The sequence below is a fragment of the Oncorhynchus kisutch genome, linkage group LG17 (genome assembly GCF_002021735.2).
Source record: "Oncorhynchus kisutch isolate 150728-3 linkage group LG17, Okis_V2, whole genome shotgun sequence".
Lineage (NCBI taxonomy): Eukaryota > Metazoa > Chordata > Actinopteri > Salmoniformes > Salmonidae > Oncorhynchus > Oncorhynchus kisutch.
Genome location: NC_034190.2, coordinates 80,685,228 through 80,749,989, shown reverse-complemented (window position 1 = coordinate 80,749,989; position 64,762 = coordinate 80,685,228). Strand labels below are relative to the sequence as shown.

At 44.5% G+C, this 64,762-nt stretch overlaps 4 protein-coding genes across 7 annotated transcripts in view; 2 read left to right on the top strand and 2 right to left on the bottom strand.

Annotated features, from left to right (window-relative positions):
* Positions 1-297, top strand: part of prok1 (prokineticin 1) — a 4,536-nt gene extending 4,239 nt beyond the window's left edge. Inside the window, exon 3 of the mRNA XM_031794967.1 lies at positions 1-297. This exon is cut by the window's left edge and continues 411 nt beyond it. The gene's annotated coding sequence lies outside the window, so the exon portion shown is untranslated.
* Positions 298-5,622: 5,325 nt separating this feature from the next.
* On the top strand, positions 5,623-8,922 carry LOC109908370 (pepsin A). Its single transcript, XM_020507016.2, has 9 exons — positions 5,623-5,758; positions 5,886-6,027; positions 6,429-6,546; positions 6,929-7,047; positions 7,178-7,374; positions 7,585-7,701; positions 7,901-8,045; positions 8,347-8,445; positions 8,615-8,922. Exons 1-9 carry the CDS (start codon positions 5,700-5,702, stop codon positions 8,750-8,752), a joined length of 1,134 nt encoding a protein of 377 aa, XP_020362605.1. The 5' UTR covers positions 5,623-5,699; the 3' UTR covers positions 8,753-8,922.
* Positions 8,923-9,257: 335 nt separating this feature from the next.
* Positions 9,258-52,388, bottom strand: znf335 (zinc finger protein 335). Of its 4 annotated transcripts, none has more exons than XM_031794753.1 (35): positions 52,260-52,388; positions 50,759-50,998; positions 48,905-49,045; positions 47,260-47,398; positions 46,933-47,016; positions 46,095-46,211; positions 45,819-45,964; positions 44,466-45,543; positions 43,935-44,084; positions 41,695-41,862; positions 41,227-41,485; positions 40,518-40,692; positions 36,701-36,813; positions 36,351-36,369; positions 33,338-33,457; positions 33,007-33,083; positions 32,367-32,527; positions 31,873-32,093; positions 29,542-29,641; positions 29,244-29,332; positions 28,878-29,012; positions 27,912-28,069; positions 27,645-27,768; positions 26,352-26,558; positions 25,155-25,297; positions 23,797-23,939; positions 23,265-23,557; positions 19,883-20,026; positions 18,693-18,798; positions 15,556-17,449; positions 11,778-12,089; positions 11,434-11,563; positions 11,210-11,319; positions 10,979-11,025; positions 9,258-10,454 (listed from the first exon to the last, which is right to left on the bottom strand). In XM_031794753.1, the coding sequence occupies exons 2-30, from the start codon at positions 50,996-50,998 to the stop codon at positions 17,328-17,330; spliced, it is 5,172 nt and encodes a 1,723-aa protein (XP_031650613.1). In that variant the 5' UTR covers positions 52,260-52,388; the 3' UTR covers positions 9,258-10,454; positions 10,979-11,025; positions 11,210-11,319; positions 11,434-11,563; positions 11,778-12,089; positions 15,556-17,327. The 4 variants fall into 4 exon arrangements, with proteins under 4 accessions (XP_031650613.1, XP_031650612.1, XP_031650616.1 ...); XM_031794752.1 differs by having other exon boundaries at positions 9,258-10,442; XM_031794756.1 differs by having other exon boundaries at positions 9,258-10,442; positions 23,265-23,554.
* Positions 52,389-53,875: 1,487 nt separating this feature from the next.
* Positions 53,876-62,140, bottom strand: LOC109908368 (matrix metalloproteinase-9). The gene is made up of 13 exons (XM_020507013.2): positions 61,738-62,140; positions 61,111-61,349; positions 60,646-60,794; positions 60,059-60,187; positions 59,617-59,790; positions 58,944-59,117; positions 58,491-58,664; positions 57,534-57,689; positions 56,846-57,038; positions 55,766-55,905; positions 55,364-55,514; positions 54,922-55,025; positions 53,876-54,635 (listed from the first exon to the last, which is right to left on the bottom strand). The coding sequence occupies exons 1-13, from the start codon at positions 61,870-61,872 to the stop codon at positions 54,526-54,528; spliced, it is 2,028 nt and encodes a 675-aa protein (XP_020362602.1). The 5' UTR covers positions 61,873-62,140; the 3' UTR covers positions 53,876-54,525.
* Positions 62,141-64,762: the final 2,622 nt, after the last annotated feature.

The following is a 64,762-nucleotide window of genomic DNA, read 5'->3' as shown; positions in this document are numbered from 1 at the left end:
TATTTTATTTTACCTTTATTTAACCAGGTAGGCAAGTTGAGAACAAGTTCTCATTTACAATTGCAGACTATAGTTTTAATACACAGGCCTGTCAAAAGCTTGATGCAAATCATAATAATATACGGTTTAATTCATATGCAAATGTAATGTTTTTATTTATGATCAACATTTTTGCTAATTAAACTCACTGTATCATACCACTGTATCATACCACTGTATCATACCACTGTGAAAAATATGTACTTACACTGTGTGTTGTTATGTAAGTAATTATGTAAGTTATATATACACTGAACAAAAATATAAACTCAACATGCAACAATTTCAATGACTTTACTGAGTTACAGTTCATATAAGGAAATCAGACACTTTAAATAAATAAATTAGGTCCTGGGTGGGCATAGACCCACCCACTGGGGAGCCAGCCAATCAGAATGAGGTTTATTACAGACAGAATACTCCTCAGTTTCATCAGCTGTCCAGGTGGCTGGTCTCAGACGAAGCCAGATGTGGAGGTCCTGGGCTGGACTGGTTACACATGGTCAGCGGTTGTGAGGACGGTTGAACGTACTGCCAAATTCTCAAAAACGACATTGGAGGTGGCTTATGGTAGAGAAATTAGCATTAAATTATCTGGCAACAGTTCTGGTGGACATACCTGCAGTCAGCATGCCAATTGCACACTCCCTCAAAACTTGTGGCATTGTGTTGTGTGACAAAACTGCACATTTTAGAGTGGCCTTTTATTGTCCCCAGCAGAAAGTACTGCTGTGTAATGAGCATGCTGTTTCTATTTCTTGATATGCCACACCTGTCAGGTGGATGGATTATCTTGGAAAAGGAGAAATACTAACTGGGATGTGTATAAAAAAAATTGCGCACAAAATTTGAGAGATCTGTTTTTTTTGTGCGTGTACGGTATGGAACATTTCTGGGGATCTTTTATTTGAGCTCATGGGACCAACACTTTACATGTTTTTTTTGTTTTGTGTAATATCTTATCTCTTAGTGAAAGTCCATACCTCTTTGTTTTACTTGAGTATCACGTGGCCGTAATCAGCCTCTTCCAAAAAAAAAACCTGGAGCCCTTGCCTTTCCTATGACTGAAACATGTGAGAATCAATGTCAAATGAGTCCGTAACTAAGGTTGTATTCAACATATGTTGTGGCCATAGAAACATAATTGGGAACAAAGAGATTGTCAAAACAAGTCGTGACTCTGACTCAGAAAACTGTTTTAGTGATATATTCATAGCTGCGTTCTGTTTGTTAAAACAAACAATGTTTTCCCAGCCAATCAGTCAATTAGAAAGCGTCATAATTAAGTCCCTTGGACATTCCTCATAATCATCATCATCATCATCGTCATTTAGCTCCCGGGTGTCGCAGCGGTCTAAGGTGCTGCATCTCAGTGCAAAAGATGTCACTACAGTCCCTGGATCGATTCCAGGCTGTATCACATCCGGACGTGATTGGGAGTCCCATAGGGCAGCGCACAATTGGCCCAGCGTCGTCCGGGTTTGTCTGGGGTAGGCAGTCATTGTAAATAAGAATTTGTTCTTAACTGACTTGCCTAGTTAAATAAAAAAATATTAGAATTTGATTTATAATGTGGAGGATGCCAAACCAAAGCAGTATATATATCCTTTCAAGGGTTCGAATTGTGTCCTGCACGTCATCTTTATGTTGTTGTTCTAAAGTAGAAAAGAAACAAGCATTTTCATCTTTAAACTGGTTCAAATGTGATCTTGTGTTGTCAGAGACGACCTCTACTACACCTTCAGACATTCTGTTTAAGGTACTGATAACCAACGCCTGATTACAGACCAATTGTTCATTACTGATGTAGATAAACTTGTGCTGGTCAGTCAATATTCTGTGTATTCATATATATTCTTCATATATTGCTGTTGTTGAACGCTGTTATCAAATAACTTTGGCAACGGCAAGCTCGTCTACTTTCCAAATGGAAACATGGAACATTTTGATAAGATTATGCCAAGGTACATTCAGCATTACTTAGTCCCCATATAGGTGCAGTGAAATATGTTGCTATAGAGGGTAAAACGCCCCCAGGAGCAAATTAGGGTTAACGACAGATATTCTCTCCTTGTCGTTTCACAAAACAGTGATTGAGTTACGTTATTAGTAGCCTAAATTATGACTATGCAATCTATTCATCACATAAAGAATGGTAGCCTATCTTACCTAGGTTTTTGCTATGATAGATGCACGCAATCCTTTAACATAAAAGTTACATTTTATGGTGAAAGAAAAAGAGCTTCCCTAAACTTGAAACTCACGTGCCGCCTCCGCATGTCGGCATTTGAAGTCGGCCTTGTTCTGATGTGATCATGTGTATTACGCGCCTATTTCACGTTGCACTGAACGTGCCGTTCCACAAGTAAATGAGACAATATATACGACGAGGTTGGGTAATGGTCGACACTATACACCGACTTACAAAACACGCAATTTACCTACCTCATCCGCATACTGTTTTTATTTATTTACTTTTCTGCTCTTTTGCACACTAGTATCTCTACCTGTACATGACCATCTGATCATTTATCACTCCAGTGTTAATCTGTTAAATTGTAATTATTTGCCTACCTCCTCATGCCTTTTGCACACAATGTGTATATAGACTCTCTTTTTTTTCTACCGTGTTATTGACTTGTTAATTGTTTACTCCATGTGTAACTCTGTGTTGTCTGTTCACACTGCTATGCTTCATCTTGGCCAGGTCGCAGTTGTAAAAGAGAACTTGTTCTCAACTGGTCTACCTGGTGAAATAAAGGTGAAATAAATAAAACCATTAGGAACACCTGCTCTTTCCATGACAGACTGACCAGGTGAATCCAGATGAAAGCTATGATCCCTTGTTGATGTCACTTCTTAAATCCACTTCAATCAGTGTAGATGAAGGCGAGGAGACTGGTTAAATAATCATTTGTAAGCCTTGAGACAAATGAGAGATGGATTGTGTATGTGTGCCATTCAGAGGGTGAATGGACAAGACTAAAGTTTTAAGTGCCTTTGAACGGGCTATGGTAGTAGGTGTCAGGTGCACCGGTTTGAGTGTGTGAAGAACTGCAACGTCTCTGGGTTTTTCACGCGCATCAGTTTCCCGTGTGTATCAATAATGGTCCACCACCCAAAGGACATCCCGCCAACTTGACACAGATGTGGGAAGCATTGGAGTCAACATGGGCCAACATCCCTGTGGAACCCTTTTGACACCTTGTAGAGTCCATGACCCTACAAAAAAAAAGAAATATTAGCTAGTTGTCCCTAATGGTTTGTACACCCAGTGTATATGCCGTTCCACAGACCTTTAAACCTAATATTGCAGTGATAATTAATGGTTGGGGCCATTTTTGTTTGTTTTTGCTGTTCTCCAAATAGTAGTATAGAGTTTTTAAACTGTGTAGAAATGCAGTAAATGAGCTTCAACTTTCAAAAAAGTCCCCACTTTGACATATCCTGTTTATCTGAACTGACCCCCCATACCCTAGGTTTATCTGAACTGACCCCCCCCCCATACCCTACGTTTTTCTGAACTGACCCGCCCATACCCTGGGTTTATCTGAACTGCCCCCCCCATACCCTAGGTTTATCTGAACTGACCCCCTCATACTCTAGGTTTATCTGAACTGACCCCCCCATATCCTAGGTTTATCTGAACTGACCCCACTTTGCCATATCCTGTTTATCTGAGCTGACCCCCCATATCCTAGGTTTATCTTAACTGACCCCACTTTTCCATACCCTAGGTTTATCTGAACTGACCCCACTTTGCCGTACTCTAGGTTTATCTGAATCGACCCCCCATACCCTAGGTTTATCTGAACTGACCCCACTTTGCCATATCCTGTTTATCTGAGCTGACCCCCCCATACCCTAGGTTTATCTGAACTGACCCCCCCATATCCTAGGTTTATCTGAACTGACCCACCCATATCCTAGGTTTATCTGAACTGCCCCCCCATACCCTAAGTTTATCTGAACTGACCCCCCCATACTCTAGGTTTATCTGAACTGACCCCCCCCCCATCCCCTAAGTTTATCTGAACTGACCCGCCCATACTCTAGGTTTTTCTGAACTGACCCCCCCCCCCCCCCCCATACCCTAGGTTTATCTGAACTGACCCCCTCATACTCTAGGTTTATCTGAACTGACCCCTCCATATCTTAGGGCTATCTGAACTGACCCCCCCATATCCTAGGTTTATCTGAACTGACCCCCCCCATACCCTATGTTTATCTGAACTGACCCCCCCATACTCTAGGTTTATCTGAACTGACCCCACTTTGCCATATCCTGTTTATCTGAGCTGACCCCCCATATCCTAGGTTTGTCTGAACTGACCACACTTTGCCGTACTCTAGGTTTATCTGAATTGACCCCCCATACTCTGGGTTTATCTGAACTGACCCCACATTGCCATATCCTGTTTATCTGAACTGACCCCCCCATACCCTAGGTTTATCTGAACTGACCCCCCCATATCCTAGGTTTATCTGAACTGACCCCCCATATCCTAGGTTTATCTGAACTGACCCCCCCATACTTTAGGTTTATCTGAACTGACCCCCCCATACCCTAGGTTTATCTGAACTGACCCCACCCCATACTCTAGGTTTATCTGAACTGACCCCACTTTGCCATATCTTGTTCATCTGAACTGACCCCCCCATACCCTAGGTTTATCTGAACTGACCCCCCCATATCCTAGGTTTATCTGAACTGACCCCCCATACTCTGGGTTTATCTGAACTGACCCCCCCATATCCTAGGTTTATCTGAACTGAGCCCCCCATATCCTGTTTATCTGAACTGACCCCCCATATCCTAGGTTTATCTGAACTGACCCCACTTTGCCGTACTCTAGGTTTATCTGAACTGACCCCCCCCCATACCCTAGGTTCATCTGAACTGACCCTCCCATATCCTAGGTTTATCTGAACTGACCCCCCATATCCTAGTTTTATCTGAACTGACCCCCCATATCCTAGGTTTATCTGAACTGTCCCCCCCATATCCTAGGTTTATCTGAACTGACCCCCCATATCCTAGGTTTATCTGAACTGTCCCCCCCATATCCTAGGTTTATCTGAACTGACATACCCTAGGTGTATCTGAACTGACCCCCCATACTCTAGGTTTATCTGAACTGACCCCCCATACCCTAGGTGTATCTGAACTGACCCCCCATACCCTAGGTGTATCTGAACTGACCCCCCCATACTCTAGGTTTAGCTGAACTGACCCCACTGTGGCACAGACTAGTATCCAGATATATTTTGCTTTCTAGATTAGATGACAGACGGTTCTTTAACATTGTTCCTCATATTTACTTTTGCTACATAGGCGTTTTATATTTGTCACCACTTCACACTTCTTATCTGGAGTTGTGTTATCACGTAGTGCTCAAAATGGCACCCTGTGCCCTACATAGTGCACTACTTCTGACCAGAGGCATATGGGCCCTGTTGAAAAGTAGTGCACTATATAGGGGATAGCATGCCATTTTTGGACATTACCCATAGCTTTGACATTGTGTGCTGAAGGAGGGCATTAACATGGTCGATTGGCTGTGGGATTGGGTCCTGGTGTCCAGGATGACTGTATATAAGGCCTGGGTTCTCCTCCTTCTAACTTCACTCCCTCTGTCCAAGAAGAACCAGAAGCAACCATGATGAACTGGGCTGTCCTCCTGTGTGCCTTAGTGGCCCTGTCCGAGTGTAATGTCAAGTAAGTTCTGTTCTTCTCTTCTCAGTCTGCATATTCTGTTTATTATTGTCAGCACCTGGCACCAGGTCCATTTCCTGGTACGTGTAATTGTGGTGAATAAAGTGGATTTGTGATTGTGTGTTTTCAGGATCTCTCTGATCAAGGGGAAGACTGCCAGAGAGACCCTGATGGAGAAGGGTCTATGGGAGGAGACCAGGCTGAAGTTCCCCTACAAACCTATGGCCAAGTTCTACCAGACTGGTGATGAGGCTATGACCAACGACGCTGATGTAAGGCACAGACAGAAGCAGTGTGGTGAAATAATGTATTAGCCTGGTGACTGGTCCCACAATTGTTTTTGCTCTATAGCTAATGGCCATGGGATTTGTCTATACAGTGCAAACAGACCTGGGACCGGGCAAGTCTATAGGCTAAATTATTATTGTTTCAAAAATGTCCTTACATGTTGGATATTGTGACTGCATAGTTTGAACCCATTGGCTCTAGAGTTTGTGTTCTTGTTTAAATTAAATGTACACTGGCATAATCAGATTAACTATGAGTTTACAGATGAGCATATAGCCAGCCATGCTTCTTGACATGTAACTAGCTATGTTGTTAGACAAATGTCTGTTTCTTTGTAGGACTCTGAAATGTTCACTTGTGTGACCCTGTCACCGTCTCCTTGCAGTTGTCCTACTACGGCGTGATTTCCATTGGAACCCCTCCCCAGTCCTTCAACGTCATCTTTGACACTGGCTCCTCCAACCTGTGGGTTCCCTCGGTCTACTGCTCCAGCCAGGCCTGCCGTGAGTATACCAGAGGCGTCTGTAGAATACTGTAGAATACCGTGGGCATTGGAGAATAGCTATATTTCAAAATTGTTTCTGAGTAGTCTCTTGTGACAAGAGTTGTAAAATACAGTTTCATATTGAGTACTTAGCCAGAGAATGGGAGACTTGGTTGTGGGGTTGAGGTTAGGGGCTGAGGGTTAACAGCATAAGAGGGTTGGCTCAACACAGTTAAACAATAGAATAGGATTAATGCATTTTCAATTTCTTTTTTATATCGTCCCCTTAAGAGCGTGGATGGTAGCGAATAGATCACTACCAATGAATAAATTAACGTTCAGTTTTGCAACGGCACAGTATGTACTTGGTCTGTAATGAACATGTTCATGTTTTTAAATAGAGAATCATGCCAAATTCAATCCTGCACAGTCCAGCACCTTCACGTGGGCCAACAAGCCTGTTTCCATTCAGTACGGAACTGGCAGCATGACTGGGCGGCTGGCATACGACACTGTTTCGGTACATAAATGTAGACATTACTGTGACACATGTTTAATTGACACTTTCAATTACAACATACCGTACATCCTATTCTAGTAATTCTATTTCTATGGTGCCCAGTGACTGACGCTTGCCGTTGTGTTTCCAGGTGGGCGGTATCTCTGTGACTCAACAGATCTTTGGTGCCAGTCAGACCGAGGCTCCCTTCATGGCCAACATGGTTGCCGACGGTATCCTGGGCCTGGCTTTCCCCAACCTGGCGGCCTCTGGGGCCACACCAGTCTTTGACAACATGATGAGTCAGGGCCTCGTTTCCCAGAACCTCTTCTCCGTCTACCTGAGCGGGTAACATAGTAACTGTAGAAATACAACTGGATGGGAGGTGGCCTTTTCTCTTAGCTGTGATATTAATGAAGCAAGAACGTATCCAGTGAATTAATATTTAATAAAAATTATACAACTGCTTTAAAATGGTCTTTGAAGAAAAGGTGACATCTATTTCAACATGTGTTGATGATTAAACAACCTTATTGACCTTTTTTCCTCCTCCAATAGAAACTCAGCACAGGGTAGTGTGGTGTCTTTCGGAGACATTGAGTCTAACTACTACACCGGACAGATCACCTGGATCCCCCTGTCCTCCGAGACCTACTGGCAGATCAACATGGACAGGTAGGTACACTTGTCCATACAGAGCCTATATCCTTTTCCATTATATATATATATATATATTAGACATTTACATAAGTATTCATTGACTAAATGTTGCTGTGCACTTCAAGTTTATTTGCTCGCAACAAAAACCTAAAAAACGTCAAGAAATATACATACAACCAAATACAGGAAGAACAGCTAGTATTTGTCCTTCCAGCGTTACCATCAACGGCAACACAGTGGCTTGCAATGGTGGGTGTCAGGCTATCATAGATACTGGCACCTCCCAGATCGTTGGGCCAACCACTGACATCAACAACATGAACAGCTGGGTCGGAGCCACTACTGACCAGTATGGAGATGTGAGTTACACGCACACACACACACACACACACACACACACACACACACACACACACACACACACACACGTGCACACATCCAACTAAGGCTTTTCACACTACTGAGCGGAACCAAGCCAAACCAAGCTGCCTTGTTAGTTGTTGGAACGACCGTATTGTTGCAACGACCATGCTAAGACTATTTGGGTTGGGACCGGCGTGGTCGTGTGTAAATCTGTTCTTGATGTTTTTCCCCTCAATCACCGCCTCCCCTTTGATTAACCACAGAATAAATTATAACATGTTATTACTCCTCTCCTAGGCCACCGTGAACTGCAACAACATCCCCAACATGCCTGAGGTGACCTTCACCCTCAACGGAAACGCCTTCACTATCCCTGCCTCCGCCTACACCTCCCAGGTAGTCTCCTGAATGCAACCTAAATGACCCATCTGATCTTTAATCCTGATGTGTTTCAGAGCTCCTTCATCAGAACACATGTACATCTGAGGGTTAACCTTTCTTTAGATCCTAGAAGCAAAGGTCGTCGCATGCCTGACTTTCCTCCTCTCTCTCTCTCTCTCTGTAGAACTCCAACGGCTGCATGACTGGTTTTGGTAACGGTGGAACTCAGCAGCTCTGGATCCTTGGAGATGTCTTCATCAGGCAGTACTATGCCATCTTTGACAGACAGAACAACAATGTCGGTCTGGCCCAGATCGCGTAAGATATCTACTGTGAAATAAGTCTGGATTGAATCTAAGTCTTCCAGTTATGAATGGTAATATGTTATATATGTGATTGTAGCACTAGAATTGGCATAGTTGGGGAAATGTTGTAGATTGTGAAATGTGCTGTTGCCAAATAATAAAAAACACTATATTCCCAATGCTAAAATGTGTGTTTGGTTGTCTGTAGCTCTTTCTCCCTGAAGTGAAACGGTCCTCTTGTGGAACATCTTAATGTAAGAAAAATAGTAGAATAATATAGAATATAGATCTGGACATGGTGAAGGTGAAGGCAGGTAGGCCCAGAAACCATAGATAACCATCTCTTATAGGACTCGGGTATGCTCCGCCTGTAAGGGTTTTCTCCAGAGGAAACTGATAAAGACATGGTGATTGGATGCCAGATAACCTGATGTCCAGATAGATACCGTATCGATCTCAGCACATCAATAGAACCAGCTTGTTGAAAGACAGTCTGATATCAAACTCAAAAATAAATTCTGGTGCAGCGGATTCATACTTTATTATTTCTATGGTTTATAAGTCAAAATAGATATAAATCTTAAAGCTAGAATCTGTATCTGAAACAAAGTGGTCACCCCACCTCTGTTTGGGTAAAAAACTGAGGGATGGGCCTAGAGAAATGTAACCACTCTCAAATGAATAGACAGAGCTGTGGATGCAACGACTGACCATCCCATGATATCAACACAACATCAACACGATGGCAAATCAAGCGTTAACTGGCGATAGCCGACACCCCTACAGCTGATGTTTTGGCGGTGTCGGAGGTGGAACTGCGTTTGAGCGGTCAAATCGGTGAGCAGCTGCTCTTGTGTCTGCGTGACAATGATCGCACCCGTCCCACTCCTGTTAGAAGTTCAAAGCAAGAATATGTAGGCTATTTAAGCAATAAGGCCCGTATGGCCAATATACCACGGCTAAGGGTTGTTCTAAGCACGACACAACGCGGAGTGCCTGGACACAGCCCTTAGCCATGGTATATTGGCCATATATCACAAACCCCCAGGGTGCCTTATTGCTATTATAAACTGGTTACCAATGTAATTAGAGGAGTAAAAATAAACGTTTTGTCATACCCGTGGTATACGGTCTGATATACCACGGCTGTCAGCCAATCAGCATTCAGGGCTCGAACCACCCAGTTTATAAACAGAAATAATGACGCTCAAATAAAAAAAATATTATCAGCCTAATTCGAGGTGTAGATTACATCTCACATTGCAGTGTTCAAACTTGTAAACAAAGCTGCATGGGTTTTCTATTATTGTGACACCGTGCAGCCAATGGCAGTGTCCACCTTTAGGTATAATGCCCGGAGCCGCTTGTGGATTTGATAAACCTGTAGGCAGTTCCACCTCCAATACCGCAAAAAAAAACAACACTTTAATCATCGACTAAAGTGGATCTGATTGAATAGAGCCCTAAACCAGGTTGAGGTTATACAATGCAGGTTTTCAAACATTGGAGTTCTGGGATCATCAGAAAGATAAATCGGGTTCAGCGTTGGTTGCTAGCCAGTGTGGAGTACACCACTGTCCCAGCAGGCTCTCTGTGTGAGTCGGTGCTTCTGGGGCTGCGGAGTGTCTGTAGGTTAGCATACAGCTCAGTGGTATGGTTCTCATGAGGCTTGAAGTCCACTGTGGTGTAGATAATACTGCTCTCCTCCTGAAGGACATCCTACATATTACATATTTAAATTCTGTTTTTCCTGTTTTTTCATAGTTTCATCAGCTGTTGTGCAATAACACTGAAACTAACACTGAAAGTGAGAACACATGTGATCAGTGCCATTTCCTGATAGTTGCTGGTTGAAAATACATTCTACACAGGACAGGACTTTCTAAAATCATCAGGTTTGCATGGGCAGGAGTGAGAACACTCCCAGAAAGTCCTATTGCTTGAGAAATATATTTTTGCCCATTTTTAATAAAAAATCTATTACAGTAAGGTACCTAATTCTTACGCACATATGTTTTGATGAGATAAAAACGTCAGCATTGGGACTTTAAGGTATACGTTATGAGTAGCAATACATATTTATAAGTAGACTGTTCAGTACGGGGCACACTACAGAAGACAACAGGGAAATATATAATGGCAACGTCAAGTTCAAACACAATAATTATTCTTTGGTTGTTGTTTCTGGGACAAAAGACATTTGACACTGAGTCACAGAGACAAAGTCCACCTTTAGCACTTACTGAGAGGATGTGTGCAGCTGAGTCACTGGAAGTTGCTCCACATTTCTCTGCGAAGAACAAGGTTATTACATCAATTTAAAAAACAAAGAACAGACACAGTGCTACAAATATTATTTTATTTAAAAAAAAATCATTGCTACTTGCTAAAAAGGTCATAGCCTACGCATTTGAAAAATGATTTCAACATGAACAGCAATTCATCTATGAAACACTGAAGGTTTGTCCTCTTACTTTTCGTGATGATTTTGTGATGAACCACAACAAGGACTACTGAGCTGATCACAATCACCATAGCGATGCAAAGACCTGCAGCTAGTGGTAAACCAAAGCTCCAGGGAACACTACCAGGTGAATTAGACAAACATGACAACATATTAACATAGGCATTAAAACGCTCCCAGAAATATGATCAACTAGGAGGAATAATGAACCAGTGTTATAGGGAGAGATTGCACCTGGGGCTGTCACTGTGGTCCAGGGTGAAAACAGGCCCAGAGGTGTCTGATGAGGAAGAGAAGATGAAGGGGCTGATGGTTGACCTGACCGGAGGTCGAGGGGATACTGGACCGCTACGTCGACCACTATCTAAACAGAGACTGAGTTTAATAAACACTCATTTCAATACATTTATGTTGTTGTTTAAAAAAAAAGGTGACTTCCTCATCCTGTACAGATTTATTTGTCTTCAACACTGACTGGTTTACAATATCACAGTTCCTAGAATACAACAGAATAACTTTCTAACCCCAGATGAAACTTCATATAAGATATGGTATGATTTATTTATGATCATTCTTACCAATCTGGAGGTTATAGTCTTTGTAGATATGATTCCATCCAATGGTGACAATAGCACACCTGTAGTCGCCAGTGTCCACTGGCTTTAAATTCCATATCACAACGTCCATTCCACCATTGTACTCGGTTGTGGATACTCTTCCCTCGTAGAAGTCGTTGACATATCCTCTGGTATTCACAATAACAGAAACTCCCCAAGGATATAGTTTAGAACAGAACTTCTCATAACCGTTGTAGAAAGGAGGAAAGACAAATCTCAGCAACGCTTGTCCATTCACCACCGTCCTCTGTTGTGCTTCCATCTCAGGGACATCTATCAAACAAACACACTAAGAAATTACAAACAAGCAGATTCCCCACCCCCCCACAAGAAAAAAATACTAGTTAACTATATAATATTATACAGTACTTACTATAGAAATATATTAAAATGTAAATAAACTTAACGATCACATTTACATAAGTATTCAAATCCTTTTCTCAGTACTTTGTTGAAGCCCCTTTAGCAGCGATTACAGCATTGAGTCTTCTTGGGTATGACACTACAAGCTTGGCACACCTGTATTTGGGGAGTTTCTCCCATTCTTCTCTGCAGATCCTCTCAAGCTCTGTCAGGTTGGATGGGGAGTGTCGCTGCACAGCTATTTTCATGTTCGATCAGGTTCAAGTCCGGGCTCTGGCTGGGCCACTCGAGGACATTCAGAGACTTGTCCTGAAGCCACTCCTGTGTTGTCTTGGCTGTGTGTTTAGGGTTGTTGTCCTGCTGGAAGGTTAACCTTCACCCCAATCTGAAGTCCTGAGCACTCTGGAGCAGGTTTTCATCAAGGATCTCTCTGTACATTGCTCCGTTCATCTTTCCCTCTACCCTGACTAGTCTTCCAGTCCCTGCCACTGAAAAGCATCCCCACAGCATGATGCTGCCACCACCATGATTCAATGTAGTGATGGTATTGTTCTGGTTTCCACCAGAAGTGACGTTTCGCATTCAGGCCAAAGAATTCAATCTTGGTTTCATCAGATCAGATAATCTTGTGTCTCATGGTCTGAGAATCCTTTTGGTGCCTTTTGGCAAACTCCATGTTCCTTTTACTGAAGAGTGGCTTCCGTCTGGCCACTCTACCATAAAGGCCACTGTGTTCTTGGGGACCTTCAATGCTGCAGAAATGTTTTGGTACCCTTCCCCAGATCTGTGCCTCAACACAATCCTGTCTCGGAGCTCCACGGACAATTCCTTCAACCTCATGGCTTGGTTTTTGCTCTGACATGCACTGTCAACTGTGTGACCATATATATAGACAGGTGTGTGCCTTTCCAAATCATGTCCAAATCAATTGAATTTACCACAGGTGGACTCCAATCAAGTTGTAGAAACATCTCAAGGAGGATCAAGTTGCATAGCAAAGGATCTTACTACTTATGTAAATAAGGTATTTGAATAAATTAGCTCAAATAAAAAAAATATAAACCGTTTTTTTATTCTGTGTAGATTGATGAGGAAAAAACATTTAATACATTTTTAGAATAAGGCTGTAACGTAACAAAATGTGGAAAAAGTCAAGGGGTCTGAATACTTTCTGAATGCACCCTGCCCTTTCCCCATATCTTATTTTGTGCCACCCATAAGTGAGAGACCTACATGCCAAGTATAGAACATATTGTGTTGTCTACAGCTTATTGAAAAGAGAGAAGAATCCATTCAGACCCCAGTCCTACCTACAGGTTATGGAAAATGTGCTCTTTTAAGCCTCGTTACCATGGGCAGTTTGAAGTTTTTTTTGTTGCATATCTGATTAAAATCTGTTATTTTTCCTGCATTGTGAACAGCCAAAAAGCCATTTCAAGCCACCTTCCTACAGTGCCTTCAGAAATGAGTCATAACCCTTGACTTATTCCACATTGTTGTTTAACACCATGAATTCAAAACCGATTAAATATAGATTTTTCCCTCACCCATCTACACGCAATACCTCATAATAAAAGTGAAAAGCTGTTTTAGATTTTTTTTGCACATACATAAAAAACAAATTGAATTTACATAAGTATTCAGACCTGAGTCAATACATGTTAGAATCACCTTTGGCAGCGATTACAGCTGTGAGTCTTTCTGGTTAAGTCTTTAAGAGCTTTGCACACCTAGAATGTAGAATATTTGCCCATTATTCTGTTCAAAATTCTTCAAGCTCTGTCAAATTGGTTGTTGATCATTGCTAGGCAACCATTTCAAAGGCTTGCCACAGATATTCAAGCAGATTTAAATCACAACTGTTTTAGGTTATTATCCTGCTGAAAGGTGAATTGTTCCCATGTCTGTTGGAAAGCAGACTGAACCAGGTTTTCCTCTAGGATGTTGCCAGTCCTTGGCTCTACGTTTATTTTTATCCTAAAAAACTCCCTAGTCCTTGCTGATGACAAGCATACCCATAACATGACGCAGCCAACACCATGGATTTGCCCCAAACATAAAGCTTTGTATTCAGGACAAAGTTAATTTCTTTGCCACATTTGCAGTTTTACTTCAGTGCCTTGTTGCAAACAGGATGCCTATTTTGGAATATTTGTATTCTGTACAGACTTCCTTCTTATCACTCTGTCATTTAGGTTAATATTGTGGAGTAACTAGAATGTTGTTGATCCATCCTCAGTTGTCATATCAAAGCCATTAAACTCTATAAACTTTTTTAAAGTCACCACTGGCCTCATGGTGAAATCCCTGAGTGGTTTCCTTCCTCTCCGGCAACTGAGTTAGGGAGGACACCTGTATCTTTGTAGTGACTGGGTGTATTGATACACCACCTGAAGTGTAATAAATAACTTCACCATGCTCAAAGGGATATTCAATGTCTGCTTTTTATTTTTACCCATCTACCAATAGGGGCCCTTCTTTGCGAGGCATTGGAAAACCTCCCTGGACTTTGTGGTTGAATCTGTGTTTGAAATGAACTGCTCGACTGAGGAACCTTAGAGCTAATTGTATGTGTGGGCTACAGACATGAGGTAGCCATTAAAAAAATCCTGTTAAACACTATTATTGCACAGAGTGAGTCCATGCCATTACAAAGGCGTTGGATACTTATTCACTCAAGACATTTCAGCTTTTCATTTTAAATTCATCTGTAAACATTTAAAAAAATAAAAATAATTCACTGACATTATGGGGTAATATGTAGGCCAGTGACACACAATCTCAATTGAGTCCATTTTAAATTCAGTCTGTAACAAAACAAAAATGTGGAAAAGGTCAAAGGGTGTGAATTATTTTTGAATGCACTGTACCTAACTAGCTAGTTAACTGCTGTGGATAACCAAAAAGAACTTGTTTTGAAAGTTGGATCATCTTCGTCCGTTGAGGCTTTAAAAAGTGTTTTTACACTATGATTTTGAACATTCAAAGCAACTGTGAAACTTCCTGTCGTTACTATGACAACTAGCGTAGCTGTGTCAGCAAATGACTGCTGTCTGAACACACACATCTAATTGGGTCATTTGTAACTTGCTGTTTGGACAGTCAGTTGTCCAAAATAGATTTTGAAAAACAAAACTGATTAGAGCATTAAGGTCTGAAGTGTGAACAAGGATTTAGTATTTCTCCAGTAGGATTCCTGAAGGAGAAAGCCTCAATGCCAAAGATAATAAACACTACAGTAAATACTACAGTATAGTACAGTCTGCAAAAACACTACAGTATACTAGATTATTTTTTCATGTGGGACTCGCAAATTTTATATATATACATATATATTCTTTAAACTTAAATGAGACAAAACTGGATAAAATCTCACCTAATAGAAGAATCAAGAGAAAGAGAATCTTCATCTTCAGTCAAGTACTCACTGAGGCTGTGCAGCTGTCCGCACACATCCTAGTCACCAACCAAAAAAAGGCAACTGGAGTTGACAGGTCTTTTACTGCATTGTTCCGAGACCAACCTTGTGATTCACTTCCTTCATTTGGGGGGGGGGGGGGGGGGGTGTCTCTCTAACTTGTAATTTACAAGTTTCAGAACACTTATTATTGGCTTAGAGTAGAAGGATGATTGGTTGTACCGTTGTCATGGTACCAGCTCAGGTATCACAGTTTCAAGTAGTATCACAATACCTCAATTTTGTTTTTCTATGACAAAAACATTCTAATCTGGTCAAAATGAAAGCATAAGAAAACAAAATCACAATAAGGGAAGTGAAAGATCTGACAGAATGTAGTAATGTGGCAGCTAGCCTAGCGATTAGAGCACTGAGCCAGAAACCGAAAAGGTAACTGGTTTGAATCTTTGCGTTAACTAGGTGAAAAATCTGTTGATGTGCCCTTGAGCAAGGCACTTAACCCTAATTGCTCCTCTAAATCGCTCTGGATAAGAGCGTCTGCAAAATGATTCATATGTAAATGTTGTGATTTATTTGGCATCAGCTTTTAGCTTATTCAGCAATTTTCATTTAAGCAAATCATGGAACATAATGCTTCATATGCAAAAAGTTATGTACAAATGACCGAATGATTAATCACTCCTTTTAAACCACAAATCACAATCAACCCTGTAGTCTGACAGTCCTCCGATCCTCCAGAGGCAGTCTTCACACAGTCCATTTTAATTTCTTCTTTTGTGACATTGTCTTGCAAGTCAAAGCAGGTGTTGAGGAAACCGCAGATCTTAAATAATTACAGAGTACGCCTACGTACCAAAATACAAACTATTCCCTATTTAGTGCACCAGTTTTGAAGGGCCCTGGTCAAAAGTAGTGCACTATGTAGGAAATAGGGTGGCATTTCAGACAGTCTAGATCATCCAACCGTGTCTAACTTTGTTCTTTAATGTACATCAGCCCCTATTGATTAACTTAGAAGCGACGGGTACAATATTTAGAATTTACAAAAGCTTCTGTTTATAGATCTACTTAACAGTGAGAGTTCATCTATTCAACACTCCCACTATGAGTGATAGATCTACCAGACACTAGAATCCTCTCTAGGGCTGCTTCTTTCATCCCAGGTATCTGAGCTCCTAGAGAGTAGAGCAGTGGGTTCTGGGTTTCTGAAGCACGGCAGAGCTCCTAGAGAGTAGAGCAGTGGGTTCTGGGTATCTGAAGCACGGCAGAGCTCCTAGAGTAGAGCAGTGGGTTCTGGGTATCTGAAGCACGGCAGAGCTCCTAGAGAGTAGAGCAGTGGGTTATGGGTATCTGAAGCACGGCAGAGCACCTAGAGAGTAGAGCAGTGGGTTATGGGTATCTGAAGCATGGCAGAGCTCCTAGAGAGTAGAGCAGTGTGTTCTAGGGGATGGACCTAGGCAAAACCCTGCCAAGATTTGCCAATCTTGATCGCATAATGAGTAGCTGTTTTGGATGATTTTACACAATGATTTTTTTGATTCTCTGATGTCTCACTCGGGCCGGTCCTGTCGAACCATGCTGGAGGTCATCGTGGTCATCGTGGTTCCACCGTACTAGTCCTGCACTACATACGGACATCAGGCAGCCAATAGTAGACATCATACTAGGAGACAAGTCCGTAATCACAGAGAGCCATCCCTCCCGACTTCCATCCGTCCAACAGAGGGTCTCTACTCATCGGTGAAGGTGATGACATCATACTGGATTCCCTGCTGCTGTAGCTGCTCCAGCTGTTCTTGTGTGGCCTCTGTATAGACCGTCTGGGTCTGTTGCAAGGCTGCATCTGCTACCGCTGGAACAGAGAGCAGGTAGTGTTAATAAACTGACAAGAGAACAACCACTTCAAAAGGTTCTCAACCTCCAGTTCTTGAGCCCTTTTGTTCCAGCCCGTCCCCTCTAAAACCACTGATTCAAATAATCAACAAATCCTGGTGTTACGTATAGAGAACATGAGGATTTGTATTTAACTAGGCACGTCAGTTAAGAACAAATTCTTATTTTACAGTGACGGCCTACCCCGGTCAAACCTTCCCTTAACCCGGATGAAGCTGGGCCAATTGTGCGCCGCCCTATGGGACTCCCGATCACGGCCAGTTGTGATACAGCAGGGGATCGAACCAGGGTCTGTAGTGACGCTTTTAGCACTGAGGTGCAGTGCCTTAGACCGCTGCACCAGCGGTCTTAGACCGCTTCCAACCCTGTTGCTACAGGGTTGGAAGGACTGAACCAGGTGTTGCTACAGGGTTGGAAGGACTGAACCAGGTGTTGCTACAGGGTTGGAAGGACTGAACCAGGTGTTGCTACAGGGTTGGAAGGACTGAACCAGGTGTTGCTACAGGGTTGGAAGGACTGAACCAGGTGTTGCTACAGGGTTGGAAGGACTGAACCAGGTGTTGCTACAGGGTTGCAAGGACTGAACCAGGTGTTGCTACAGGGTTGGAAGGACTGAACCAGGTGTTGCTACAGGGTTGGAAGGACTGAACCAGGTGTTGCTACAGGGTTGGAAGGACTGAACCAGGTGTTGCTACAGGGTTGGAAGGACTGAACCAGGTGTTGCTACAGGGTTGGAAGGACTGAACCAGGTGTTGCTACAGGGTTGGAAGGACTGAACCAGGTGTTGCTACAGGGTTGGAAGGACTGAACCAGGTGTTGCTACAGGGTTGGAAGGACTGAACCAGGTGTTGCTACAGGGTTGGAAGGACTGAACCAGGTGTTGCTACAGGGTTAGAAGGACTGAACCAGGTGTTGCTACAGGGTTGGAAGGACTGAACCAGGTGTTGCTACAGGGTTGGAAGGAAAGCCTGCACATCCCGTAGCTGGCAGGAGTTGAGAACCCTGGTCAAATGTATGAAGCAGACCGCGTGTATGAAGCAGACCGCGTGTATGAAGCAGACCGCGTGTATGAAGCAGACCGCGTGTATGAAGCAGACCGCGTGTATGAAGCAGACCGCGTGTATGAAGCAGACCGCGTGTATGAAGCAGACCGCGTGTATGAAGCAGACAGCGTGTATGAAGCAGACCGTGTGTTAACATACCAGTAACAGCAGAGTGTTCAGCAACCTCCAGGTCCTCAGGACTGACCATCTGTTGTTCTGAACTGATGGGAAGATACTGGATCTGTCCGTCATGACTCAGGGCAATCTGCAAGACAGTTTGACAAACAGTTAACAATCTAACATACGGTTTTCAAACAATAGAGTAAGCAATGCACATACAGTGCATTCAGAAAGTATTCAGACCCCTTGAGTTTTCCACATTATGTTACTTTACAGACTTATTGTAAAGTTCAATCTTGCTTTCATCAGAGGAGAGAATATTGTTTCTCATGGTCTGAGAATCCTTTAGGTGCCTTTTGTAAACTCCAAGCGGGTTGCCATGTGCCTTTTACTGAGGAGTGGCTTCCGTCTGGCCACTCTACCATAAAGGCCTGATTGGTGGAGTGCTGCAGAGATGGTTGTCCTTCTGGAAGGTTCTCCCATCTCCACAGAGGAACTCTAGAGTTCTGTCAGAGTGACCATCAGGTTCTTGCTCACCTCCCTGACCTGACCAAGGCCCTTCTCCCCTGATTGCTCAGTTTGGCTGGGCGGCCAAATGTAGGAAGAGTCTTGGTGGTTCCAAACTCCATTTAAGAATGATGGAGGCCACTGTGTTCTTGGGACCTTCAATGCTGCAGAAATGTTTTGGTACCCTTCCCCAGATCTGTGCCTCGACACAATCCTTTCTTTCTCGGAGCTCTACGGACAATTCCTTCGACCTCATGGCTTGGTTTTTGCCCTGACATGCACTGTCAACTGTGGGACCTTATATAGACAGGTGTGTGCCTTTCGAAATCAAATCATGTCCAATCAATTGAATTTACCACAGGTGGACACCAATCAAGTTGTAGAAACATCTCAAGGAGGATCAAAGGAAACGTGATGCACCTGAGCTCAATTTCGTGTCTCATAGCAACGGGTCTGAATACGTATGTAAATAAGATATGTTTTTAAAAAATTATACATTTGCAAAAAATTCTAAAAACCTGTTTTCACTTTGTCATTATGGGGTTTTGTGTGTAGATCCATTTTAGAATAAGGCTGTAACGTCACAAAATTTTGAAAAAGGTCAAGTGGTCTGAATACTTTCCGAAGGCACTGTATAGCACCTTTCCATTACATAATTATACTAAAATAAATATTTATTCTGGATTGAGTAATTTTGTTTTTGGGGGTCCTCTCTCCCTCACCTGTTGCTCCTGCAGGAAGGCACCATCATGCTCATACTGGATGATCTGGCCATCTGACATCTGGATGTGGTTCCCGTCTGCTAGCACCACGTACTCCTGAGGTAGGAAGTGTTGGACTCCATCCTGAGAGATGATATACTGGACCTGGAAGGGCGAAGGAGGAGGATTAGACCTGGGAGGGCGAAGGAGGAGAACTCGACCTGGGAGGGCGAAGGAGGAGAACTCGACCTGGGAGGGCGAAGGAAGAGAACTCGACCTGGGAGGGCGAAGGAAGAGAACTCGACCTGGGAGGGCGAAGGAAGAGAACTCGACCTGGGAGGGCGAAGGAAGAGAACTCGACCTGGGAGGGCGAAGGAAGAGAACTCGACCTGGGAGGGCGAAGGAAGAGAACTCGACCTGGGAGGGCGAAGGAAGAGAACTCGACCTGGGAGGGCGAAGGAAGAGAACTCGACCTGGGAGGGCGAAGGAAGAGAACTCGACCTGGGAGGGCGAAGGAAGAGAACTCGACCTGGGAGGGCGAAGGAGGAGAACTCGACCTGGGAGGGCGAAGGAAGAGAACTCGACCTGGGAGGGCGAAGGAAGAGAACTCGACCTGGGAGGGCGAAGGAAGAGAACTCGACCTGGGAGGGCGAAGGAAGAGAACTCGACCTGGGAGGGCGAAGGAAGAGAACTCGACCTGGGAGGGCGAAGGAAGAGAACTCGACCTGGGAGGGCGAAGGAAGAGAACTCGACCTGGGAGGGCGAAGGAAGAGAACTCGACCTGGGAGGGCGAAGGAAGAGAACTCGACCTGGGAGGGCGAAGGAAGAGAACTCGACCTGGGAGGGCGAAGGAAGAGAACTCGACCTGGGAGGGCGAAGGAAGAGAACTCGACCTGGGAGGGCGAAGGAAGAGAACTCGACCTGGGAGGGCGAAGGAAGAGAACTCGACCTGGGAGGGCGAAGGAAGAGAACTCGACCTGGGAGGGCGAAGGAAGAGAACTCGACCTGGGAGGGCGAAGGAAGAGAACTCGACCTGGGAGGGCGAAGGAAGAGAACTCGACCTGGGAGGGCGTAGGAGGGGAACTAGACCTGGGAAGGCGAAGGAGGGGAACTAGACCTGGGAGGGCGAAAGAGGGGATTTAGACCTGGGAGGGCGAAAGAGGGGATTTAGACCTGGGAGGGCGAAAGAGGAGAACTAGACCTGGGAGGGCGAAGGAGGAGAACTAGACCTGGGAGGGCGAAGGAGGAGAACTCGACCTGGGAGGGCGAAGGAAGAGAACTCGACCTGGGAGGGCGAAGGAAGAGAACTCGACCTGGGAGGGCGAAGGAAGAGAACTCGACCTGGGAGGGCGAAGGAAGAGAACTCGACCTGGGAGGGCGAAGGAAGAGAACTCGACCTGGGAGGGCGAAGGAAGAGAACTCGACCTGGGAGGGCGAAGGAAGAGAACTCGACCTGGGAGGGCGAAGGAAGAGAACTCGACCTGGGAGGGCGAAGGAAGAGAACTCGACCTGGGAGGGCGAAGGAAGAGAACTCGACCTGGGAGGGCGAAGGAAGAGAACTCGACCTGGGAGGGCGAAGGAAGAGAACTCGACCTGGGAGGGCGAAGGAAGAGAACTCGACCTGGGAGGGCGAAGGAAGAGAACTCGACCTGGGAGGGCGAAGGAAGAGAACTCGACCTGGGAGGGCGAAGGAAGAGAACTCGACCTGGGAGGGCGAAGGAAGAGAACTCGACCTGGGAGGGCGAAGGAAGAGAACTCGACCTGGGAGGGCGAAGGAAGAGAACTCGACCTGGGAGGGCGAAGGAAGAGAACTCGACCTGGGAGGGCGAAGGAAGAGAACTCGACCTGGGAGGGCGTAGGAGGAGAACTAGACCTGGGAGGGCGAAGGAGGGGAACTAGACCTGGAGGGCGAGGAGAACTAGACCTGGGAGGCGAAAGAGGAGAACTAGACCTGGGAGGGCGAAAGAGGGGATTTAGACCTAGGAGGGCGAAAGAGGAGAACTAGACCTGGGAGGGCGAAGGAGGAGAACTAGACCTGGGAGGGCGAAGGAGGAGAACTAGACCTGGGAGGGCGAAGGAGGAGAACTAGACCTGGGAGGGCGAAGGAGGAGAACTAGACCTGGGAGGGCGAAGGAGGAGAACTAGACCTGGGAGGGCGAAGGAGGAGAACTAGACCTGGGAGGGCGAAGGAGGAGAACTAGACCTGGGAGGGCGAAGGAGGAGAACTAGACCTGGGAGGGCGAAGGAGGAGAACTAGACCTGGGAGGGCGAAGGAGGAGAACTAGACCTGGGAGGGCGAAGGAGGAGAACTAGACCTGGGAGGGCGAAGGAGGAGAACTAGACCTGGGAGGGCGAAGGAGGAGAACTCGACCTGGGAGGGCGAAGGAGGAGAACTAGACCTGGGAGGGCGAAGGAGGAGAACTAGACCTGGGAGGGCGAAGGAGGAGAACTAGACCTGGGAGGGCGAAGGAGGAGAACTAGACCTGGGAGGGCGAAGGAGGAGAACTAGACCTGGGAGGGCGAAGGAGGAGAACTAGACCTGGGAGGGCGAAGGAGGGGATTTAGACCTGGGAGGGCGAAGGAGGGGATTTAGACCTGGGAGGGCGAAGGAGGAGAATTAGATTGTCACTGTCTGTCCCGTCTCTGTATCATACTGTTACAGTGTCTTCGGAAAGTATTCAGACCCTTCGACTTTTCCACATTTTGTTACGTTTCAGCCTGATTCTAAAATAGATTAAATAAATAATTATTCCTCGTCAATCTACAAACGATACCCCATAATGACCCCACAATACCCCATAATGACATCACAATACCCCATAATAAATAAACAGGATGCACCTGAGCTCAATTTCAAGCAAAGGTTCTGAATACTTATGTAAGTAAGGTATTTCTGTTTTCGCTTTGCCATTATGACATATTGTGTCTAGTAGATTGATGAGGAATTATAATGTTTTGGTCCATTTTAGAATAAGGCTGTAAAGTAACAAAATGTGGAAGAAGTCAAGAGGTCTGAATACTTCCCGAATACACTGTAAGTAGTCATAACGAGCTCCATTTGTAAAGGAATCTACTGTATGTATCTAGCAGAGGAGGCTGGTGGGTAGAAGTATAGGAGGACGGGCTCATTGTAGTTGACACCCCTGATCTACAGTGTACATCACCCCCCCAGTTTGACACCCCTGATCTACAGTGTACATCACCCCCCCCAGTTTGACACCCCTGATTTACAGTGTACATCAGTCACCCAGTTTGACACCCCTGATCTACAGTGTACATCAGTCACCCAGTTTGACACCCCTGATCTACAGTGTACATCACCCCCCCAGTTTGACACCCCTGATCTACAGTGTACATCACCCCCCCAGTTTGACACCCCTGATCTACAGTGTACATCAGTCACCTGGTTGTCTCCTGTCATGTACTGTAACGTCTGTCCGTCCACTGTGGTGATCTGCTGAATGTACGTGGCCTCCTCTTGGTCTTCCAGGCCTTGTTCCTGGGACACTATGATGTGGTCCTGACCCAAGGTTTGTTCCTGGGACATGATGATGTGGTCCTGACCCAGGCCTTGTTCCTGGGACATTATGATGTGGTCCTGACCCAAGGCTTGTTCCTGGGACACTATGATGTGGTCCTGACCCAAGGCCTGTTGTAGCTGCTCTGGGCTGATAGTCTGTCCTGCCTGCAGAGCTGCTGGAGACACACAGGGACAAAGACCAGGTCAGACAATAGGCTAATCGCTACCATACAATAACATTAAAATGTGAGCATTTCAAACCACCTTTGGGGGAGCTATGTGTATTGCCCTAGGGTGTGTGTACAGTATATCAACCAGAATGTCAGATGGTATGGATGGAGATTGACATATTCAACCAGTGAAATGATCTGGGTATGTGTGCTAGTGTATAGGCTCTTAAGTATGGTTCCCTTACACTGTAGCGTGGCGAGAGCCTCCTCGTCACTGTTAACTATGATGGTCTGCTGGGAGCCTGCTCCAGAGCGGCTCTTCTTTGTCGGAGGGTCCTGGCTGTGGAGTCGCTCCATATGGAACTTGAGGTGGCCGTTACGGTTAAACCTGAAAGAATAACATGGATATTCACTAAATCATGAGTCACCATTCTCTACCCTTCTGCTCCAGGTGTGCACTTTTCACATCCCCTCAAGAATTTAATAAAAAAATATATATATATATATTTAAGGAAAGGACTGGTGTAAGAAAGATGGGGGAACCTTTCTCTTGCCCAGTGGTTCCCATACCTTTTGGAACTGTGACACAACTGTCATGCCCTCCATCTCATCTGATCCATACTGCAAATCATCACTTTTCAGTACAAACTTAGTAAAAATAAAAAATAAAAATAAAATAATAAAAGATTAAGTAGGGTTGATTTGAACTATTGTTATAGCTCCTTACTCATGATGATTAATTTGTGTGTACCCCTTTAAGAGCGTCCGGCGAATACGCAATACAATAACTTGATATGCATGGGTCTTTACTTTTCAAAGATTTGAGACGAGCGGCTTTCTGCTTCGTAAAAAGGTCCCACCGTGATGGATACATTTATTTGATTAGGCTGGCACAGCTAAACCTAAAATCAGACTTGCTAATGGTTCTTACAGGCGAAGTAAAAATTATACAAAATTACTTGACTCGTGATGCGCGCCCCTCAAATGATACAAAATGTAACAGCCTCTCACACGTGTGCCTGGCTATTCTAGGAGGGATTTGTCCTTCTAGGGTCACTGGTTCTCCTAAATAAAAAGTTAACCATTTATAAGTGCGTGTTCAGATTAGGGAAAGTGTCAGGGCACACCTCATAGTTCCTCAGGGCACACCTCATAGTTCCTCAGGGCACACCTCATAGTTCCTCAGGGCACACCTCATAGTTCCTCAGGGCACACCTCATAGTTCCTCAGGGCACACCTCATAGTTCCTCAGGGCACACCTCATAGTTCCTCAGGGCACACCTCATAGTTCCTCAGGGCACACCTCATAGTTCCTCAGGGCACACCTCATAGTTCCTCAGGGCACACCTCATAGTTCCTCAGGGCACACCTCATAGTTCCTCAGGGCACACCTCATAGTTCCTCAGGGCACACCTCATAGTTCCTCAGGGCACACCTCATAGTTCCTCAGGGCACACCTCATAGTTCCACCAGTGTCATCACTGCTTTAGCTTATGTTTACACCAATCAATGCCTTTGTGTAGGGAATTGCTTCAGTGCACTGTATCTATAATCCTTAATAGAACAAGATAAATCTGCAATCTGACTGTCTTTGGGTACATACCTCTGTCCACAGATCTGGCAGGTGAAGGGCTTCTCGTTGGTATGCGTCATCATGTGTCTCCTCAGATCCTTCTTGTTCTTGGAGGCAAAGCTGCAGCTGGGACACTTGTGAGGTCTCAGGTAGGCATGCATGACCATGTGGGTCTGGGGAAAGGAATGGGACATGGGAAATGCTTTGGAAGTAGTTGTAGCTCAGGAGAAGGTCAACGCTGCCTTTACAGGCTGTAAACGATACATTCAACCTCTATCTATGTGGTGACTGTCAAAAGTCTTCCCTCGTGCCCCATCTCCTAGCCATCCCCCATCTCCTAGCCATCCCCCATCTCCTAGCCGCCCCCCGTGCCCAGTCTCCTAGCCACCCCCCATCTCCTAGCCGCCCCCCCATCTCCTAGACCCCCCCCCATCTCCTAGCCGCCCCCCGTGCCCCATCTCCTAGCCTCCCCCCATCTCCTAGCCACCCCCCTGTGCCCCGTCTCCTAGCCGCCCCCCGTGCCCCATCTCCTAGCCTCCCCCATCTCCTAGCCGCCCCCCGTGCCCCATCTCCTAGCCTCCCCCATCTCCTAGCCGCCCCCCGTGCCCCATCTCCTAGCCCCCCCTGTGCCCCGTCTCCTAGCCGCCCCCCATCTCCTAGCCGTGCCCCATCTCCTAGCCGCCCCCCGTGCCCCATCTCCTAGCCGCCCCCCGTGCCCCATCTCCTAGCCCCCCCCCCCCCCCGTGCCCCAGCTCCTAGCCGCCCCCCATCTCCTAGCCGCCCCCCGTGCCCCATCTCCTAGCCGCCCCCCATCTCCTAGCCGCCCTCCGTGCCCCATTTCCTAGCCCCCCCCGTGCCCCGTCTCCTAGCCGCTCCCCTTCTCCTAGCCTCCCCCATCTCCTAGCCCCCCCGTGCCCCATCTCCTAGCCGCCCCCCATCTCCTAGTCGCCCCCGCCCCCCATCTCCAAGCCGCCCCCCATCTCCTAGCCGCCCTCCGTGCCCCATCTCCTACCCTTGTTTTGAAAAGGCATTGGAGGAGAACGTTTCAGCCCCTCAGACCTTCTCCTCAAGGAGGCAAGGATGAGAAAAATCAAGAAAAACCCTTTTGAGATTTACCATGTAATTCACCATGTATTTCACCATGTAATTCACCATGTATTTCACCATGTAATTCACCATGTAATTAAAATGTCTCAAAGCTGATCAAAGATAGTTTACCCCCCCCACCTTGACAACTGGCCAGGAGGAGGCAGTGAAGTCACAGTCGGGACACTTAAAGGTGGAGGGGTCGATATGGGCCCTCTTGTGGTTCTCCATGTCACTGCGGCCGTGGAACGACTCCATGCAGATACGACAGGAGAACCTCTTAGGGTTGAGCTGGTTCTGCTGGGGAGAACCCACCATGGAGGGAGAACCCGGGGCCTCACTGCTCAGCTGGAGAGAGAGTGAGAGAAAGAAAGAGAGCGTGAGGATGAGACTAATCAGAACGCAGACTTCTGGGGTGGACGTGGTTCTGATATCCTCCCTCTGTCTAGATGCCCCCAGGGTGAGACGGCTTTCTGCAGCCTAATACGAGGCATAAACTACATGACTTCTAAAATCTTAACAACTTGGACCTGCTCACATTTCCTTGATCCCAGATCTTTCCTTCCGCCCATCCTAAACCCCAGGACGTGGTGTGCTCACTTTACACCACGACTCCCTAGTTGATTCTGCCCTGCGTTTCTCGTTTCTCAGGTGTCGTAAGGAAAAAAAAAAATCCACGGAAATTCCCGAGCTGCTGCATTATTATCATAAAAAATGAATAAAATAAATTTTCTAAAAAAAAGAGGCGGAAAATATAGACCAGCCAATGGTTGGGCAGACGTGGACAATAGGGACGTTCGATTCTACAGAGTGAATTAGAGGTCATATAAAATATTGAATAATATTAATATTGAAAAGGCAGCGATGTTCTCTCCACAGCTCCACCAGTCTGTCTCCCATCACTTCAGTCCACACGGTGCCTTGCTGCTGCTAGTTGTTGTTGATGATGATGACTTCCTCTTCACCGTCGTCGTTTTGGTCACACATGCTGAGTGCTCATTGGCTATTGGCAGTAGCCCTTTGCCCAATTGCGCGTCGTAGCGCTGTTCAGACTAAAAAATCGCACCACCAACATTTCTGACATGTCTGAAAATGTACAAAAAAAAATCCGACAGAAGTCTGGAGAACGGAACAGCCGTCATCAACGCGTACCTGACCCGCTCATACTACACGAAACCCGACGTACTGATCCTAGCCCAAGTTCACAGGATTTCACCCCAATAATGAAAATAAGTCTGGAACGGCAAAATCGTCTAGTTCAACCGTACTAAAATCTTTCACTGATGACCTCTCAGCCATCTTCTGTTCAACCGAACACAACCAAAAAGCCACAATCCTGACCACATGGTTTGGTATAAAGCTGAGGGATGGGACTGGATAAATGTAACCACTCATAGACAGAGCTATGGATGCGGTGGTTCCCTTCAGGCTTACCTCGACCTGCTGCAGCACCCCATCCCCTAGCCCAGAGGTCAGGTAGTACTTTTCTCCATTCTCTCTGACTATTTCTGTTCCCTCCTCCTCTTCTTCCATGGGCTGAGGACTGCCCTCGCCACTGCTGAAAACACAACACACACACACACATAGGAACGCAGTGAAAACAAGGGAGTACTTCCTGAACTTGTCCAATGAGAGCAGAGGATTTTTTCTCTCTCACATTGCTCTACTAAACACGACCCTGGTGAGACCACGGTGTTGTACCTGTACCCAGGTCCGGTGCTGTGGATCTCCTCTGTAGCTTGTTCCACCTGTTCCAACACACTGAAGCCTTCTGCCCCCTCATAGGCCTGGATGGCCACCTGGGTGATCTCTCCATTCTCATTGGTCCCTGCTTCATAACCCTCCTGCACATCCTGGACCTAATGGATCATTATTTGGGTGATTAACATTTTGATTGTGTGAAAAACAAAGATGAATACCAACAAACAGAACAGACAACAAACCCAGTCGACACCACACAAAGTCATCTAGAAGTAAAAAGGCCCATGATAAATCAAACGCCCATGATAAATCAAACGCTAAAAAGAAACTGCAGCAAATATACAATAATCATAGTATACAATAATAACAGTATTCAACAATATACAATAATAACAGTATACAACAATATACCATAATAGTATACAACAATATATCACAATAATATATCATAATAATAGTATATCATAATAATAAATCATAATAACATAAAAAAAGAAAACATAATAGTATACAATAATATATCATAATAATAGTATATAATAATAATAGTATATAATAATATATCATAATAATAGTATATAATAATAATAGTATATAATTAATATATAAAATAATAGTATATTATAATAATAGTATACTAAAATAATAAATCATAATATACAATAATATATCATAATAATAGTATACAATAATAATAGTATATAATAATATATCATAATAATAGTATACTATAATAATAGTATACAATATCATAATAGTATACAATAATATTATAATATATTATAATAATAGGATATCATAATTTATTATAATAGTATACTATAATAAGTATATAATAATAATAGTATATAATAGTATATTATAATAGTATATAATATACAATAATATATCATAATAATAGTATACTATAATAATAGCATATAATATCATAATACTAGTATATAATAATATATGTCATAAATGTACCTCCTGCACCAGGGTCTCGCCGGTCTCAGACACGTGAAAGGTCACTACTTTTTGCCCTCCCCCTGTCGCCGAGGTAACGCCCGTCCAGGAGCCTGCTTCTAGAACATTGGAGTCAGATGACTTCAACACCTGTACCTGAGGTGACAGACAGAAAGGCTGCTCTTAGACAGAAACTAGATGCATTCCTATTCACGCAGACCATAGCATGTCTACTGCTCCTTAGGTGGATAGGTCAACTAACCATGGATCGGTCAACTAACCATGGATCGGTCAACTAACCATGGATAGATCAACTAACCATGGATTGTCAGATAGAGGGCAGGAGAGAACCTTGTCAGGATGTAAAACCAAAGCTTTGGGCAGTACCTGCAGTGAGTTTCCCACCAGCTCTCTGGCGTTGCTCATATTCAACAGCAGATCCAAAGCATTCTGGGCTGACAGGTCTGAGTTTCCAGCTGTGGAGATGGAGAGAGAGTCTCAGACATGGTTCAGTCATGCCTTACACTCAATATACTATACAGTACATGCAAATGTTCTTAATGTGTTTGGAGGAGATCAACTGACCAATTTCTGTTGAGACAATACATTTATATTGAGCCATAAAAATGTATTTTTCCCTCCATGTCATTTGTTTTTGTCCTTTTGTATGGCAGGAATCACTGACCCTGTTCGTAGATGATGGTGGTGTTTCCCATTGCATCTTGGGAGACTGAGGCGTTCTGCATTGTCTGCATGGCTTGTAGTGTATCAGGATCCACCGCCAGCTAACACAGGGAAAAAAACAGAGTCACAGGCCTGCATCTTTTCTATTCAGAACCTGCAGCTTTTCAAATTCCAAAGCATAGAAATGCAAGAGAAGCTCATCAAGTTTACAGATCAGTTTGTGATGTCTTTCCAACTGCTACGGTCATTCTCATGGAACATACAGTGCCTTGCGAAAGTATTCGGCCCCCTTGAACTTTGCGACATTTCAGGCTTCAAACATAAAGATATAAAACTGTATTTTTTTGTGAAGAATCAACAACAAGTGGGACACAATCATGAAGTGGAATGACATTTATTGGATATTTCAAACTTTTTTAACAAATCAAAAACGGAACAATTGGGCGTGCAAAATTATTCAGCCCCCTTAAGTTAATACTTTGTAGCGCCACCTTTTGCTGCGATTACAGCTGTAAGTCGCTTGGGGTATGTCTCGATCAGTTTTGCACATCGAGAGACTGACATTTTTTCCCATTCCTCCTTGCAAAACAGCTCGACCTCAGTGAGGTTGGATGGAGAGCATTTGTGAACAGCAGTTTTCAGTTCTTTCCACAGATTCTCGATTGGATTCAGGTCTGGACTTTGACTTGGCCATTCTAACACCTGGATGTGTTTATTTTTGAACCATTCCATTGTAGATTTTGCTTTATGTTTTGGATCATTGTCTTGTTGGAAGACAAATCTCCGTCCCAGTCTCAGGTCTTTTGCAGACTCCATCAGGTTTTCTTCCAGAATGGTCCTGTATTTGGCTCCATCCATCTTCCCATCAATTTTAACCATCTTCCCTGTCCCTGCTGAAGAAAAGCAGGCCCAAACCATGATGCTGCCACCACCATGTTTGACAGTGGGGATGGTGTGTTCAGGGTGATGAGCTGTGTTGCTTTTACGCCAAACATAACATTTTGCATTGTTGTCAAAAAGTTCAATTTTGGTTTCATCTGACCAGAGCACCTTCCACATGTTTGGTGTGTCTCCCAGGTGGCTTGTGGCAAACTTTAAACGACACTTTTTATGGATATCTTTAAGAAATGGCTTTCTTCTTGCCACTCTTCCATAAAGGCCAGATTTGTGCAATATACGACTGATTGTTATCCTATGGACAGAGTCTCCCACCTCAGCTGTAGATCTCTGCAGTTCATCCAGAGTGATCATGGGCCTCTTGGCTGCATCTCTGATCAGTCTTCTCCTTGTATGAGCTGAAAGTTTAGAGGGACGGCCAGGTCTTGGTAGATTTGCAGTGGTCTGATACTCCTTCCATTTCAATATTATCGCTTGCACAGTGCTCCTTGGGATGTTTAAAGCTTGGGAAATCTTTTTGTATCCAAATCCAGCTTTAAACTTCTTCACAACAGTATCTCGGACCTGCCTGGTGTGTTCCTTGTTCTTTTAACGGACCTCTGAGACTATCACAGACTTGATTACACACAGGTGGATTGTATTTATCATCATTAGTCATTTAGGTCAACATTGGATCATTCAGAGATCCTCACTGAACTTCTGGAGAGAGTTTGCTGCACTGAAAGTAAAGGGGCTGAATAATTTTGCACACCCAATTTTTCAGTTTTTGATTTGTTAAAAAAGTTTGAAATATCCAATAAATGTCGTTCCACTTCATGATTGTGTCCCACTTGTTGTTGATTCTTCACAAAAAAATACAGTTTTATATCTTTATGTTTGAAGCCTGAAATGTGGCAAAAGGTCGCAAAGTTCAAGGGGGCCGAATACTTTCGCAAGGCACTGTATCTGTCATGCCAGAGATCATAGGAGTTGGCTAATCAACCCTAACAGATCTGGGACCAGGCTATGCATCTAATCAACCCTGACAGATCTGGGACCAGGCTATGCATCTAATCAACCCTAACAGACCTGGGACCAGGCTATGCATCTAATCAACCCTAACAGACCTGGGACCAGGCTATGCATCTAATCAACCCTAACAGACCTGGGACCAGGCTATGCATCTAATCAACCCTAACAGACCTGGGACCAGGCTATGCATCTAATCAACCCTAACAGACCTGGGACCAGGCTATGCATCTAATCAACCCTAACAGACCTGGGACCAGGCTATGCATCTAATCAACCCTAACAGACCTGGGACCAGGCTATGCATCTAATCAACCCTAACAGACCTGGGACCAGGCTATGCATCTAATCAACCCTAACAGACCTGGGACCAGGCTATGCATCTAATCAACCCTAACAGATCTGGGACCAGGCTCTCCAGACGTACTATAGTGTTCTGTAGGCCCGGTGTGTCGTCATGTTGCTGTTTGAGTTCCTCTATCTGTTGCTGGGTGAAGAAGGGTCTCCTCCTCCGCCTGACGGGCTCCTCAGGGTGCGTAGCACTCCACTCCTCAAACGCCTCCGGGTGGCGACACTGGACGTGCAGACGCAGGTTCTTACGGTGCTTCGTCATGAAGTGGCACATCTCACAGGAGAACGGTTTCTCTCCTGGGAGGAAGAAATGTTTTACACACGGAAACACACATTAGCCACTGAGAGGCACAGGGTCAGTCTCAATGCAGCGCCCCCTGGATGGAGAGCAATTAAGGGGTTGAGTGCCATAATCAAGGGCAGAATGACAGGAGATCAGAGACCAGCAGTTCAGTTCCCACTGTACACTAGGCCTGTGGTTTGAACCAGCAACCTTTTGGCTACTGCTTCGTCTCGCTAGCCTCTAGGCTAGCTACTGTGCAAACTGTCATCAAATCATTGGTGACTCACCTGTGTGTTTGATGGCCAGGTGTGAGACCAGGAAGTCCTCTTTAGAGGTGGAGTATTTACAGTAGTCACATTTAAAGGGCCGGTCGTTGGTGTGGGACAGCTGGTGGTTGAGCAAGAGCTTCTTGTTGTCACAGTCATAGTCACAGAACTCACACTTGAACCTGGAATAGAAACATGCATTAGATCGCAGGTCTTGAATCCAAACATGTCGACTGTGTCGTGTATGGTAGGGAGAAAAAGGTTTTGAAACAGGGTGAATTCGAAGTAGATTTTTCTTTCACGGTGCAAATTGTTTTTGCTCCAGTGTGTACTGAACACCACCATGGCCTCACAGGACTGACTAGGTTTATGTTCCGCTAAGGGGCTACGTTCCGCTAAGGGGCTATGCTCCGCTAAGGGGCTACGTTCCGCTAAGGGGCTATGCTCCGCTAAGGGGCTATGCTCCGCTAAGGGGCTATGCTCCGCTAAGGGGCTATGTTCCGCTAAGGGGCTATGTTCCGCTAAGGGGATATGTTCCGGGGCTATCGCTAAGGGGCTACGCTCCGCTAAGGGGCTACGCTCCGCTAAGGGGCTACGCTCCGCTAAGGGGATATGTTCCGCTAAGAGGCACAATGAAAATGGCACTACATCCTGTACTGACCTGCTGTTGTCAACACTCTGGATGTGTGTGAGGAGATGCATCTTGAACGTATATCTCTTCTTGAAGGACTTCCCACACTGAAGTCAAAGCACATACAGAGATTTATAAAGATTTTAAATGAAAACCTGAGATTGTAACTAGAAAAACATGATTGATTTGAGTGGATTATTGGAATGGTTAATGGTGACAGTGATTAACCATTCCAATAATACACAGGTCTCCTCATTCACATTTAAAAACAAAGTTGATAATTAAGATGTATTCATTTAATATACTTTCTTGTACATGTGTGTGTGTGTGAGCGCGCGTATGTGTGTCTCAGTGCTGTTACCTTGTCACACATGTGTGGTTTCTCAGTACTGTGTGTCTTCATGTGCTGAGTGAGTCTCTTCTGCATGGGGTAGACTCTGTGGCACACTGGACACGGGAACGACAACACCTTAGATACCTGCTGAGAGTCAGACAGACCACACTGGACACGGGAACGACAACACCTAGATACCTGCTGAGAGTCAGACAGACCACACTGGACACGGGAACGACAACACCTTAGATACCTGCTGAGAGTCAGACAGACCACACTGGACACGGGAACGATAACACCTTAGATACCTGCTGAGAGTCAGACAGACCACACTGGACACGGGAACGACAACACCTTAGATACCAGCTGAGAGTCAGACAGACCACACTGGACACGGGAACGACAACACCTTAGATACCTGCTGAGAGTCGGACAGACCACACTGGACACGGGAACGACAACACCTTAGATACCCGCTGAGAGTCAGACAGACCACACTGGACACGGGAACGACAACACCTTAGATACCTGCTGAGAGTCAGACAGACCACACTGGACACGGGAACGACAACACCTTAGATATCAGCTGAGAGTCAGACAGACCACACTGGACACGGGAACGACAACACCTAGATACCTGCTGAGAGTCAGACAGACCACACTGGACACGGGAACGACAACACCTTAGATACCTGCTGAGAGTCAGACAGACCACACTGGACACGGGAACGACAACACCTTAGATACCAGCTGAGAGTCAGACAGACCACACTGGACACGGGAACGACAACACCTTAGATACCTGCTGAGAGTCGGACAGACCACACTGGACACGGGAACGACAACACCTTAGATACCCGCTGAGAGTCAGACAGACCACACTGGACACGGGAACGACAACACCTTAGATACCTGCTGAGAGTCAGACAGACCACACTGGACACGGGAACGACAACACCTTAGATATCAGCTGAGAGTCAGACAGACCACACTGGACACGGGAACGACAACACCTTAGATACCAGCTGAGAGTCAGACAGACCACACTGGACACGGGAACGACAACACCTTAGATACCTGCTGAGAGTCGGACAGACCACACTGGACACGGGAACGACAACACCTAGATACCTGCTGAGAGTCGGACAGACCACACTGGACACGGGAACGACAACACCTTAGTAGGTTTGGGCGATGTCAACCTTTGTCCTATCGTGATTATGTACCCCAAAAATAGTGATATAAGATTCTATTGCCCCCATTGCCCCCCCCCCCCCCCCCTAAAATGACAGTTGGGCTGTAGCGCAAAATCGCTACAGCAACGAGACTGATCCTGACAAAATATGTTTTTTAAAGCCTGGCAAGTCGAAGCAATGGCAAATCTGTTCTAATGATTATTTCTGGTGGAGGAGCAGAACAGGTGTGTCGGTGTCTGTGTGGAACACACCTGATGTAGAAGTAACTGTCTGGTGAGCAACAGTCTGTCTCACCGTAGTGAGCTAGGTTATAGGACTACATCATGATGAGGAACAATGTCTCACCGTAGTGAGCTAGGTTATAGGACTACATCATGATGAGGAACAGTCTGTCTCACCGTAGTGAGCTAGGTTATAGGACTACATCATGATGAGGAACAGTGTCTCACCGTAGTGAGCTAGGTTATAGGACTACATCATGATGAGGAACAGTGTCTCACCGTAGTGAGCTAGGTTATAGGACTACATCATGATGAGGAACAGTGTCTTACCATAGTGAGCTAGGTTATAGGACTACATCATGATGAGGACCAGTCTGTCTCACCGTAGTGAGCTAGTTTATAGAACTACATCATGATGAGGAACAGTGACTCTCTGGTGAGGAAGTCTGTCTCACCATAGTGAGCTAGGTTATAGGACTACATCATGATGAGGAACAGTGTCTTACCGTAGTGAGCTAGGTTATAGGACTACATCATGATGAGGAACAGTGTCTTACCATAGTGAGCTAGGTTATAGGACTACATCATGATGAGGAACAGTGTCTCACCGTAGTGAGCTAGGTTATAGGACTACATCATGATGAGGAACAGTGTCTCACCGTAGTGAGCTAGGTTATAGGACTACATCATGATGAGGAACAGTGTCTTACCATAGTGAGCTAGGTTATAGGACTACATCACGATGAGGAACAGTGTCTCACCGTAGTGAGCTAGGTTATAGGACTACATCATGATGAGGAACAGTGTCTCACCGTAGTGAGCTAGGTTATAGGACTACATCATGATGAGGAACAGTGTCTCACCGTAGTGAGCTAGGTTATAGGACTACATCATGGTGAGGAACAGTGACTGTCTGGTGAGGAAGTCTGTCTCACCATAGTGAGCTAGGTTATAGGACCTCATCATGATGAGGAACAGTGTCTCACCGTAGTGAGCTAGGTTATAGGACTACATCATGATGAGGAACAGTGACTCTCTGGTGAGGAAGTCTGTCTCACCATAGTGAGCTAGGTTATAGGACTACATCATGATGAGGAACAGTGTCTCACCGTAGTGAGCTAGGTTATAGGACTACATCATGATGAGGAACAGTGTCTTACCGTAGTGAGCTAGGTTATAGGACTACATCATGATGAGGAACAGTGTCTCACCGTAGTGAGCTAGGTTATAGGACTACATCATGATGAGGAACAGTGTCTCACCGTAGTGAGCTAGGTTATAGGACTACATCATGATGAGGAACAGTGTCTCACCGCAGTGAGCTAGGTTATAGGACTACATCATGATGAGGAACAGTGTCTTACCGTAGTGAGCTAGGTTATAGGACTACATCGTGGGCTGGATAGTAGCAGTCTGGATAGTAGCAGGTTATAGTAGCAGTCTACCGTCTTTACAATTGGATAATAATTGCTTTTCTGGCCCGTCTGATTAATTTCTTCCTAAACTTAAACGTTGTATAGGACACTGATTTTGTTGGTTCTTTTATAAGGGGATGATCTGGATAGAAATGTCTTACTTTGGTAACTGAATATTCATAGATTTAAAAAGGGGGGAAATACTTACTGACTCAGACTTTGTTTTCCTGTGGACGGAAGAAAAGTAAGTTACGTTTGATGAATGATTGATCTGTATTTTTTATTTATTTTTTAGATCAAGTCGATCAATCTGAAATCTTAAAAAACAGTAAATGTACTGTAGGTCTGGCGAGTTGTATTGAGCTCACAGGGGAATGGCCCACATGGTGGCAGGAGAGAGCATACTGGTCCTGGTTGTGTACTGCGGAGTACCCTGATCACATCCTGTGTGTGTGTGTGTGCCCATATACATTCTTGTCCTTGTTGTGTATTGCAGAGTGTCTGATGATATCCTGTATGTGTATGTGTGTGTGTGTGTGTGTGTGTGTGTGTACATACTTGTCCTTGTTGTGTATTGCAGAGTGTCTGATGACATCCTTCTTATACACACTGCTGTAGTCACACTCCTCACACTTAAAGGGCTTGTTCCCCTGGTGGTTGAACATGTGTTCCTGTTAACACAGCAGAGACAACAGGCTCTTACCATTCCACTGTGGGTATTACAGAAAGTACAGTGAACAGACAAGACCTGAGATACAAGAGAACAACTGAAGACTGATTCAATGATTGTTTCTTCAATTATTTTGCAATAAAGACTAATGACCTGCTGCTGTAATGAGGGCTGTACAGTCAGTCAGTAATCCAGTCAGTTATTCAGTAATCCAGTCAGTCAGTTATTCAGTAATCCAGTCAGTCAGTCAGTAATCCAGTCAGTCAGTCAGTTATTCAGTAATCCAGTCAGTAATCCAGTCAGTCAGTTATGCAGTAATCCAGTCAGTCAGTTATGCAGTAATCCAGTCAGTCAGTTATGCAGTTATCCAGTCAGTCAGTTATGCAGTTATCCAGTCAGTCAGTTATGCAGTTATCCAGTCAGTCAGTTATGCAGTTATCCAGTCAGTCAGTTATGCAGTTATCCAGTCAGTAATCCAGTCAGTTATTCAGTAATCCAGTCAGTCAGTCAGTAATCCAGTCAGTCAGTCAGTAATCCAGTCAGTCAGTCAGTAATCCAGTCAGTCAGTGAATGAGTCAGCCGTACAGTGCCTAGTGAAAGTCTACACGCCCCTTGCACAGAAAATATAATCTAAGGGATTACCACCCCCACAAAAAAAATGATCTAGTTGATGATCCCTGGCATATGTCTTCACACCCCAGAGGTAATACTTGGTGGTAGCACGTTTGGCAGCCATTTAATTTTTCAAATCATTCATGGACAGCAATATTCAAACTGTGTCTGATTTTCAAACAGATTTAAAGTAAGGACAGACTGTATTCCCCTGGAACACTGCTGGAACACTCCACACCTCCTGGAAATACATTCTGCTGTGTCTTTGTCATTAACATTTGTGTAATTGTCCCACATAATTTTTTGGGGGGGTATAACTATTTCCATGGACTTTGCTCCTTTCATATTTATTTTGATCCTGACAAACTCCCCAATCCCTGCCGGTGACAAGCATACCCATAACATGATGCTGCTTCCACATTACATATCCATAACATTTATTTGTTTGCATTAAAGAAAACAAGGTGATAGACAACAATACAGATAAAAAAACAACTTCAAATAAACAAAAAAAACAAGTGTGCAGGTTAGAAGCCCAAGGGCTTATATGAAAACTACACCACAAAACTATATTACAATACATAGGTACAATAAGAAAACAGGTTTGTTAAAACAGATGAGAAAACCTACTAATTATAAAATATATAAAAGGAGTTGATGATCAGTAATCACAGGGAAAAAATATATATATTTATTTTGTTTAAATGCGTGTGTGTGCGCATGCGAGTGTGTGAGAGTTAGAGATTACTGAGTAGTTTGGTGCATCAGGCTGACCCCCAGTCTTCATGGAGGAGATTACTGAGTAGTTTGGTTCATCAAACTGACCCCCAGTCTTCATGGAGGAGATTACTGAGTAGTTTGGTTCATCAAGCTGACCCCCAGTCTTCATGGAGGAGATTACTGAGTAGTTTGGTTCATCAAACTGACCCCCAGTCTTCATGGAGGAGATTACTGAGTAGTTTGGTTCATCAAGCTGACCCCCAGTCTTCATGGAGGAGATTACTGAGTAGTTTGGTTCATCAAGCTGACCCCCAGTCTTCATGGAGGAGATTACTGAGTAGTTTGGTTCATCAAACTGACCCCCAGTCTTCATGGAGGAGATTACTGAGTAGTTTGGTTCATCAAGCTGACCCCCAGTCTTCATAGAGGAGATTACTGAGTAGTTTGGTTCATCAGGCTGACCCCCAGTCTTCATGGAGGAGATTACTGAGTAGTTTGGTTCATCAGGCTGACCCCCAGTCTTCATGGAGGAGATTACTGAGTAGTTTGGTTCATCAGGCTGACCCCCAGTCTTCATAGAGGAGATTACTGAGTAGTTTGGTACATCAGGCTGACCCCCAGTCGTCTCTTGAAGTTTGAGGGATGATGATGTTTTGGCAAATGTGAAGATAAGAATTCCAGAATATAGTTCCTCTGTATTTGATAGAGAATTTACTATGTGAGGTGCGGCAGTGGGGAGGGTGAAGGTTATCGCAGTGTCTTGTGTTAACCTGGAAGAATCCATTGAAGGGTTTAGATAAACTGTCTGGGAGGTATGAATATTCGTAGAGGAAAGTGCATAATTGGCGTACATTAATGTCGTAAATAGACAAGATATTGAGTTTCTTAAACAAAGGTACAGATGGAGCCAGGTAATTAGAGGAGGTGGCTAGTCTTACAAATGTATTTTGTACGATGAGTAGAAGGCATATGTTCTGGCCCAGACAATATTACAGTAAATGTGAGATGGGTAAAAGAAGCTCTAGTATAGACTTAAGAAACAAGGCTGATGAACCAAACCACTAATCTTTCAGATGATACAAACAGATTTCCTCACTTTGCTGCAGACACATTGATTATGATCTCACTTAGAACTCAGAGGAATCTAGTGGATTTGACAAGTTCCATTTCAATCCCACCAATTAAGATTCTGGCTTTAATTTTTTTTATTTTATACAATATTTATTATTCTTACTAGTGAAAACAATAAAGTTAGATTTTTTTTACATTTAAAAGATCATTTGTTTATCTGGAAGTATTCAGAACATTTTTAGTGAATAAAAATAATTGTGTGATAAAATCAAATTGGTTTTCATCAGCAAAGAGAATGGGAGGTATGGTGGAAGACACAGCAGCAAGGTCATTGATATGAATTAGGAATAATATAAAGATACAAACATCTTAATAATTTTTTAAAAATAGTGATACGAGGAATAACAATAACGAGTAAAACTAAGATGGATATATACAGGAAGTACAGGACAGGAAGTACCAGTACCAAGTTCCTGTGAAAAGAAGGAAGCATGCATCAAATTTAAAATAAAATTGAATTATGTTAGCAACAATATTGCAAGACAACATGGCTTAAAATAAATCCAATCCAACACATCACAGAGTGAAACCCTCTGTATTTCCATGTAATGTGGTGGCAGCATCATGTTATGGGTATGTTTGTTACTGACAGGTTCTGGGGAGTTTATCAGGATGAAAATAAATATGAAAGGAGCAAAACCCAGGTAAAAAGTCTTTTGAAAACCAAACCCTGGGATAGAGTTTATTTCTCAGTGGGACAATTAAACACATTTTAATGCCAAAGACACACCAGAATGGCTTTCCAAGAGGTGTGAAGTGTTCCTGAATGGTCCAGTATCAGTCCTGACTTAAATCTGCTTGAAAATCATAAACAAGATTTGAATATTGTTGTCCATCAATGATTCCCAAACAAATGCACTGTGCTTGAGCGATTTTGACAAAAACAATGAATATATGTTGCCCTAAGAGTTGTGCAGAGTTGGTCGAATCTTATTCAAAATGACTCACAGCAGAATTTATTACAAAAAAAAATTGCTTAAAAAATTATAATAATTGAAATATATATATATATATTGTTTTCTTTCACTTTGAAAATATGGACCAGGTTGTGTAGATCTGTAGGGTATAAAAAAAACTATTGAGTCCCTTTTTATAAGAAGAAGAGACTTGCCTGGGCCAAGAAACACGAGCAATGGGTATTAGAACATTTTATGGCAGCAAAATATGACAACTGTACAAGGCACTGTACAATTGACTGACCGGCTGACCGTCTGACCGGACTGTAAGCCCCGGCCCACTCACCTTAAGCGAGGACCATCGTTTGCAGCGGTAGTTACACTGCAGGCATTTGAAGCACTCTGGGTCGTTTCCTTGGTGAGAGTCAACGTGGAACCTCAGGTCCTCCTGGGACAGGAAGCGAGAGCCGCAGATCCAACAACTGTGAGGCCTCAGGAGCGGCTTCAGAGACTTACAGTACCTAACAGAACAGACGGGGAAGAGGTTCCTAAAAGCTTCATAGCTCACACAGTATTTTATATCTCTGGATGACGCAGAGAAGACTGACAGGCTTAAAATACCAATCGAGAGGATGCAGGGAATGAGGTAGTCAAGGTTTGGTTGCGAGAGCTCTTATAATACCAATCTAGAGGATGCAGGGGATGAGGTAGTCAAGGTTTGGTTGCGAGAGCTCTTATAATACCAATCTAGAGGATGCAGGGGATGAGGTAGTCAAGGTTTGGTTGCGAGAGCTCTTCCTACAGATAAATCATTGACAGAATTATATAACTTTTTCACACTACAGATAAATGCTGAGCTACCTGCACTGCATGGCCTGGTTACATTCATCACATCTGCTGGAGAGGACCATTTGAAAATAAAACATATTTTTGCCAGCTCACTTCTAGTACAGTTGGGGCCCTCCCAATACTTCAACAAGGGTATATAGCTGTTGACAGGACTCAGTGAGAAAGGCCGCTCCAGGTGTCAGTAATAACATGAAACTGAGTCTTACTTGCGGTTCATGTACTTCTTGTATTTCTTTCTGATGAACCGCTTGGAGGGTCGACCCCGTTTCCTTGGGAAAAGCTCTTCTGGCCTCCCATTGGACGACGGGTCTTTGTTCTCAGAGTCCGATTGGCTGATGCCGGCTTCCGCTGTGTTTCCATTGGCCAAGGGACCTGGGCCATTTCCCAGGCCTGAGGAACTGGCCTCCTCCGAGCCTTGAGGATCCACACTCCCCTTAGGCTTTGACGTCCCGTCTGCTACTGCTTCTGCATATATCCAAAACAAGAAGTTCATGCCCTGATAGCAAACCTATTGAATAAGATCATTCAAATGAAAGACAAAACGGCATTCTCTTCCTGTAGTTGGTTTCCCACCAGCTTTTCATCTAGAAAGCCTTCATATTACAATGGACAGATTATTCAGAAAAACAAAGGTGGTGCGTGGCATGAGTATTTGTGCAGTATAGGATACCCACCCTTGCCGTTGTAGCTGCCCTCTGTGTAGGTGAACTTCCTGGGTCGCCCCACCCTGCGTCTGGGGCGGTCTGTGGAGGAGGAGGAGCAGGGAGGGGGGACAGGTTGTCGCAGGAGAGCAGGCTGTCTGCCCCTACAGTCCTCATCTGCTGGGTTATAGTCACTGTCCTCTGGGGGGGAAGAGTGAGTGTGTAAATCCCAAATCGATTGCTAGCCCCTAGGCGCAGATCTGAGAGGGTTGGATATATGGCTGTGGCGGTCATACTTTTTTCCCCAGCCGGTTATTGTTATGGAAAAGACTGCCATTCTCACGGTAATTGACAGCTAATTAGCATAAACACGTTTAGCATCTTCAGGCCTCCTCATTGGCTACAAGCCGCTGATGTGCACCTTTGGAACATCTACATTTTAAAAAGTCTAATAAATCTAAATACACCATCACAATAAATCCATTTTAAACTTTAGGCAGGTCTAAAGAAACATGATATGAATCTTTTTTTATTCCGGAGAACAGAATATGAGTTGGCCTACTGTATGTTATCTGTCTATGCCCCATGATATAAGCTGTAGACTTGTTCAATTAGAAGACTAGATATGCTTATTAGTTTCATTATTTTAGAATAAAGAAGAATATAATTGAACTTAATAAAATGGAAAGGATATATATTTCCCATCCCGGAGGGAGTGTGCATATGAAGTGGCTACGTTGAGCATTAAAGTGATCATTTGAAACAGGTCTTATATGATAGATTCAGAGTTATTTGGCAACTTTAGTTGTGAATGATACAAACCTTAGAATGTCTTAGAAATGAACACATATATGGGCTGCAAGATGCGACTATAGACTGTCGATGAGTTGAGAAAGTCTCAAAAAAAGTTTGTGCTCTGTTCCTTTCCTCAGGCTGCACACGCTGTTCTCTCATCAAGTGATCATATTTTCACCCATCAGACTATTCTCAATGTAATCTGGTCTTTACTAATATGTAGAATTAGTTTGGATTTAGAATGGCCAGTTATCAAATGGGAAGGAACAGAGGAAGGAGCAAAAATACCTGTCACCTGTAAGCAATGGAATTGTAGCCACTTCCCCGTCAGTACGTTTTTCCACTCATGTCGGGTAGGCTACTCTGGTCATTTTGCAGCACAACAGGTGATATTCTGCCCAAACTCTGCATGCCATGGGCTCTCCAACCTGTTCCTGCAGTTCCTCCAGTGCTTAATTTGGGAAACCAGCCAAACCCAGCCAAACCCGGACGACACTGGGCCAATTATGCGCGGACCTATGGGACTCCCAATCACGGCCGGTTGCAATAGAGCCTGGAATCAAACCAGGGTCTGTAGTGACGCCTCTAGCACTGAGATGCAGTTTAGACCGCTGCGCCACTCGGGAGCACAGTGGTAAGATACTGTATTCTGTTGCTAAAGGTAATGTGTCAGCCTATTAATTATGAAAATATTTAAAAGAATAACCTATTACTAGGCTATTCAAACTCAAATACAGATTAACTATAATTGTAGGCTACCTCTGAATTAGTTTAATTTAGGCTAGACCAATGTACCAAAGATATCTGGAATCACCTCATAAAGCTGGTTGCGAGAATGCCAAGAGTGTGCAAAGCTGTCATCAAGGCTAAGGGTGGCTACTTTGAAGAATCTCAAATATAAAATATATTTTTTAACACTTTTTCGGTTATTACAATATGTGTTATTTCATCGTTTTGATGTCTTCACTATTATTCTACAATGTTGAAAATAGTAAAACAAATAACGAAAAACCCTTGAATGAGTCGGTGTCCAAACTTTTGACTGTCCAGAGTGCATAAGAAGATATTACCAATTTTACTGCAGGCATGACTGCAGTGTGGCAGTAATATAGTCACAGCAACAGCTATAGTGTTGATGAGCAAGTTTTTTATATTTTTTACCTTTATTTAACCAGGCAAGTCAGTTAAGAACAAATGCTTATTTTCAATGACAGCCTAGGAACAGTGGGTTAACTGCCTGTTCAGGGGCAGAACGACAGATTTGTACCTTGTCGGCTCGGGGGTTTGAACTTGCAACCTTTCGGTTACTAGTCCAACGCTCTAACCACTAGGCTACCCTGCCGCCCCAAGTGATGACAGTGGATGAGTGAGTGAGTGAGTGAGTGAGTGAGTAACTATCTGCTTTTGCCTTAGTGACAATGCATTTCTGTAAAGTACAATAATTGATCTAAAATGACAGGGATCTCCACGGACATTACCTTCAGGGTCATCGATGGCCCCAGCGTCTACAATGTCATCGTCCTCTGGCTCCTCTGGCTGGGGCTCTGGTTTCACCTCAGCCTGCTGACGGGCCAACGTATCACTACGCCGGGGACGACCACGACCACGCTTCTTAGGAGGGGGGCCACCTGGAAGTAACACAAACACCATCAATCAGCTAATCAAATCAAACTTCCTCTTTGGCAGGGCGCTTGTTTGATAAATGATAAAGGGTTGTAATTAGTCCATTTTTTTTCTCCCTGGGGGATCAATAACGTTGAATACCAATTAATTCAGCTGGGGATAAATAAAAGGTTCATTCTAATTAATTAGGCTGAGGATCAATAAAGTTCGATTCAAATTAATTTAGTTTCTGTCTCTCAGCTCTCTCTATGTGGGATGGGGCTACTGTACCTGTGGGTTTGAAGTGCCTGTCCCTCAGTTCTCTCTAGATGGGATGGGGCTACTGTACCTGTGGGTTTGAAGTGCCTGTCTCTCAGCTCTCTGTAGATGGGATGGGGCTACTGTACCTGTGGGTTTGAAGTGCCTGTCTCTCATGTGGTTGATGAGGGTGTCTTTGGAGACACTCTTGTAGGGACACATCTTGCACTTAAACTGCTGAACGATTACCACCTCCATCATCTCCTCCAGTTCAGCCATGGTGTGGGGGACGGCGACCCCTGGTCCACTCCCAGCCCCCTCCTCCACGACTGGAGCCCCAGACCCCCCCACCACGCCGCCCTCCTCCTCCTCTCCCCTCGAAGGCCTCTCCAAACTGGGGGACCATGTAGGTTCAGGGGCCTCTTCCATCTCAGGCTCCGGGTGGTAGGAGTAGGTTCCACTGCTACTGATGTAAGGGCCAGGCTGGCTCTCAGAACACTCCATAGCCTCTGGATGATCTGCTGAGCCCGAGTCTGCGGTGTCTGCCTGGGGGTGGTGGTGGTCTGTGGTGGAACCCTCGCCTTCTGGGCCAGTGCTGCTGCTTGTGGTTTCCATGTAGTGGGAGTGCTGAGGCTGCTGCTGGTCAGAGTGCTGTGGCTGGTCTGGGTCCTGGTTCTGGTCTGGGTCCTCTCCTTGCCCTTCCTCAGCCTGGTATTGGTAACATCGTGGCTGTTCCGAATCTGCAGCCCCAGACTCCATATATTGCCGCAGGGTTTGGTGACTCTGAGAGTGGGAGTTGGAACAACCGGGCTGCTCTGAATCTGCAACTGCAGCCCCGGACTCCACATACTGCCGCAGGGTTTGGTGACTCTGGGAGTGGTTAGACAGAGTTTGGTGATTCTGGGAATGGTTAGCACTGCTGCTGCTGTCGATGTGGCTCCGAGAGTGGTGCTGCATCGAATCCTCTTCCTCGTCCCCGGCACACTCCAGGTACGCCCCCGTCCCCGCGCTGCAGTCCACCATATAGTGGGTGTGTCGTAGGCGGGCAGGGGACGAGGGGTTGGAGTCGGTGGCACCGCTACCACTACACTCCACGTACCCCCTTAGGTCCTGGCCAGAGTTGTCGACTATTCCGTACTCAGGGAAACGGGACCGGACGAGGGAGCGAGAGGAACGTGTCTGGTCGGGTTCCTCATCGTCTACATACGAGGAGGAGGACTCTCCAGTCTGGTTAAAACAAAATTAAACTTGATTTAAAATGCATTTAAAAATCGCAACACACTCCACCATAAAACAATGGAATGACAGATACCACCCTCACCCCCCCCAAAAAAAAAAACAGAAAAGCCATAAAGGTGATGAAGATAAAACAAGCATCAACAACAGAACATAAAAAAATGTGTAAAATAACAATAAAATCAATGATTTAAAAAGGGCCAAGCTAAAAAAAAAAACTTTAAAAACATACGTTTTCAAACCTCAACTGAGTCTGTCTCTCATACCTGATCAGGCCCGTCCGCATCTCCACCGCTACACTCCATGTACTGGGAGGCGTGGGAGTGCTGTGGCTGGTTGTCCTGGTCCTCATGGTCTGGGTAGTGGCCGGAGTGAGAGTGACTCCCAGAGGGCTGGTCTGGATCCAGGTTATCTTGCATGTCATAAACATATCGATCAAATAAAGGACAACACTCACTAGAAATCTTTATGAAGCTTTTCTTTCATAAAAAAATAAAAACATTACAATGACCAAACACTGGCGTAGGTTGCATATTTCATACCCTGCATGTCCCCCTGGTCGTGGCAGGTGGAGGTAGGACCCTCTCCCAGAGCCTCGATGGCGATGCGGTGGTGGCTGGACAGAGCCGAGGACGACATGTGGGCCACCATAGGGGCCCCTGGAAAGAGACAGGCATGTTGTGTTCCCATGAAACAACAAATGTACTTTCCTATGTACAACGTACTGGCTGCTGAAACATTGGTTCTCTAAATAAGAGTTTCCAAAACATATTACACTCAGACAACCCCCCCCCCCCACCCCCCATTCCAGCAGTGGGGAACATCCTGCGCCCCCTCCCTGCACGCGCCACGTCTATTTGTATGGGCACAAGCACTGTTCATGACACAAACTGTTTACCCTTCTTGTTGGCGGAGAGAAAATGTATCAGGTTTAAAACATAATTCCAGTAATATACACATGTTGCCATGTATTATGTGTTCATGTGATACATTATAACAAAATCTATGGGCTAAAAAACCTAGCTCAAAAATGTTAGCTGACATGGGCTAGTTGATGAAGACATTTCTGACAAGTTAAAAATGATGATGCACTACCCAATTTCGCCTGCGACCCCCCTGCCACAGTGGTTCCCAAACTCTAAACCCGTTTGGGAACCACATGCTCCAAACCCGTTTGGGAACCACATGCTCCAAACCCGTTTGGGAACCACATGCTCTAAACCCGTTTGGGAACCACATGCTCCAAACCCGTTTGGGAACCACATGCTCTAAACCCGTTTGGGAACCACATGCTGTAAACCAATGAAAGCAATATAGTGTGCTACTTTGAAGACCTAACAGGTACAGTCGATACCAAGGAGTCCTCAGAGAAAAGCTCACCATCGTCTGGTCCTTGTAGTATCAAATACTGCCCCTCACTGGTCTCTGCAGCTCCGTCCTCTGCACTGGTCACTGCTATACATCCTGGAGAACAAGGATACATAGATATTGGCTGTGAAGGACAGGTTACAGTGTGTGGTCAGTTCTCCACAAAGGAATCGCACCAACTCAAGTCCTTTAAAAAATGTATTTTATAATTGACCTGAATGGTGTATTTGTACTCACATTGTTTGTTACGTTTGTGTCTATTGTTCTATTTATATTTTCATGATTACTAGGAATCAAATTTCCTTCGTTGGGGGGTGGCAAAGGTTTTCATTCCCTCACCGTTCATGATGTCAGGTCCGATGGTGGACTCTATGATCTTGTCTATGGCTGATCCCAGGTCTGAGGAGGTAGAGGCTGTGCAGTCTGACACCATCATGCCCCCGCAGTCTGACACCGCTGCACTGGAGTGGACTGTCACCTGTAAATACAATATACGGTATGCCGTTTAGCAGACGCTTTTTTTTATACCAAAGCGACTTAGTCAGTGACATTCAACACAACTATTAGCCAAATCAATGTTAGAAAGAAGAAAAGACAAGTGAGAGTGTAATACTATGTAATATGAGTGTAATACTATGTAATATGAGTGAAATACTATGGAATATGAGTGTAATATTACACTCAAAAAGTAAGGAGGACATAAAATATATATATTTTTTAACTGCAAATAACTGTCCCTATTATTCTTAAAATTGTCATCAGTTGTTAGCTTTGATGTAGAATGCATCACAAGACTAGCTAAAAGCAACAAAAAGCGACTTTCTTTTATGGTTAGAGTAGGGACATCCCAACGATCCCGGATAGCACTAACCTTCTTCCCGGATAGCACTAACCCTCTTCCCGGATAGCACTAACCCTCTTCCCGGATAGCACTAACCCTCTTCCCGGATAGCACTAACCCTCTTCCCGGATAGCACTAACCCTCTTCCCGGATAGCACTAACCCTCTTCCCGGATAGCACTAACCCTCTTCCCGGATAGCACTAACCCTCTTCCCGGATAGCACTAACCCTCTTCCCGGATAGCACTAACCCTCTTCCCGGATAGCACTAACCCTCTTCCCGGATAGCACTAACCCTCTTCCCGGATAGCACTAACCCTCTTCCCGGATAGCACTAACCCTCTTCCCGGATAGCACTAACCCTCTTCCCGGATAGCACTAACCCTCTTCCCGGATAGCACTAACCCTCTTCCCGGATAGCACTAACCCTCTTCCCGGATAGCACTAACCCTCTTCCCGGATAGCACTAACCCGGTTCCCGGATAGCACTAACCCTCTTCCCGGATAGCACTAACCCTCTTCCTGGATAGTGTCCTCTATGGTGCCGATGATGTTTAACGGAAGACCACTCGTTTCCATACGTTGGGGTTGATTTGTAATTCATACATTTTTCTGGGTAAGTAACATGGGTCTGAATTTGGTAAAAGCCATCGCCTTTGGCAATGCAGTAAGCAGTGTTAAATATTATCTCTAGCTCTCAGTTAGCTCTGCCTGTTGACCGGCGTGGGCTGCCACCTGTTGCCTGTCAAATACGGCCGGTAGCTAATACGGCCGGTAGCTAGTACGGCCGGTAGCTAGTACGGCCGGTAGCTAGTACGGCCGGTAGCTAGTACGGCAGCTAGGCCAGCCGGTAGCTAGTACGGCAGCTAGGCCAGCCGGTAGCTAGGCCGGCCGGTAGCTAGTACGGCCGGTAGCTAGTACGGCAGCTAGGCCAGCCGGTAGCTAGTACGGCCGGTAGCTAGTACGGCAGCTAGGCCAGCCGGTAGCTAGTACGGCCGGTAGCTAGTACGGCCGGTAGCTAGTACGGCAGCTAGGCCAGCCGGTAGCTAGTATGGCCGGTAGCTAGTACGGCAGCTAGGCCGGCCGGTACCTAGGCAGACTATGGGGGTCAACCAGGGTGCTCTTGAATATTAGAGATGCTCACCTGGGCCGACCCGGACACCAGGATGGACTGGGTTACGGTGGAGACGCTGGTGGACTGGGCCACAGAGGAGGAGTCTGGGAGGTGGACGGTGGCTCTGTGGTGGGTGACGTCTGTACTGGAGCTGGTCTCTGGTAAGAACGCCTGGAAACACAGAAACACGCGTGAGAGGAGATGAAGACTAACTGAAACGTATTACCAGAGACCCTACCGAGCCATTCAAACACTGAACAGTCTTTGGATTCTTGAAAAGCGCTTTTTTAAAATGTATGATGATTATCTTTGCAAACACACAGGCTTCCCTTGTATTACCATTACAGATGAAACATTTTTTTATCTCTTTTAGGATCTATCATGGTCCAAACACACAGGCTTCCCTTGTATTACCATTACAGATTAAACATTTTTTATCTCTTTTAGGATCTATCATGGTCCAAACACACAGGCTTCCCTTGTATTACCATTACAGATGAAACATTTTTTATCTCTTTTAGGATCTATCATGGTCCAAACACACAGGCTTCCCTTGTATTACCATTACAGATGAAACATTTTTTATCTCTTTTAGGATCTATCATGGTCCAAACACACAGGCTTCCCTTGTATTACCATTACAGATGAAACATTTTTTATCTCTTTTAGGATCTATCATGGTCCAAACACACAGGCTTCCCTTGTATTACCATTACAGATGAAACATTTTTTATCTCTTTTAGGATCTATCATGGTCCAAACACACAGGCTTCCCTTGTATTACCATTACAGATGAAACATTTTTTATCTCTTTTAGGATCTATCATGGTCCAAACACACAGGCTTCCCTTGTATTACCATTACAGATGACATTTTTTTAATCTCTTTTAGGATCTATCATGGTCCAAACACACAGGCTTCCCTTGTATTACCATTACAGATGAAACATTTTTTATCTCTTTTAGGATCTATCATGGTCCAAACACACAGGCTTCCCTTGTATTACCATTACAGATGAAACATTTTTTTATCTCTTTTAGGATCTATCATGGTCCAAACACACCAACACAGTTGTGAAAAAAGCACACCAAAGCCTATTCCCCCTCAGGAGGCTGAAAAGATTTGGCATGTGTCCTCAGATACTCAAAAAGTTCTACAGCTGCACCATTGAGAGCATCTTGACTGGTTGCATCACCTCCTGGTATGGCAGCTGCTCGGCATCAGACCGCAAGGCGCTACAGAGGGTAGGGCGCATGGCCCAGTACATCACTAGGGCCGAGCTTCCTGCCATCCAGGACCTCTATACCTGGCGGTGTCAGAGGAAGGCCCTAAAAATTGTTGCAGACTTCAGCCAAGTCATAGACTGTTTTCTCCGCAAGTCTGGAACTCCAGACTCCGCAAGTCTGGTTCTGTTGGTTCCAAGTCTGGAACCAACAGGACCCTGAACAGCTTCTACCCCCAAGCCATAAGACTGCTAATAATTGTTAGGTTAGCTATTTGGTTAACTATCTGCATTGACCCTTTTTGCACAAACTTTTTGTGACTCATCACATACGCTGCTGCTACTGTTTACTATCTGTCAATGTATTCCTAGTCATATGTACCTCATATCCCTGCACATCGACTCTGTACTGGTACCCTGTGTATATAGCCAAGTTATAGTTACACAATGTGTATCAATTATTACATGTTTTACTTTTCTATTATTTCTCTATTTTCTTTCACTCTGCATTGTTGGGAAGGGCCCGAAGGTAAGCATTTCCCTGTTAGTCTACACCCGTTGTTTACCAAGCATGTGCATGTAACGAATACAATTTGATTTGATGTTGAATAGCAATAAAGTTTGAGGATTCTGAACAGTTCACATAGTGGTGCTGTTCTTACCGGGATACCCTCTGAGCTTTGTCCCACATGGCAGTCTGACTCTGGGGCCTGGCCATGGTGACCGTGCCCATGGCGGTGCTGGCTGTGGTGGCGTGAGGCGTGTGGCGCCGCTGCGTCGCTGCTGTCTGCAGACATGGCCTCCGACGACTCCATGCCCATACCACTCTCCGACGGCTCCTCCATCCCGGACCCCGACGGACCCACATCACTGCTGCTCTCCACCTCTATCTCCCCTTCCATCTAGGATAGAAAATTATATGGTCATTAAGCTTTAAGAATAGAACTGCACCCCCCCCCAAAAAATATATATTTTTGTTTTAGTAATTTAGTAGACGCTCTTATCCAGAGCAACATACAGTAGTGAGTATGTACATTTTCATACCGGTCCCCGGTGGGGAATCAAACCCACAACCCTGGCATTGCAAACACCATGCTTTACCAAGTGAGACACACGGGACTTATGAGTGGCACATGTTCAGTGTGAGGGAATCAAACCCACAACCTTAGTCTTGTCAACATTATGTTCTAACCCTTGAGACATCTGTGCTCTAATGGCCTACCCCAGCCAAACCCTAACCTACACAACGCTGGGCCAATTGTGCACCACCCCGTGGGACTCCCAATCACGACTGGTTGCGTTACAGCCTGGAATCAAACCAGGGTCTGTAGTGATGCCTCTAGCACTAAGATGCAATGCATTAGACCGCTGCGCCACACTACAGAGACATGATGATGGATACCAGTTTAACTTTCATACTATTTCATTAGTGTGCTTTTACACAAAATGTGTGTACCTTTTATTGGATATTGATTGTGTGAATTGCAGATTATTGCAAATAAGTTTAAGGAGTTTCTGTAGAGTAGCATTTCTGAGGATCATTAGAGAAGTCAGTGTAGAGGTAAATATTAGTGACACTAGATGGAACACTGTATTGGAGAGCTTGCTAGCTTCATCGATAACTGTAAGTGTTAATTGCGCTGGACGTGGTTTCCTTCTTCTTTGCGCTTAGACAGCACATTGGCGACCTTTAGAGGCCAATATACTATCTAGTAGCTAAACTAGTAATAGTAGTTTTTCTGGGAAGACAACAAGGCTCTCGGACAAGCCGTTCAGATCCTGCTAATAAACCTGCTGACGTGAGGTTGCACATCAACATGCAACAAGGTCAGTGGCATAGTTATATACTTCGTGGTTGAAATAATAGCGCAAACAGTCCTTATTGTTTATTTGTATATGTTGACAACTCTAACTAAACACAACTTGAGTTCAGCGTGTGAGCTAGCAACGACCCATCTTTATGGATTTCAACAGGCCTAGCTGCCCTCTCTCCTGCCTGCTCTGCGAGCCCACGTTTTTGCATTCAGGCATTCTAAAACCTACTAAGGCGGAGGGACCTCGAGGGCCTCAGTAAAAAAAAAACAGACCGTCCAACGTCCGTCCCTGAAGAAAATTTTATTAATGTATCTATATAACACGAGATTCCTTGAGATTTTTACTTACTGTGTATTGCGAGTTGAATTTGTTTATGACTTAGTAGACACGACAAAACTGTATAAGAAGTTGTACGCGATAATTGCTCCTCCATTCTAGTCGGGCGCCATCAGTATCTCCTCACTTCCTGTTTGACCGACCGGATCTTATTTCTCTGTTTTGCTGAAAAGTGGAAGCTGTTTTAAAAAGAGCTCCTTGTTTTTTTTCATGATATAAATGGCAGGTCTTAAATCTTGTTAGTTTCAATAGAGCACCGTATGGCAAATTATAGGACTATTGTTTCCAGATGAAGACGTATTAGATCATTTACCAACGAGCGGCGTGCTGGGCGCAGTAACAATATCAATTGTAGCGCGAACATGCTGCAATGTTTCGGAAAATCAGTAGTTATGGCTGTAAAATGTTCTACTATAGTTGTAAATAGTAGCTTGATGTTTGGTTAGATGATACAAGGTATCTATTTACATAATGGCAGGGGCTAATAACGCTGGATGTTTGGCTCAGTCTCTCTGGCTCTGCTGTGTGGAATTTCAACAAAAAAAACAGGCATAGCTCTATTTCAAAATATTTTACAGAGTTACAGTTCATATAAGGAAATCAGTCACTTGAAATATATTCGTAAACCCTAATCTATGGATGTCACGTGACTGGGAAAACATACCAAAAAAAGTAGGGGCGTGGCTCAGAGAACCAATCAGTATCTGGTGTGACCACCATTTGCCTCGTGCAGCGCTGCACATATCCATAGAGTTGATCAGGCTGTTGATTGTGGCCTGTGGAATGTTGTCCCACTCCTCTTCAATGGCTGTGTGAAAATGCTGGATATTAGTGGGAACTGGAACATGCTGTCGTACACGTCGATCCAGAGCATCCCAAACATGCTCAATCGGTGACATGCCTGAGTATGCAGGCCATGGAAGAACTGGGACATTTTCAGATTCCAGGAGTTGTGTACAGATTCTTGCGACAGCATTATCATGCTGAAACATGAGGTGATGGCGGCGGATGAATGGTACGACAATAGGCCTCAGGATCTTTCCACTGTATCTCTGTGCATTCAAATTGCCATTGATAAAATGCCATTTTATTGTCTGTAGCCTATGCCAGCCCATACCATAACCCCACCGCCATCACGGGGCACTCTGTTCACAACGTTGACATCAGCAAACCGCTCACCTGTTGAATGTCATACCCACGGTCTGTGGTTGTGAGGTCAGCTTGGACGTACTGCCAAAATCTCTAAAATGACTTGAGGAGGCTTATGGTAGAGAAATTAACATTTGATTGTCCCCAGCACAAGGTGCACATGTGTAATGATCATGGTGTTTAATCAGCTTCTTGATATGCCACACCTGTCAGGTGGATGGATTATCTTGGCAAAGGGGAAATGCTCAGTAACGAATGTAAAATTTGTGCACAAAATTTGAGAAATAAGCTTTTGTTTGTATGGACAATGTCCGCAGATCTTTTATTTCAGCTCATGAAACATGGGACCAACACTTTACATGTTGCGTTTATATATAGTTTTGTTGTGTAGTTTATGCGGAGCCTCATTGTGTTGACAGCAGAGAGGAAGACGGCTGCACAAGATGATTAGCTAGCTACATGGTGACATAGACAAGGACTGATAATGAAGTGCTATTTGTTTATTGAATTTTCAGTTCTGTTTTAATACAAAACATTGATTTACATACTAAAATAACTTAAGTGAGAGAGACCATGGTGTGCCATTCAGTGCAAAATACTTGGCTTTTGAGCCAGTTCAAAAAATATTAAAAATAACTCTAAACAAACACATTGTATTGTCGAACACAAAAATAAAACTGAAGAGCAATATAAATAAATATAAATTCATGTCTCATCCAAAATATCTGTGCCAGGGAGACAGGTGAAAGCCACAACAGATTTTGAATCGATTCTGCTGGAGCTGTGGTTATATCTCTCTGGACCCTAGTCTAGGTTAAATGACAGGAACCTGTTAACTCACACGCCATTTGAAGGAAAGTACCCATTCTACTGTTGGTACATGGAAGGTGGCCAATCATTTTACAAAACACAAACTTTGGGGTGACGTTTCAACTTTCCAAACGGTACTGCATAAACACAAACCGTACCTTAAGACACTCGCCGTCATTCTCAAGTCGCTCTGGATAAGAGTGTCTGCTAAATTACTTTCAAGTTAAATATATAAGTTGGCAAGACGGCAACAAACAGATCTGGGACACTACTCTAAGAGGCCCTATTGAAAGGGTTCTTCAATCTTCAGCCCCCATAGTTAAGAGCCACTGCAGTTCAGGAGATCGTACTTCACGTATCCCACACGGTCCACCTGTCTGTTGGAGTTCATTCGCCAGTAGAAACTATCCCGGCAGAAGTAGGAGTTGCCTACAATACAAACAATCACAAGGATTAATCTTCTTTCACTTGTTGTGTGTGTTTAGTACACACGATGGTACACAGCAGTGTGAAGTGTCTTGTTGCCATGGTTCCAATTACAGGAGGCTGGCTGAGCATCCCCATTACAAATAAGGATCCCCTTTAATTAAGAACGGGAATAATCCATGTCATTCCCTTTATCAAAAGTATAAACTTGTCAGTTTGCTGCAATACTTATGCTGTTTCTAATCAAAAAGCCTACGGTGGGAGTGGAGAAATATAGTTGAATATTTACCCTTGAATTGGAACACATCATGGGAATCGAGGGGAACTCCTCCAAAGACCAGGTCTGTGAAGCGAGGATATCCCGTGTCGATTTTCTGGCCCTCCACATCCAGCCTGTAAGGATCAGACACATTTGGTTTGGTTACGACACAGACTTACAGATAACACTAAATAGTTATACATCTAATCCTCCATTGAGTTCTACGGATCCACTTCCAGTTACATTTGGAGGTTGTTTTGCTGTATGAAATGATAAAGCTAATAATATTATATTCTGCCACTTAGCAGTCACTTCAAATCTAAAACAATTTACAATACAGTCACTTTTAATCCAAAGCAATTTACAATAGTCAATGCATACATTTCTAGTATGCGAGTGATCCCTTCGAAACTTGAACCCAGAACCTTATCTCAGCACCCAGTCCTCCCATGTGAACTCGGGATTGACTCACCTCCAGTAGTTCTCTCCACTGAAGAGGAGCACCTTGCCTTTCCCTCTCTGCAGTGCTCCCTCCACCTTCTCTACAGTGGAGGACAGACCCAGTTTCTCAATGCTGTGGGGTCCCAGGAGACTCTGTCCTGTATACACCCAGAACCTGGTGCCTGTGGGACAACAGAGACAAAGGTTAGAGTGATGTGGGGCGGCAGGTAGCCTAGTGGTTAGAGCATTGGGCAAGTAACCGAAAGGTTGCTAGATTGAATCCCCAAACTGACAAGGTAAAAATCAGTTGTTCTTCTCCAGAACAAGGCAGTTTATCCCACTGTTCCTGGGCCGTCATTGTAAGTAAGAATTTGTTCTTAACAGACTTGCCTAGTTAAATAAAAAAAATGGTGTGTGTGTATATTCTGTTTACCTGAGAAGAAGTAGATTTTCTTGGTCGCAAGGTCCTCGAAGGCCGTGTCAACGACGACTGGCACAGCCGGCCACCTCTTTGACATGGAGAACGGACCCTCCAGTCCACCATCAGTCTTGCTCGACATCCTCCAATATTGCCTAATGGATTCAGCCCAAGAAAACATCACAATTATGAATTTTGCTACATTTCAACGCTATTATTTACATTGTAAGATAATGGGCTACACTGTTAGAAGAAATGGTTTCTAGAAAAACCAACAAGTGTTCATTAGCTCTAATGGTCGTTGTGGTGTAGATGTGCTGAGTAGTAAGAGGGGACTCCAGCGGGACAAATATGTGAACCATGGCTGCTTTATTTGCATTCTGTCCTGTAAACTTCCTGTTTCTCTCTCTGGTTATCTCTCCATTAGCCCATAACTCTATCCTGCTTCTCTCTCTGGTTATCTCATAATTCTATCCTGTTTCTCTCTCTGGTTATATCTCCCTTAGCCCATAACTCTATCCTGTTTCTCTCTCTGGTTATATCTCCCTTAGCCCATAACTATTCTGTTTCTCTCTCTGGTTATATCTCCCTTAGCCCATAACTATCCTGTTTCTCTCTCTGGTTATATCTCCCTTAGCCCATAACTATTCTGTTTCTCTCTCTGGGTATCTCTCCATTTGCCCATAAAAAAATTGTCCAAGATCCCAGCCACCCTAGTCATAGACTGTTCTCACTGCTACCGCACAGTAAGCGGCACCGGAGCACCAAGTCTAGGTCCAAGAGTCTTCTAAACAGCTTCTACCCCCCCAAACCACAAGACTCCTGAACAGCTAATCAAATGGATACCCAGACAGTTTGCACCCCCCCCCCTATTTTCTTAACTGCATTGTTGGTTAAGGGCTTGTAAGTAAGCATTTCACTGTAAGGTCTACTACACCTGTTGTTTTCGGCTCATGTGACAATTAAAATTTGATTTGATTTGAACTCTTGTGCGCTCTTAAAGGGGCACACACCCATTTAACGTCACAGCCCTAAAAAAGGTTGCAGTGTTGAACCGCAAAGAAACCTTTTTTTTCTAGTGTAAAGGTTGCTCACCCATCTTTGAAGAAGTGCAGGTCTCCATCAATTTCTGTGATGGTGTCGAATTTGTTAATCTGGCAGGGGCTCTGGGATGGGTCCACAGGGTGTGTGGTGGTAGTGGTAGTGGACTTAGTGGTAGTGGTGTCAGGCTTGGGATCAGGGCCAGGTGAAGGAATGGTGGGGATGGGGTCAGGGCCTGTCTTGGACCCTGGGTGGGAAGATATTGGAAATTAATGCAAAGAAATGAAATGATCAACACTTAACTATAGTAATTTTTGTTCCATTGCCATCTGGTCTCTGTGGTGAAATGCTACGTTGTTGTCTGTATGTTGTGTATGCTGTATGATCACATGACATTGCAGCCTGGTCCCAGCCCACTTGGCAAAAACTGGTTGAATCAACATTGTTTCTACGTCATTCCAACCCCCCCCCCCATGTGATGATATGTCAATGTGGAAAACTGATCGGATTTGCAGAAAATCATCAATGGGCATTTTTAACCTAAATCTAAATGACATGGTGACATTTGCTGTTGATTTCACGTTGAATGCACAGTTAGATGTAAATCAAATCTAGAAGTTAAACTGACGTATCTTTGAGAGGTCTGTGTGTCACTCAAGACAGCACAAACAGATCTAGGACCCTGACTAGTGATATTGCATAATCAAGTTTCCAATCACGTCACATGGTGATAATATCATACCATAGAGATAGTGAATGCCTTCAACATCATCTTCATGCAGGGAGAAGTCTTCCACGTAGCTGTACATGGGAAACATGAGGGCGTCTCTGATGTTGGAGTGGTCCAGACCCAGGGCATGACCAAACTCATGGGCCGCAACCAGGAACAGACTGTAGCCTGAGAGAGGAGAGGGTGAGTAGAAACACATCATTAAGTCAGCTGTGGTTTGCACCTGTAGCCTGAGTGTCAGTATTGTTTGTGCTATCATGCTAACTACCCGTCACACATTGTCATGTTTGGCTTGATATTTACTAACTGGCAATAAACAGATCTGGGACCAGGCTAACTGTCAACAAACAGGTCTGGGATCAGGCTAATTGGCAACAAACAGGTCTGGGACCAGGCTAACTGGCAACAAACAGGTCTGGGACCAGGCTAACTGGTTACAAACAGATCTGGGACCAGGCTAACTGGCAACAAACAGATCGGGGATCAGGCTAATTGGCTACAAACAGATCTGGGACCAGGCTAGTGCACCTACTATAATAGACAGTTTCCATACTATTGAGCTGGTTATGCATCCACCTAGAACCATGCTGGAAAGGACAATGTGAAAGGAAATGATCTGACTCAGCGGTTCGAGTCGGCGCAATAGTTTGAAACAGGTATAGATGCACTGGCGTTTGTCTCTGACTGTCAGCCAGCAGTTTGTCTCTGACTGTCAGCCAGCAGTTTGTCTCTGACTGTCAGCCAGCAGTTTGTCTCTGACTGTCAGCCAGCAGTTTGTCTCTGACTGTGAGCCAGCAGTTTGTCTCTGACTATCAGCCAGCAGTTTGTCTCTGACTGTCAGCCAGCAGTTTGTCTCTGACTGTCAGCCAGCAGTTTGTTTCTGACTGTCAGCCAGCAGTTTGTCTCTGACTGTCAGCCAGCAGTTTGAGTCAGCACGGTAGGTGCACTGACACTGTCTATATCACTCACCCCTATCTTGGCAGAAGCCCCATTTCGTGTCTGCGTCAAAGTTGCTGGTGGTAGCGCACCACAGCCTGCCGTCTCCCCGTCCCTCGCTGGTGCATGAGTCATACTTATTTCCCAGGAAGACGAAGGGGAAGTGACATGGCTCTCCCTCAGAGTTTCCACCAATCACAGCCGTATCTGTCATAACACAGACACAATACTATTAGCGAACATGTGTCACTGACGGCAGGCTAGTGATTCATGTATGTGTGACAGCGATCAGACCTGGGTTTAAATACTATTTCATTTGAACTGTGCTCGATTGATTTTTCTTGGTGCAATGGAATCAGTGGATAGGCCCAAAACCACACCCATTTGCTACTCCTGTCAGGCTCAATCAAACACTCAAAATATTTGAAATAAAAAGAATACTATTTGAACCCAGGTCTGGTAGTGGTGACAGTGACAATCCCTCACCTCTGTTGGGACAGAAGCCAAACTTCTTATCCTTGTCAAAGTTCTCTGTGGTGGAGCACCAGCGGTATCCATCGCTGCGGCCTTCCGTCGTGCAACCTTCATATGTCTCCCCCAGAAACACAAAGGGGAACACACATGCTTTGCCGTTGCTGTTTCCATCGAATGTGTACAGAACTGTGTGTGAGAGAGAGAGAGAGAGAGAGAGACAGAGAGAGAGACAGAGAGAGAGACAGTAAGAGAGACACAGAGAGAGACATAGAGAGAGAGAGAGACAGTAAGAGAGACACAGAGAGAGAGAGAGAGAGAGAGAGAGAGAGAGAGAGAGAGAGAGAGAGAGAGAGAGAGAGAGAGAGAGAGAGAGAGAGAGGGGGGGGGGGGGGGGGGGGGGGGGAGAGAGAGAGAGAGAGGGGGGGGGGGAGAGAGAGAGAGAGAGAGAGGGGGGAGAGAGAGAGAGAGAGAGAGAGAGGGGGGGGGGGGGGAGAGAGAGAGAGAGAGAGACAGAGAGAGAGAGAGAGAGAGAGAGAGAGAGAGAGAGAGAGAGAGAGAGAGAGAGAGAGAGAGAAAGAGGGAGGGGCATATGATTAGAGGCATAGCACACTCTGTCTAAAACCAATCATTCCTCTCAAGTATTAACTGTCAATCATTCCTCTAAAGTATTAACTGTCAATCTTACGTTCACTTGGACAGAAGCCGAATTTCTTGTCTCTGCCGTAGTCGGCTGTGGTGGCACACCAGAGCAGGTTGTCAGAGCGCCCCTTCGTGGTGCAGGTGGAGTACTGCTTGCCCTCGAAGGAAAAAGGGAAGTGGCACAGAGCACCCTCTGCGTTGCCAAAGCTAGTCTTCACAGCTGGAACAAAAAAGTGATGTTTTTATTGGGTGAAATTGTGAACGATAGCTTTGTCCGACATTATAAATACATATAATTGACCCCAAAAAATGGCTCACTGCAGCTCAAGGATTCAACCCTACAGATTGATGTTGAGATGTTGGCAGAGGCATATAATTCATTTCAATCTCAGTCAAGAAAATGCTTAAAATGGACAGTAGGGGGAGTCAAAGCTCCATGAACTACTGCCTGCCTGAAACAGCCAGGTTTGACTATACACCATGCTGACCTGCTCCTTTGCCGAGGGTCCAGTTTTCGTCGTCGTCAAAGTGGGCGTCTCCTTGTATGCCCTCACCAGGGGGGAAGGCGTGGGCCAGAAGGCCGTCCTTACCATCGAAGGGGTAGCCGTCTCCATGGTCTGGAAAATAACAAGGCATTGAATGAACAAGGCATTCATTTCATGCAGAGTCGGGGTCAATTCCATTTCAATTCAGTTCCTTCCTTTCATGTTTCAATTCATTTCATGCAGAGTCGGGGTCAATTCCATTTCAATTCCTTCCTTTCATGTTTCAATTCATTTCATGCAGAGTCGGGGTCAATTCCATTTCCGTTTGGTCAATTCAGTTCCTTCCTTTCCTGTTTCTTCAATAAAGATTTATTTGGATGTCTACTCTTCAATTTGGAGATATGTTTAAAACATACATTTTCTGGGAGGCTGAGGTTGTTTAATTGTTGCTGTCAGATGATATGGTACATATTGCATAGCCTGGAATCCAAAATGATATGCTCCCTTTTCACTGAAGTGAAACAAATGGGTGAAAAACAGAGTGTCCGTTCGGATCCCAGGCTACATACAGTTACTGCAGCCCTTCTTACCTGCTTTTCCAAATGACACCATGATGTCAGCGATGCCGTCGAAGAGTCGCGTGAAGGTGAGAGGGGTGACATCACTCCACACCTTGAAGGCTCTGGCGAAGGCGTCGTCTATCAGAGAGGCTCCCATGTCTGGAGAGTAGTTCAGGATCCTAGAGAGAAAAGCAAGAGAGTACGGTCAAACTCACATCCACAGATTCAATTAGATAGTATCGTAGGCCATTGTTTTGCAATGCGCTATTAGCACACCGTTTCAGGTATCTATTTCCAACTCAAGTCTGTTGAGGCACAGCATCGGACATAACTCTGGAATGTGCTTTCTCAGTCAGGAAAAGGGTTGTAAGGATAATACATGCATCTCATTACACTTAGCTACTGGGCCAATGAATATACATGAACGCACCAAGAGGTATTAGGAGCATCACTCTGTGCAGTCTTTTGGTTATATTATCCCATCTTCCACCATACCTGTACGTAATGTCGTGATGGTCCCATTTCAGGTCCCCCTGGAAGGTCTGGTAGGAGCGTACATCAGGGACCCCGCAGCGAGGTGCCTTCATGGCTGCTACCGTAGACTTGTCCAGCGTCCCTGTCTCCTCCAACCCCATCTGCCTCTGCATTCTCATCAGAGCCTTGGAGGTGGACACCATGGACTGGAAACCGCTGCGGTGCTGAACGTCCATGTAGCCAAACCTCTTCAAGTAGCTCTGGAGGTAGGAAATAATTAATACCATGAGATTATTTGATTAATTACATCATTGCAAATTCATGAAATGAGGTCAAATTATAACACATACATGTCTGCTTCAGGTAGTTCTGATGATAAATTACGATGCTAAGATTATAGCAAATCTTGAGATTATTGCAAATCATAAAATGATGTCCAACTATGCAGAATTTAGTGTCCCTTTAGTTTGCCGTAATCCAAAACATTGAAACATGAAGACGTTGGACAAAACCCACATTTCTTTAGTGACCATAAAGAAATCTCCCACCCTCACGTCATGTGTTTTGTCTTCAGAACAGAAAACAGGACGAACGAAGCATCTGTTCATAGACATAGATCAAATCTCTATTTATCTATTGGTTACTCACATTTGCCAGCTCCGTATCCGTCATGTTCTTGAGGACATCTCCAGGGAACGTGACGGACACAGACTTCTTCAGGGGAACGCACCATCCACTCAGCATACACGTCCCCAACACAAACAAAGCCAGAACTCTTCTCATGGTGAGACCAAAGGTGACAGAGAAGATGCAAGAATGTGCCAGATAGACAGGCAATGAAGATGAATGCTTTCTCGCCGACACACACACACACACAAAAAAGCACAGTTTCTCCCTTGGCTCTTGTTGCTGTTCAATCTCTTTGTTGTGGCCGGCTCTTGAGACTTGTTGCCGTTCTTCTTTGTGACCTTGGTGCTTTGGGTTCAGTATTTATGCTCTCAGTTTTAGACACCCTCTTAACACCCCCCCCCCCCATCTCTGCCTATACCAGTCATCACCACTCCCACAGGGACTAGGCTTTATGTTATTGTTCAGGGGTTTTCCAAAATATACTAATCTACACATTTAGCCCAGTACATCACTTCCTATCAATGAACCCTTTTTTTAGCTACATTTCTGGTGAAGTATTTTGACCAATACAATTAGGGAAATGATCTAATAATTACGTTAGGATGTTTTGGCTTTGTTCAAGCCAAAAGATTGCACGACATTTGGTTTAAAGAGTGACTCTGACATAATGCGAATCTAAAAGTACTGTTTCTTATATTCTACAGCGACAGCGAGTGCTGTAGTAACACATACATCTGTTGATTTCTATTAGTGCTGAATTTCTAGGAAAAGCCCCTGCAGACATATAACTCACATAAATAAATAGCTGCGGTAATAGCTGTGGTAATAGCTGTGGTAATAGCATGCTTATTCAATGGACATATTCATCTGTTTATGTTTAGCCGGTGGGTTTAGGTAACTGTAAGACATATTCATCTGTTTATGTTTAGCCGGTGGGTTTAGGTAACTGTAAGACATATTCATCTGTTTATGTTTAGCCGGTGGGTTTAGGTAACTGTAAGACATATTCATCTGTTTATGTTTAGCCAGTGGGTTTAGGTAACTGTAAGACATATTCATCTGTTTATGTTTAGCCGGTGGGTTTAGGTAACTGTAAGACATATTCATCTGTTTATGTTTAGCCAGTGGGTTTAGGTAACTGTAAGACATATTCATCTGTTTATGTTTAGCCGGTGGGTTTAGGTAACTGTAAGACATATTCATCTGTTTATGTTTAGCCGGTGGGTTTAGGTAACTGTGAGACATATTCATCTGTTTATGTTTAGCCGGTGGGTTTAGGTAACTGTGAGACATGTGGAAACCAAATGTAAAAAATTTAAAATCCTAACCTGAAATGGACTTGAACCTGTACTTCTGTTTTCTTAAAATAATACTTTGTAGCTGCAACATTTTATTAAATGAAGTTTGCCTCCACTTTTCTGTTTTCAGGTTTTGGGGGAGTCAGTGGTCAAAGAGGTTCAAGATATAACTACTATGTGTTACACCATGTAACTGTCTAGGGCTGCCAATCAAACATATAACAACTAATACTCTCTGTCTCTCACCAATCCCCACTAAACTATGTAACTGTCTAGGGCTGCCAATCAAACATATAACAACTAATACTCTCTGTCTCTCACCAATCCCCACTAAACTATGTAACTGTCTAGGGCTGCCAATCAAACATATAACAACTAATACTCTCTGTCTCTCACCAATCCCCACTAAACTATGTAACTGTCTAGGGCTGCCAATCAAACATATAACAACTAATACTCTCTGTCTCTCACCAATCCCCACTAAACTATGTAACTGTCTAGGGCTGCCAATCAAAAAACGCTCTCTGTTTGTCCCTACATATCAATAATCAAGTACATGTACAGCAACTGTTGTAATGAAATACATGTACGGCAACTGTTGTAATGAAATACATGTACGGCAACTGTTGTAATGAAATACATGTACGGCAACTGTTGTAATGAAATACATGTACGGCAACTGTTGTAATGAAATACATGTACGGCAACTGTTGTAATGAAATACATGTACGGCAACTGTTGTAATGAAATACATGTACGGCAACTGTTGTAATGAAATACATGTACGGCAACTGTTGTAATGAAATACATGTACGGCAACTGTTGTAATGAAATACATGTACGGCAACTGTTGTAATGAAATACATGTACGGCAACTGTTGTAATGAAATACATGTACGGCAACTGTTGTAATGAAATACATGTACGGCAACTGTTGTAATGAAATACATGTACGGCAACTGTTGTAATGAAATACATGTACGGCAACTGTTGTAATGAAATACATGTACGGCAACTGTTGTAATGAAATACATGTACGGCAACTGTTGTAATGAAATACATGTACGGCAACTGTTGTAATGAAATACATGTACGGCAACTGTTGTAATGAAATACATGTACGGCAACTGTTGTAATGAAATACATGTACAGCAACTGTTGTAATGAAATACATGTACGGCAACTGTTGTAATGAAATACATGTACGGCAACTGTTGTATGGTTCAGAAGAGTATGAATGAAAACTGACATTGAACCAAATAGCTACAAACATGAAGCTAAATACATTGATAGAGAATTTAGATAGCATCTACTAATACTATGTACATTACTAATCAAATATAAAGCCACAGACAGCACACATGGTGTGCTCCATTGCACAACACCACTTGCTGTACATCACCGTGTAATAATGCCGCTGCAATACTCTGTGGTGAATTCAATTTAAGGAACAATCTACTTTAATGTCACCATGTCAGTGATGACATGCCAGGAATCGTAACCCAAATCATTGTGATCAAACTAGTGACGGATATTAGGTCATGGGGAAAAAACTCGTTAAGTGTTTTTTTTTCTCACCCTAGGAGATATTTCATCAGTCAAGACGGGTTTATTTCCGGCCCATCCGAGCACATTACACAGGCCTATGCAGTTTCAGTAAAACACATTTCAAATAGTATTATATGGATATTATACCACAGTATTCTCGGCAAAACCTCAGTATAAATAGAGTCTAAATACCCACT

Excerpts from the sequence above, each read along its gene's own strand:
- znf335 (XM_031794753.1), bottom strand. The coding sequence starts at position 50,998 with ATGGAAGGGGAGATAGAGGTGGAGAGCAGCAGTGATGTGGGTCCGTCG. Across the intron at positions 36,814-40,517 it reads AACGATGGTCCTCGCTTAAG|GAACACATGTTCAACCACCA; the intron begins GTGAGTGGGCCG and ends CTGTGTTAACAG. Across the intron at positions 33,084-33,337 it reads AACCACACATGTGTGACAAG|TGTGGGAAGTCCTTCAAGAA; the intron begins GTAACAGCACTG and ends CTTTGACTTCAG.
- LOC109908370 (XM_020507016.2), top strand. The coding sequence starts at position 5,700 with ATGATGAACTGGGCTGTCCTCCTGTGTGCCTTAGTGGCCCTGTCCGAG. Across the intron at positions 6,028-6,428 it reads CTATGACCAACGACGCTGAT|TTGTCCTACTACGGCGTGAT; the intron begins GTAAGGCACAGA and ends GTCTCCTTGCAG. Across the intron at positions 8,446-8,614 it reads CCTCCGCCTACACCTCCCAG|AACTCCAACGGCTGCATGAC; the intron begins GTAGTCTCCTGA and ends CTCTCTCTGTAG.
- LOC109908368 (XM_020507013.2), bottom strand. The coding sequence starts at position 61,872 with ATGAGAAGAGTTCTGGCTTTGTTTGTGTTGGGGACGTGTATGCTGAGT. Across the intron at positions 60,795-61,110 it reads CATCACGACATTACGTACAG|GATCCTGAACTACTCTCCAG; the intron begins GTATGGTGGAAG and ends TTTTCTCTCTAG. Across the intron at positions 57,690-58,490 it reads GGGCTTCTGCCAAGATAGGG|GCTACAGTCTGTTCCTGGTT; the intron begins GTGAGTGATATA and ends CTCCTCTCTCAG.